The following is a 72,089-nucleotide window of genomic DNA, read 5'->3' on the forward strand; positions in this document are numbered from 1 at the left end:
GTTGTGCCATTCTGTCTGGGTTACCACAGGGGTGTGGGAGGGCGTTTAGGCACCCTGGACCGAGTTGCCTTGCCAACTCCGGTCGCACTCTCGTGTGATTGGCCCAAGTGGTGAGCCTCCCCGCTCACCACTTAGCATGTGTTGATTGACAGCTAGGCTGAATGAATGGGGGTTTTCTGCATAAAAGCACGGCTTTTGGGACTGGATCTTCAGAAGTCGCCACAGGACCTAAGAATCCGACGAGGGTAAAGCTGAGCCGACCTGCAACAACGAAACCTCCGGTGGAGCCCTGCTGAACCGACTCACCACTTCCCTACGACAGAGGAGATCTCCCTGCTGGAGAGTCTCTTCCCCTGACTGGTGGGAACAACCAGTCCCTTATGCTTTTTCTTCGCCTCAGGACGCAGTGGTCGAATTGCCCGTGCAGAGCACCTCGGCAACCGGATAGCCACTACCCCTGTACCGCGACCAAAAGGTGGTGCCTTGTGACGGAGCACTCCGCAGCTGGTCTCTTCCCTGGTGGTGCAAAGAACTGTACTCTATTGCCGATCTCTAGTGGAACACTCTCTCCTCAGGAACCCCTCTAGTGTATTACACTAGTGTCCATCTCTAGTGGAACACTCTTCTCCTCAGGAACCCCTCTAGTGTATTACTCTATTGCCTATCTCTAGTGGAACACTCTCTCCTCAGGAACCCCTCTAGTGTATTACACTAGTGTCCATCTCTAGTGGAACACTCTTCTCCTCAGGATCCCCCCTAGTATTTTACTCTATTGCCGATCTCTAATGGAACACTCTTTGCCCCAGGATCCCCGCTAGTATATTACACTATTGTTGGAGGATCAGTGCGCTTTTCCACCTGTGGCCTCCTCTCATGGTAAGCTCTGTCCCCAGCTCTTTGAGCCTAAAATAGTTGCTTTTAGTTTATTATGGAACTAATTTTGCCGTGTGCAGCGTGTGCTTATCCCTGCTCCCAGCCCTCTTCCATGTTTCAGCCTCACCGCCCACCTGACCCCTGATTGTGGCTGGTGCCTCTTTAAGTCATTACTCTAGGGCAGCCCCACTGCCCATGCATCCCCTCTGGCTAAAGGCCCAGAGGCAAAGGCAGATCCTGCAGAAGCAGCTCAGAGCGTGTTTGCTAGTGGTCGCCGGTGGAGCAGGCAGTGCAGCCGTCAAACCAGTAGCGACTGGCAAGGTAAGCAAGGTGCAGGCAGGGGGAACAGCCATTACTGCTCCCAATTAAACTGTTCCACAACTCTTATCACTAATAGCTTGAAGTCTGATGCACTTAACCCACGGTTGTATGGTAGTCATATCTAGCACTTAAGCCATTGGGCCTCATTCTGAGTACGGCGCTAACCAATGGCGCTATTAACGCCTTGGTTGACGCCGTACCCGGACCGGCAGCGCCTTGGTGGATGGCGGAATCACCGCCCCATTCCAAGGTCGGCGGGGCGGTAATTCCCCATTCACCAAGGCTCTTCCCCATTCCCAAATGAGCCCCCATAGGGCTCAATGGGAATGGGGAAGATGCAAATAACGGTGACCGTTCATTACGGTCACCGTTATTGGCTTGGAGGCCCCTTTGCGCCCTCGACTTTAACACCTGCTCAAAGCAGGCGTTAACGGCGAGGGCGCAAAGGGAACTCGGAGTATGGCGGTAAGGGATTACCGCCACCGGTCTCGTTACCGGTGGCCGCTATCCCTTACCGCCATACTCGGAATGAGGCCCATTGTGTTAGTTAGCCATATCGGAGTGACCCATTAACTACCACACCCGTCTCATTATCTAGTATCCTACTCCACCAGGCACTCAGTCTATCTATGCCATTTACCGCAGATATACAAGGTAGCCATTGTGAAACTAGCCTCAATGTGTAAGGTAACCATACTTTGCAGCAAGCCAATTGTGTTAGTCAGCCTCAGTTTGCATTTGGGCAGGTATGGATGGTGTAGACTTGTGAAGATTAACATGCGACCCAACTAGACAGAAATATGAAGTTAATCATGCGTTGCATCCAGATAGAATTGTGAAGATAATCACGTGTCACATCCAGATAGAATTGTGAAGATTCGCCTTGCGTCACATCTAGATAGAATTGTGCAGATTAGCTTTGTGCCACATCTAGAAAGAACTGTGAAGATTAGCATGCATCACAGCTAGATAGAATTGTGCAGATTATCCTTGCGTCACATTTAGATAGAATTGCAGAGTACAGCATGTGTCACATCTAGATAGTGTCACTAACCAACCCTACTATAAAATAAATTAAAAAATCACCCTCTGCATACACCTCTCAAAATCTAAGCACAACTATATCTCGAAAGCACAACAAACTGCACGCACTTCACTACACTGCAACAACAAAACAAACCGCACAACAGCACATGTCGACTAACAAATGAAAAGTACAACTAAGTTCAGCGAACGGTGTAAGCCGAAATGAAGCTGCCATAAGGACAACACAGCTCTCTTGCACTCTTCCCGCTCAGTCCTACTAACTCACTCTTCCCTCTTGCTGTTCAGATCTGCCAGAGTGTGATGCTGGAAATGCATTGGAGGGACAGGGCCTCCAAGTCCTTGTCCTGTACTCCGTTATCATGTGTGTTCTGTGTTGTTTTCTGCACAGGAGTCTAGTTGGGACTCCTGGCAGTGCAACTCTTCCTATTTCTGCCTGTGGTAAACAGAGACCCTTGGATTACCCCTATGACCCCCATGGGTGTGGGTACAACCCTGTACACCTACTGCATGTTTTCTGGCACCTGTGTGTGGCCCACAGAGCAAGTATGGGATGATGACAGCTCCATGCTGAATTTGGCAGGTGCTCTGAGTATCCTCCATTTTGGGATACCCAGGCCCTGCCATAGGAATCAGTGGATTCCTGATAGAAGGCAAGATGGCCCCTGTGGCCTCTTGATTTCTATTACCTGTTACCTTGTTTTGCCAAAGTCCTGAGAAGGCCTGATTTTGTCCCTTCCCCTGATTGGCTGCTGGGTGGAAGAACCATATATGGTATTGTGAAGAAGTCCAGGCCAGACTGGTTGGAGCCTTCCCAGTGACTGTATGTTGTGGGTACACCCTTGGGGTGGGAACTGTGTGAATACTGTGTGACCAATATGCATTCTATGTTATGGGTGTCTGGTATCTGTGTGTGTTATGCAAAGAATGAGACAGCCCTGCCTGAAACTGACATGAATGCAGTGTGGTGTGCTGAAAGGCTGGGTGCTTGCCCCAATCCACATTCCTTTTTATGGGTGTATGGGTGTCTGGGTGGAAATGCATGGCCTGAATGTGCTGTGAGCCTGATTGGCTGCCTGCCTGCATGAATGCCCTTTTTCTGATTGGCTGACTGAGCTTGACTCAGTAGTGTGAATGAGTGACAGATGTGTATATTTGTGAACCTCTCACTTCCCAATTTGTTCAGAAGCTGAAGTTGAAACTTGAAGCTGCTTAACTTGAAGTCCAGCTAGAAGAAGAATAATTGCTGCTGCTTTCCATCGACGAAATCTAAAAGCTGTCGAGTCTGTCGAGGACTGACCCGAGAGAGGACCTGGCTAGGAGACCTCTCCCCGAGCTACGAGGTAACATCGTGCATAAGCTGATCTTCATCGAGGCACCCTGGAAGTCAGTCCAAAACGGTTGTCAACCTAAGATGAGGTCAGCTAAGAAATCTTGAAGTAAAGCACCAAGACATCAAGGCCATCGAAGTCCATCGTTGTCGACCGGGGTTCGGAGGATTTCCGTGACCACCCGAAGCCTGTCGAGTCGTGTTGCCCAGAAGCGGGGACAGCTTGATGCCGTGCTGCTCAACATCAAGAACTGCAACGCTCTACCTTTTGCCAGAGAATATTTTGAATGAAAAGCCCCCTTGCCATCGTCGTCAACCAGTTTGTCCCGCCGGAAAAAGTTGAGTTCACAGACGACCAAGGAGAATTCACCGGTTGGTTTCCCGCCCCAAAGGCCACAAAGACGCCAACAAGTGAAGATCTGAAATCCAGCCGTGTCGAGTCCCGATCGCTGACACCCACTGCCGGGCCTACATTTTTCACTGAGTCTTCTTTGCTGCACCAAACACTTTGCATCGAGGTGCACCGCATGCCTCATCTTCCCAGTACATCCTCGAACGATCGTCGACGAGCAACGCGAAGAACAAAGCTGCAGTCTCAATGCCGTTGTTCACATTTCTTCAAGGAATCTCGATGCCTTGTGTTTCCTGCTTTAAAGGGAGTTCACTCTTGAGGGATCTGTCAGCGAACCGTCAAAGAAAGTCTTCTAACTCAGGTACATTGGGGTAGTGGAACATTTTAACCAGGAAAAAAAGACTATTTAGACATTAATGGACTGGGCTTGTTAATACTCTTTATTACAGGTTGCCCAGTGGGCGGATCCCCACACAGTACTGTGTGTCAGTAGCTAAAGTACCATTCTTCCATTGTTTAACCCAAGTTGTCTTCCTTCCCATGATCTAGACTGATACACACTGTTATATGATTGTATGCCATTATAACTGTCAGCAGCTGATGCATTTTAAAGGAGTCAATAGCTTAGTGTGGTACCACATAGACGTTGTATATATTTGCCATATTAGAATTGCCAGAGTACAAAGTGTTATTAATTGATGTATATATCTTGAACCTTATTTTTAAATAAAGAACTGTGTTAGCACATAACATAGTGTGTGGACATTCCCTTGTGGGGGGTTTGTGGACTACACTGTACTTAAGAACCAGCCTGCATCACCTGCTGAGAGCTTAAGCCTTGATGGCTCGTCCACGCTACCATGTAGAGAATCTTGGCTGGGGTGCTCTCTGCTTCTACTCTGCCATATAGACAGGGCAGGAGTACAGATACCCCCTCCAGTCTTTACAGAGCCCTAGGGGACCACGCCGCTGGTGATAGTGCGCAGTATAAATATCCTTTAACATAAGTTCAATATTGTATTTGATCATGTGTTCATGATTAAATGACCACTCACCAACCAAGAGATTTAAAAAATAAAATGTAATAAGCAGAAAAGATGATCCTTCCCTAAGAAGAATTCCTCAGTCATTAAATATAATTCATGATTGGTGGCAGAGACTAAACCAGAGCCAAGCCTACACGTGCACATGTGCTGCACCTCCCATTATGCTGACATCATCCTACCAGAGCCACGCCCACACGTGCACATGTGTTGCACCTCCCATTATGCTGATATCATCCTACCAGAGCCACGCCTACATGTGCACATGCTCTGTACCTCCCATTATGCTGACATCATCCTACCAGAGCCACGCCCACACGTGCACATGTGTTGCACCTCCCATTATGCGCACAGCATCCTACCAATGACAAGACTAGGAAGGAACTGTTAACTAAAACGATAGAAATTGGGCCTGAACAAAAAGATTTGCTAATTGACTGTAGGCCAACAAAATTGCACCCAAATCACTTCTCTTGTGATTGTGAGAAATTTTAATATACATTTAATCTCAAAGAAGAGAATCACATTTCTTCACAAATATTCAATATCCCAAAACTATTTGAAGACAACAGAAAATTAATTTGGATAAAGGGTTTGTAGGTAAGAAACAGAAAAACAAGGATGATTTTGTACAAGGGCAGCCTGTATGGCCTCTTTACACTTAAGCCTGTATGGCCTCTTTACACTTAAGCCTGTATGGCCTCTTTACACTTAAGCCTGTATGGCCTCTTTACACTTAAGCCTGTATGGCCTCTTTACACTTAAGCCTGTATGGCCTCTTTTTCAAGGATGAAAATGTAGAATGGAAAAATAAAATAATTTCTCAGTGGACTTTACTAGGCAAATATCACAATTGTATTTATTTATGTATTAATTAAGAATGTTTATACCATCGCGCCACAAGCCCGCAGGCCTCAGGGCACGCAAACGACAACAAAGACAAACGGGCGAAATAAAAAGATCCATGACGATATGCAGGGAAAGCCGAGGATGGAGTTCAGGGGTCGAAGAAATGCATTACCATGAAGGAATAAGAATATCTAATCAGGTGAGATATTGAAGATATTGTTCATTTGTATTGTGTATATACACAAGTATTTCAAGGCACAGCAAGGCAGGAGAGGGTAACAGGAAGGAGGAGAGTAGCGATCCCAAAAGGCCTTGCGACATTCAGATCATGCAAATAGCGAGAAATGGAAGTGGGAAGGGAGGTGGGGGAAGAGCAGGAACTGGGAAGAAGGGCCCATGAGAAGGAAGTGCCAGTGAAGCCAGGTGGCCAGGTGGCCAGGGGGATTGAGAGCATGAAGGGGGTACACAACTAAATGCAAGTACAGGGGGTTGAAGGCTATAAGACAACCAGCTAAGTGTACGAGTGGGTGTAGGATGGGCAAATCCTCATGTTTGGCCTACAATTTGTAGAGCAAGACCTAAAGACAATAAAAACACCCCAAAAGCTTGGTGCACTGCTTTGCAAGAAAAACATGATTTATTTTGTCTACAAAAAGGAAAAAGTATCAGAGGGTTAGTTCAAAGCAAGTACTTTTTTTTTAAAGGCATTGAACATACATCATGATGGAAGTAATGTACAGTGTTATCCAAACACCCTCATTGGCTACCATGGCTACTGGCCCTCAGGCTACTCCTTTTCAGGATCTGTGTGAGTCCCTTTCTTCTTTCTTTCTTACCAAGATTAGGGACATCCGTAAGAACATTCAGGCGGGTCCTGGCCCTCTTGCTGCACCCCCGAACCCTATAGATTCCGTTCCCTCTAGTGACAACTGGTCTGATGTTCCAGTTTCTTCCGAACCTGATGTGCTAGCTGCAAGTGGGTGCCTCAAATCCACCTCTCCGGCTGACCCTATCCCCCTGACCCCATCTCAAAGAAATCTAGCTGATCTGATTCCTATGCTTACCTCAGCTGTTAACATCTCTTTTCACAACGGCGTTATTCCCGCAACACTTAAACATGCACTGGTGATCCCTCTTCTCAAGAAGCTGTCTCTTGATCCAGCGACACTTGCTAACTTCCATCCCATCTCGCTCCTCCCGTTCCTCATGAAGTTGTTGGCAGCCTTGATATCCCCACTTCTTTCCACCTTCCTCGAGACATCTGGGTTTTTGGACCAGTTTCAATCGGGCTTCCGCCCGGTAAGAGGAACTGAGTCTGTCCTTAATTCTGTATTGGACGACCTGGCTCGTCTTTTGGATCAGGGCGGAGTTGGAGCAGTGTTGCTCCTTGACCTGTCTGCCGCTTTTATCACGGTGGACCATCCCACCCTGATCTCCCGTTTATCTTCGGCCGGTCTATCCAGGCAGGTATTGAGATGGTTCACATCATTTCTCTCTGACCGCTCTCAATCTCTCTGTCTCTCTCCCTCTCTTCCGGTCTAAACCAATGGGGCTTGACTGCGGTGTCCCTCAGGGGTACGCTCTCTCTCCTATACTTTTCAATGTCTCTATCCGTCCCCTCCTGTCCCTCATTTGTTCTCATGGCTTTTGGTATTATTCTTACGCAGATGATACTCAGATTCTGCTGCGTCTTGATCTTACTCGCCCTGACACAGCCGCCCACCTAAAGAAGTGCCTGGAAGATCTGGGGGCGTGGATGACAGTAAACTGGCTTAAGCTAAATGGAAACAAAACAGAGGTGCTGGTTGTAGGCACTAACACCCCCCTTTTGTTCTGGATGAGCGATTTTTGGCCGACATCCCTGGGCCCTTTTCCTCTTCTGTCTCCCTCGGTCCGTAATTTGGGGGTTCAAACTACATCCTCCCTGTCGATGCATGAGCAGGTTGCTGCTGTCTGCATAAGGTGGTCACTTCAAACTTTGCATTCTGCGTAAGGTGCTCACTTACATCCAGGAAAAATTTCAGGCACCTGTGGTAACTGCCCTTGTGCTGAGTGCAGTAGATTACTGCAACTCGCTGTACCTAGCTCAGCCACGGTTTCTTATAAAACGCCTTCAACTTCTGCAGAACGCAGCCGCCAGGGGTGTGTTGTCCTCTCACCCCCACGGGGCTCACATGACCACTCTGCTCAGACAACTCCACTGGCTTCCATTGGAGCAGCGGGTTTTGTTTAAGTCCCTCTTTCTTGTCCATCGTGCCTTCTCTGTCATAGGGGCAGAATATCTCCTAAAGAAATTCTTACAATATGTGCCATCTTGCTGCCTGCGTTCTCAGTCAGCCTGTGTAGTGGCAGTGCCCCGGGTTAGACTCGGTGGCCGCCGCTAAAGCATGGAACGCCTTGCCTGCTGTCCTCCACACCACCGTGGACTAACTTGTATTCCACCGGCGTCTGAAAACTCACCTCTTCTAGTTCTCTCGAAACATGCTTTACCTGCCAGCGCCAGAATGCCTCAGGGCGTAAGTGCGCTCTAGAGATTCTGATAACATGACATCTATATACATACTAATAACCCACTATAGTCCCGAGTCCCTTGACCGTTTGGACACACACTATTCTACCCCGACCCCCCTAACACATGGTGCCTTTACTCTGTCACTGTGGTTCCCAGATACAGGATTGGTGTATTACCTAAAATGATGCCCTCCCCATTGGCCGAGTAAAGTGACGTGCACCTGCTTCTTCACATTAGTTCAGTTGACAATAAGCTCCTCTTGATGGCAGACATGGTGGTGCCCCGAAGATGCCTCCCCATGCCTACACTAGATTTGTGGCTCCTCGTATCACTAATGAAGGGTTGTTCTGATCCTCGCTCCCCTACTTGCTGTGCTATCGGATCAGCAATTCCCCAAACCCTGTTATTTCTTGTGAATGTATGTACTCAATTCTCCAGCCGCCTGCTAGTTCAAATGAGGCGGCGATCTATTCAGGGCGCACCAGTACCCTAAATCTCATCTCGTATATTGGTAGCTTAAGACTCCACCCATGAATTTGTACTTCAGGACGGCCAGAGCCCTATCCTCACTCTGCCATTCACATTCCAAATTTGGTGCGCCACAGGCCTGCAGCTGGATACAATGAAAACTTTATTGAACGCAGTTGCTGCTGTTCTCTACTTGATTACCTGGGCCTGGGCAAGGGGCTAGTTCCACATCTTTGCTACAGGAAACCATTGCGCTACAGAAGGTGTGAAGAGAATACATTCAATCCAAAATATTAGGCCTCACTTCCAATACGGCAGTGCTTCAGTTGTTCCCGCACCCAGGTCCCGGCTCTTCGCACTCATTTGCACCCAGTGCCAATTCTACTCTGAATATGGTTTCATTAACACTACAAAACACAACTCATGCCCTATATGTGTGCCTACCCAAAGCCGCAACACTACCTCAAAGGTACATTTGTTGCTTATCCTATATTTTCCTATAGAAGCTATCATGTGGCAAGCTTCCAACTATAACCCTCACACATCGACTATCGTGCCTCTGCTGTTTGTGACGGGCTAATACATTTTCCTCGGTCTGAACCTTTTGGCATTGCTGAGACCCTGCGTGTGCATCCCCAATCAGATGCCATGTGGAAATCTGGTGGATTTACTGCAAGCAGTCATTTCACTGATTGACTGATTTTTGCCTTAAGTGGAGGATTTATCTGCAGTATCATGCTGGAGGTACCTCCTTTATTTCAAGCTCAATCTGGGAATTTCTCATTGTGGTAATTCAGTTACTGCCAAACAAAAAACAAAGTGGGGATATCAGAATTACCACCACGTGTTTACCACACTGCTGAACCTGTAACGAGGCACTCAATTCAAGCAAATGCCTGAACACAAATGCTTGGAGACAAAGGGCCTCATTACAACTCAGGCGGTAAGGGGTTTACGGCGCTGTAAACAGCGCCGACCCTTACCGCCTGAGTACGAGGTCCCTTAGCGCCATGGCAGATTTAACACCTGCTTTTAGCAGGTGTTAAAATCCATGGCGCTAAGGGACCATGGAGTTAATTACGCCACCGTAATTTACGGTGGCGTAATTAACGCCTTCCCCACTCCCATTATGCCCTATGGGGCAAAAATGGGAATGGGGAAGGGTAAATGGGGATTGGGGACTTACCGCCCCGCCAAACTCGGAATGGGGCGGTAAGTCTGCCAACCACCATGGCGTAAACGTAGTTTACGCCATGGTGGTAAAGTCACGGCCCAGGTGGTAACTTACCGCCTGGGTCGTAATGAGGCCCAAAGCCTTTTCTGTCATATGATACTCTACTTACCATAAATGACAGTAATACATGTTATGGTCAAACTAGATTGAGGAAAAATTCTGTTCCAAATTACTAAGACCCTCATTACAAGTCAGCCGTTAACCCTTAAAGCCTGATTCACACTTTAACGCCTGCTTTTTGCAGGCGTTAAAGTCCAAGGCGCTAAGCGACCTTGGTGCTAATTACGGCACAGTAATTTACGGTGCCGTAATTAGCGCCTTCCCCATCTCCATTATGCCCTACAAGGCAAAAATGGGAATGGGGAAGGGCAAATGGTGAATGGGGAATTACCGCCCCACTCACCTTGGAATGGGGCGGTAATTCCGCCATCCACCATGGCGGAATCCGGCATGACCATGGTGCTAATGGCACCATGGTCCACCGCCTGACTTGTAATGAGGGCCTAAGTGTCATTGTATCTCTTAAACATGGTGCTTTTTTCTCCATCTCTTGAATTCAGTGAAGTGTAGGATTTCAGCATGGAAAGGCACTCTTCCAGTAGTGGAGAGACTTGCTACGCACGTTATCAGAAATCTCTGTTATTATGCCCTACATTACAGTAACCCTTTTTATGGTCATACACTAAACAACAGGAAACAGCCACTTGGATTTAACAGAACGTTGCAGGTACGTCAAAGAGAATAACTAGTTATATCATTAGAAGGATGTTATGTTAAAGGATATTTATACTCCACACTATCACCACGGTGGTGGTCCACTGGCGGATCTGAAAGGGGAAGAGGGGGGATGGGATAGGAAGGTTGAGCGGGAAAAAGAGCAAGAGAACTGTGATGTGCTGTTGGCAGCCTCAGTTCGGTGAGCACTGTTCGCTGAGCTTAGATGTGCTTTTCGGTTGGTAGCCGCCATGTGTTGTTGTGCGAGGCTATGGGCCTCATTACACGGTAAGCGGTGGACCAAGGTGCTACTAGCACCTTGGTCCATGCCGGTAAAATACCGGCAGCGCCTTGGAGGAAAGGGGAATTACCGCCCTATTCCAAGGTTGGCGAGGCGGTAATTCCCCCTTCCCCCATTGCCCTTCCCCATTTTTGCCCCAAAGGGCATAATGGGAATGGGGAAGGTGCTAATTACGGTACCGCAAATTGCGGTACGGTAATTAGCACCCTGGTCCCTTTGCGGGTTGGTTTTTAACGCCTGCTAAATAGCAGGCGTTAAAGTACCAACCCGCAAAGTGACCTCGTAGTAAGGCGGTAAGGGTTAACGGTCACCGGTACCATTACCGGTGACCATTAACCCTTACCGCCTTCCGTGAAATGAGGCCCTATGTGTGTTATGTTTTGTTGTTGCAATGTAGTGAAGTGCGTGCGGTTTGTAGTGCTTTGGAGGTCTGGTTTTGTGTGGACTGAAAGTTGTATGCAGAGAGGAGAGATTGTTTAGTGAGTGTTAGGGAGAATTCTCTGTTTAGGCTGAATTTCCTAACCTAGTGAGTCCCCCAGCAGCTTTGCTGGATTTCTGGAGTTTGTTTTTTTCTCCTGCCAAGAGTGAGACTCTTTTTCTCCCACTCTTGGACATGATTTGTGGTGTTCCTTTGAATGTTAAAGTGTTTTATGGGCTATGGGGTCTTTTACTCCATAGGGTCTCATATGTTTTTACTAGGTGTGATACACAGCACCCTCAGTGCAGTAACACAGGGGTGTCCTAAGTGACCCCCACCATAGACTCCATACCCTGGGACTGACTACTGTCTCCCAGGGCATGTAAAGTCACCATTGGCTTTACTAGTCCCAAATTACTAACAGAACCAGTACAAACCATCATATTGTGGATGTACTGGTAGGGGCAATTCGATTGCCCCTGGGTCTGTTGTTCGAGGGGGCACTGTCCCATCCTCCCTAGTCAAGTTTTGGCTGGTGGCAGTGGATACTACTCTTTATATTCAACCGCGAATATATCTCTATGGGATTTTCCCATTGTTCGAGGCTAATCCTTTTTAACATAGCCTCTAACATACAGCCGGTTTATTTATTTAATATTAATTCACCGGTTGGTATTTTTTGCCAGAACTCGGTTTTAAAATGGCGTTTGTGTTCACCTCTGTAACTCCAAACCAAAGGTCGAGCCCTTTGTTCCACTTTTGGTGGGCTTCTACACAGAAGCCCTCCAAAGTGGTGCCACTCTGTCTGGGTACCACAGGGGGTATGGGAGTGGTTTAGGCACCTTGGACTAAGTTGCCTTGCCAACTCAGGTCACACTCTTGCGTGATTGCCCAAGTGGTGAGATGGCCCGCTCACCACTTAGCATGTTTGATTCACAGCTAGGCTGAATGAATGGGGATTTCTTGCATAAAAGCAGGGCTTTGGGGACTGGAACTTCAGAAGTCGCCACAGGACCTGAAAATCCGAAGAGGGAGAAGCTGAGCCGACCTGCTATGACGACACCACCGTGGAGCCTTGCTGAACCGACTCACCACTTCCCAACGACAGAGGAGATCTCCCTGCTGGAGAGTCTTCTTCCATTGACTGGTGGGCACAACCAGTTTACCTTCTTTCTCGCATCCCAGGATGTCTAGTGGTCGAATTGCCCGTGCCAAGCACCCCGGCAACCGGATAGCCACTTACCACTGGACCGCGAATAAAAGGACCGCTCCTTTTAATTGAGAACTCTGTGGCTGGTTTCTTCCCTGGCAGTGCAACGGACTCCTGTTTTCCTCCACGACGAGATCCTCTCTTCCTCCGGACGAAGCACCAACTTGCACCCGTTGCCAGGAACAACTGCCCCCGCTGGAGCGTTCTCACCATTTTAAGGTACTGTGTCCGCCAGGCCTCCCTTTCTATAGATTGCTACAAGGTAACAATAACTCCTTAACCTTCTGGAATGGGCTGGCCGCCTTGACCATCTAACTGGTCCCTTTCCTTTGGTCCAACTCTTTCTGAACCTTTTGCGAGACTTTTGTGCACTTTCAACCGTGTGACCTTGGACACATTTTGACCGGAGTCTCTTAAAGTGGGTCCGGCCGTTTGAACTTTGACTTTACGGTTTTATCCTGCCTTCTTCTCTTATTGTGTTCTTCTGAAAGTGTTGGGATCTGTTTCTATCTTTGCTCCGCCTTTTTCTCCCTTTTTAACCAAGTTATTAGAGTGCCATCTTTGTTAAGCGCTCACGGCTGTCTGAAAATAAGTGTTGCTTTACTTAAGACTTGTCTAATAACCGTTGGAGGGAGTGTATATACTTTAGTAACCGTGTTTTTGAACTGCTTGATATTAGTGCCAGTGTGTTTAACTAGATGTGTTTTTAAATAAATAATTATATCTCTTTGACACCAAGCTCTGGTCAGTGTTTGCTTGTTCTACTGTGTTCTTTTGACCTATTGTGAATACTCTGTATACTGCCTAACTCTTCTTGAGAGAAGTCTGACTGCTCAGCCACAGCTATCAGGTAAATCTGGGTGGTACAGACTGCTACCAATTGGGTTGACTGCCAACCACCTGTAGTCTTAAATCTGTTGCAGTGGTCCCAGAGGGAACTGCACAGGTTTCTGCCTAACAGTGAGATTGGTTAGTGGCATTGCTATTTAGAGGCGACGCATGCTCTTCTTCAGAATTCTGTCTAGATGTGGCGCAATGCTAATCTTTGCAATTCTTTCTAGATGTGACGCGAGCTAATATTACAAACCTGTCTAGATGTGATGCTATGCTAATCTTTAAAATTCTGTCTAGATGTGATTCAGACTTATCTTCACAATTCTGTCTCGATATGATGCAAACAAGTATTACAATTCTGTCTAGATGTGATGTAGGGCTAATCTTGACAATTCTCTCTTGATGTGTGAAGCAGTGCTAATCTTGACAGTTCTGTCTAGAGGTGACGCACTGCTAATCTTCACAATTGTGTCCAGCTGTGACGCAATGCTGTTCTTCACAATTCTGTCTAGAAGTGACGCAATGCTGATCTTCACAATTCTGTCTAGATGTGATGTGAGCTATTATTACAATTTTCTTTCAATGTGACGGAGGCTAATCATTCTGTCTGGGTTTGAATAAGGCTACTATTACAGTTCTGTCTAGATATGACGCAATGCTAATCTTTGTAATTCTGTCTAGATGCGGTGCAAGCTGAGATTCCCAAGTCTGACTAGCTGCGGCGCCAGCTAATATTTACAATCCTATCTAGTTGTGGTGCAAGCTGACATTCCCAAATCTGTCTAGGTTTGATGCTAGCTGGTATTATAGTTTTGTCTAGATATGATGCTAGTTAATCTTCACAATTCTATCTAGAATTGACGCCCGCTAGTATTGCGGTTCTTTCTACATATGACGCAAGCTAAGCATCACAATTCAGACTAGATACAAGATAATGCTAATCTTCAAAATTTGTTCGAATTGTGACGCTGGCACATATCTGCAATTTTATGTGGACTAGCTAGCACAGAGTAAAGTCTGCCTAGTTGTGAGATATTGCTCGCTGATATCTTGATGTGAGTGATCTGGCATAATCAGTCTATCTGGCACAAACAGGGTAAATGCGCAATGCTGCTGTCTGGCACAATCAGGCTAAATGTGTAGTGCTGCCTTATGGCACAATACAGCTAGATGTGAAATCCTGCTATCTGGTACAATCAGGCTAAATCAGGCTGACTCTGAAATGCTATCTGGCACAATCAGGCTAGCTGGCACAATCTGGCTAAATGTGAAATGGTGCTAACTTGCACAATCAGGCTATCTGGTACAGTAAGCCTATCTGGCATAATCGGGCTCAATTTTATGTTATGTTTTAGGATATTTATACTGTGCACTATCAAAATCGGAGTGTTGCCTGGTCCTCTGGCGGATCTGAAAGTTAAGAGGGTAGGATCAGTTGTTGGGTGTAGCAGGATAAAGGTAGAGCGAGATTAGTGGTGTTCTGTTGACAGCTTCAGTTCGGTTAGCGCCATTCACAGAGCATAGGTGCGGTTTTCGGATCAGTGGGCTCCTATGTGCCGTTCTGCGGTATGTGTGGTTTGTTTTTTTGCAGTTCTGTGAAGTGCTTGCGGTTTGGGGTGCAGGAGAGTGGTTGTGTTTGTTTAGCGTTTGAGAGGTGTGTGCCAAAAGTTGAGGTTTTAGCAGTCGGGTTAGTGGGGTTATCTCATCCTTCCGGGCATCTGTCTTGTGTTTCTTTCTATGGTCTTGCTGTCAGTTGGAGCATTCCCCTGTGTTTCATTAGCCCGGCTCTGTGCAAGGCAGCAGCCTATTTCTTAGACTGTCTAGTACTCCGTGGGGGGTACAGGAGGTGAGGGTCTCCCCCACCCAGGTTTGAGATTGCTACGGTTATCAGTTATTTCTTGGTCATGAGAGTGCTCTGTACAGCATCGTCTCCCTTTGTTCCTAGGGGGTTGTCCCCTCCCTATGAGTTCTAAGTGCTCCCTTTCCTGTTGGGTGTTAGTATTTAATCCTTCTTCATCTCTAGCAGCAGTCCCATCCCGTGGATTTAGCCTGAGCGAGGCGGTTTGGAGGTACCAGATTCATTTTGGTTGGAATAATAGTGGAATACTTCAAATCCAAAAAGATTCTGTGGGGATTAAGAGTCTGTGCCTCATCACGAGTTGGGCGGTAACGCCAGCGCTATTAGTGCCGGTGCTAATAGCCCTACCGCCAAACCCCCGGCGCTATTAGCGCCGGATCACGGGTTTGGCGGGAAGGGTTATTTCCCATTCCCCATTGGGCCCATTTGTGAATTCCTCATTCCCCATTGGGCCCAATGGGGAAAATGTGCGCTATTACCGACGGTGGATTTCCCGCTGGTGGTAATAGCGCCGAAAATCAGCAATTTTGCTGCGGATTTCCCCCAAGCTCAGAGCTGGGGGGAAATCCGCCAAAGCCATGATCTGGCGGACCCTTAAATGCGGCGGTAATAGCGCTACCGCCACATTTAAAGGTTACTGCCAGACTCACGATGAGGCCCAAGACCAACACTATGTAGTGAGAGCAAGTCTTTTGTGGAAAATGGGATTGTATACTGAATAAGTGTTCTTTAGATTTTATTCTTTTGACAATAGAAGAATTATCTAAATCCCTAACCTCAATAGACACACAGATCATTACCCACAAAACAGAACTGAGTAAATTCAAGTCATCTGAAGAATAAACACAATTACTGTCAGACATCAATGAAAAACTAGCAACATACAAGTCAGACATTGAACAAAGGAAACTCAGAAAATTCAAAAGAGACACTTTTGATTATCAGAATGATATTGTATATAGCTGCCAAGAATATTGTTACCATTGTAACTTAAATAAAACAAAACTGAGAAATCCAGATTCTTCAAACTCAGGCAACGACAGCAGCGCAAGCAGTGTAGGAGACACAATACAACCAGGACCCCCAGGCCCGACCACTGACACAGAAAGAAGAGCACCGGTAGAAGAAGAATTGCGACCAACAAATCTCACAGAAACCAGATCCCCCTCTACATCACCTAGACCAAATGGTACCCGTGCTTTTTTAGGACTCAGAGACAAACAAAGAGAAAACCGAGGCGAGGGAAAGGCAGCACAAAAAAGAAAGAACAAATGAGTGAGAACTTGGTCGTCAATATTTCTAAAAAGATCCTCACGAGTGGCCACTAGAAATGCTGAACCGTGGATTGTCCTTTGTCCCCACCAACAACACAACACTGTTTGATGAGAAAATCTGCCTGCATAGACTACTAAGAAAACTCAGGTTAAAAATCTTATTTGAATCTGCAGATCTTGAAACCTTACACTCCAATGGTGAAATGCTAGAAATTCGACCAAGAAGTAACTTTGATCCAAATGTACAGTACCCTAACCTCAATCTCTTTGAGAGATATGCATTGGCGGATTTAAAGAGAATTAATTACCAGATTACTACACCATTCAATGTGAAGAAATGCCAACTGGACCAGATCGAGGCACTAGTGAAAGATGAAGACCTTACCATCAAACCAGCGGACAAAGGAGAGGCCATCGTAGTTATGGATACAGAGAACTACACAAGAAAATGTCTGGAATTACTCAATGAAATAGACACATATATCAAACTGGATGGGGATCCAATCATGAGGAGAAGAGCACTCATTGAAAAGACAGTAGATGAAGCATTTGAAAACGAATGGATCAGCAGTAAAACGTGTGAATTCCTAATTAATCTACATCCCATTACGCCAGTATTTTATGGTTTGCCTAAAATACAGAAGAACCAAATGGACCCACAACTAAGACCCATTTTGGCCGGCACTGACAGTGTATTTGATCCCTTGTCAATATACATCGACCGCCTACTACAACAAGTGGTTCAGAACATCCCGACGTACCTCAAAGACACTACTGATTTCCTCAATTGTATTCAGGAAATTACAGCATTAAGCTCAGAATGTATATTATTCAGCATGGATGTCTATAGCTTGTACACATCCATTCCACATGAGGAAGGAGTTCAAGCAGTAGAATGGCTTTTACTTCACCAGCAACCAGAGGAGATCCACAGTTCATTATGAAACTCTTGATTTTATACTGAACAACACTTACCTAAAATTCCAGGAAAATTTCTACCTCCAGGCGACAGGAACTTCAATGGATTCATCAATGGCTGTGTTGTACGCGAACAACTTTATGTACAGGTTTGAGCACATATATGTACTAGAGAATCCAGAATGGTCGAACAAGATACTCCTATGGAAGTGATTCATATATGACATTTTCGGTATCTGGTGTGGAACAATGGAAGAATTGACCACCTTTTTTAATTATCTGAACTCAGTGCATCAGAGCATTAAATTCACTATGGAAATTGGAACACCATCCGTGAACCTCCTCAATGTCTCCCTAGATATCAAAAACAACCAGATCAGGACCAACGTCTACCACAAACCCACAGATGTGAACAATCTCCTGCATTTCACAAGCTTCCACCCTAAATGCATGCTGGGGAGCCTACCATACAGTCAAATCTTGAGACTCAAGAGGATCATTTCAGATCCAGCGGGACTTGATGTTGAATGCACAAAATGATTGGACAAATTCGGTAGGAGAGGTTATCCACTTTTGGTCCTAGAGGAGGCCAAAGATAGATCAACAAGTGTTAGTCAAGAACATCTGCTCACTTCAAGAGTAAAGGACAAAGAGACTCCACTGCTCTACATATCCAAATATTCAAGACAGAGTTTCCAAGTGGGGAAAACTATCAAGAAACATTGGGGTATTCTACAGAGTCATCTACTCCTCCATAAACGTTTTCCAAAGTCACCAATGATGGCTCTCAAGAGAGGCTGCAATTTAAGGGAAAAATTATTCAGAGTGGAGAAACCTCCAAAGGAGAAACAATTTCTGCTAAAGACACGAAAGAAGGGCACTTATCCCTGTCTAGGGTGTAAGCATTGCAATAATGTACTGAAAGGAGAAACCATTGCACATCCCCAAACAGGGAAGACATTCAAATTGAGAGACTTTGCTACATGCATCTCAACAGGAGTCATCTATGTGATAAAATGCCCTTCTGGCAAATTATATGTGGGCCAGACTACAAGATCAGTAAAGGACAGGATCACTGAACACAAATCGAACATCAGATGCAAAAACATAAAATCTCCATTAACTAGACACTTCACTGAAAATCATCATACAGTAGCCCAGGTTAAATTCCAAGTTTCGGAAGTTGTCAAGAAACCCTACAGAGGTGGAGACTACCAATCCATCCTTTCACGTAGGAAGAGGTTCTGGATACACCTCCTAGACACCTTAAACCCAAAGGGACTCAATGAAGAGTTTTCCCTCAAATGCTTCATTTGATGATGACTTCAACCATGACATATAGACAGCAAAAAGGGGCACAGTCTAAGGGATAATTCCGAATAAGAAGATCGATGAACTAGGAATCAGAGAGCACTGTACATGATATATAACTATATACAAGGGTGGAACACCTGTTAAATTAGCGCCAGTCCGGATAATGTTCACCCGCCCACCTGTAATGTTAAACTGAATGGATTGTCCATCACAAGAGCATAGATGAAAAACATTGATTTAGAATTCTGATTATTGTTTACATTGGAATGCCCTAAAGGTAATAGCACACTTAGGATTGAATAACACCGATGTAATATTAGCCAGTGTTCATTGCTCATCACTATCATTTTCTTATCATCTTCTTTTTTTAGCATATTTTATTATGATCAGTATTTCAAATGTGTAAAATATTTTCTTTTCTCTGCTCATCACTTGGATCAGATGTCCAGTATGTGGGCAATAGTCGTGGTTGTTGCAGCATCAAGAATGAGCTGCACTTAAGCTCTGGAATAAAATATACAGGCACTAAGTTATAATATAAATACAACCATTAGGACACATAGATGACGCCCAGGCAATACTCAGCATGACCGTGTCACAAGCCGTAGACATCATGACGTAGATTCAGTTGAGTCCCTTTTCACTTTCTGTGACTGAGACTCAGCATATGGGGGACAGAAACACACACCGTTTACTAGCGTCCAGAGGGGTTTCCGTGACTACATAGAAAACTCACCAGGGAGCGTGCGAGGTTCGCGGCTCCCTATCATTAGAGCATGCGCATCACTGCCACAGCGCGATCGTAGGAAACAGTGAACTCCGGACGCTGCATCATCCAGGAAAGGCATCCAGCTGCATAGGTAAGAACAGAGAAGACGTGGACATAGACTCCGAAAATGAGATTGTTCATTAAACAGTATGAGATTTAGTGACCATGTACTGGTAAAACATTTCTTTTTAGACTGCACCTGTACACATGGGCTGTGCCAGCACCCAAGACGGGAAAACAACATAAAGACTAGTAATAAGAAGGGCGTTTTAGCGCAGTGGAATTTTTTTCAACTCTCCCAATTGAAACAGAGTTGAGCCCATGTTTTATAGATTATCGCTAAATTGCCTAAAGGTCTTGACGCACCTCATAGTGCATCTCGATGAATTATATGCGTAAGGAGACATGGTAAGCTACATCATTATTTTTTCCAACAGATCACAGACGCACTGCATCTGTTGCCAGTAGGGAGACCTAGGAACTGGGATGAAGGCCATAGCCATAAGCAGCCTTGAATAAAGGCATTCCTGGAAATAGAACATTGCGTATTTTTAGAACCGGTGAGACCTATTTGGTTAATCCCAGATGCATGAAGGATCATTATATACAATAGCTTTCCTTTTTAACATACTCAATGTTGTTTCACACATAAGAGGTTCTGTGTTCCAAGACAGGATATTTGTCCAGTCTGACGAAGCATAGCACCTACATTACAAGATTTGAACACTCCCACAAGAAGATTCACAGGCACTCACATTAAGGTATGCCTTAATCATAGTGAAATATTTTACCATGGCTGTTTAGATATAGGGTAACAGCATAACACTGAGACAAGTGAAATTAGAATCTGAGTACTGAGATACTAGTACCTCCAAGGGGAGTACACTTACCCACATTAGATGTAAATAGACTAGACAGATGGTACCCTGCATAATCAAGCATTCTTGATACTATAATAATCACGATGCTACATAATACTTAAAACCATTGCACCCCTCCCATCGATCCTATGTAATATTTGTGTCAAATATGCTACACTTCCTTGAATGTGTTTCACCTGTATCACCAGAGACTTGATTGTGCCTTCTGAAGGAAATTGTTGATTATTTACTGATGGTCAGGCAAAACGCATATAGACTTTTTCTCTATATTGTCACCTTACAGTTCAACTTTAGATCAAGAAGAAGAATTGATAAACTCGAAACGCGTCAGCCGTATAACTTGAACTTTACACATGCAATGTGGGAATGGCTCACACAAGCCGTTTATTTGGGACTTTGTATATGCACTACAAAGGAGAACAACTTTTGTTTAAATTAACTATCACCCTTTATGAAATAAATCTTCAGTGTAGTGTTTGATATTGACAATTGTTGAAATTTGAAATAGATACCATTGTTTGAAGTATAAAAGTATTGATAACCGTCTGATGGCGGTATAACAATAGCGTGCAGAGGACGGGAGGGTTCCTGTTTTGGATCCTCTTTTCTTGGTTGCTTATATGTACTAGTGGGCTTGTGCCAGGTCCACTTTTCCTCCCCTGCACCTTAAACTGGTAATCAAAGATAGAAGCTTAGACTGAAAACGTTTACACATAAACGTTGGAGTGCTCGAGCAATCTCTTTTCACAACTCCACAGTCAGTGTCCTATGGAGCGGATTTGAAGGGTTTTATCCAGACCGTTTCCCTTCTATTTGCTAGGAATGATTTAATCCAGAGTAGGGCTACGTCTGTTATTCTTATTTCTTCTATTCTCTTGAAGAGGATGTCATGGTTGACTGAGTCAAAAGCTGCAAAGAGGTCTTGTAGAATAAGGGCAGAGTGTGTGCCAGTGTCTGCATTTGTCTTTAGGTCATCGCAGATGCTGGTCTTGCTCCCCTCGTGGGTCTAAAGCCAACTTGCGGCTGGTCCAGCAGCAGGTGTTTTTCTGTGTTCTTGTGTTACTTTGTAGACGTAGGTGTCTACTAGTTTTGCTGGGTAGGAAATGTTTGAAATCGGTCTGTAGTTGGAGAGGTCTTCCACGCCTCCTCCCGTGTCCTTGAGTAGTGGTTTGATGGGCACCAATTTGAATGATCGCGGTACTTTCCCTGTTGCGAGTGACAGGTTAAAAAGTATTTAATAGTATTTTGCACAATGTAATATACCCCCCCGAGTATATACGTGAAGTGTGAAACCTACGCACATGTAGGCTTGCTTCTGTTTTAGTCTTTCATGAATTGTGTGTAATAACTGGAAGTTTGATCTTACAGTGAGATAATATGATCTGCTTAAAACACATTTTGAGAAATCACTTCATTGGCAAGTTATCAATTATTCAGGAATCCAAATAACAAGACACTTTCCTTTAATTCTATACATAAATAATACTTCACAAAGTGCCTGTTTGATAATATGGTTTAGTAACTTTTTTCTCCAAAAACAGCAGGGCCCAAGAGACTGTGTAAGTAGTGGATGTTTTCGGCATCCGAGTAGTCCATTTCAACACCTTTTATGAATTTCCAATGTCGCCACAGGACACGGATTTCCTTGAGCATCTTCATTTAGAACATGCATGTGGCCCCCGTGTGATTTCTTGTGATGTAGGAATAGGTCAGGCTTCGCTACAAACCCCTAGTGTAATTTCTCTGATGTATCACAGGTTTCTCATTACGCTTGTAAGCTTCATCACAGTGAGAACATATAAGTGTGATTTCTCTGGTGCAGCCCTAGTTTCCCTTATTGCTTGAAAGACATTGCATTCAGAACATGTTTACGGTTTGTCATCAGTGTGATTTCTAGGATACATCACAAAGTGATTATTTTGCTTCAAAGCCTTATCACATTCAGAACATGTGTATGGTTTCCCCCCAGTGTGAATTCTCTGCTGACTCAATAGTTCACTCTTTCACTTGAAAGCCTTATCACATTCAGAACATGTATATAGTTTCTCCCCCAGTGTGAATTTTCTGATGACTCAATAGATGACCCCTTTGCTTGAAAGCCTTATCACATTTAGAACATGCATATGGTTTCTCCCCAGTGTGATTTCTCTGATGAATCAATAGATGACCCCTTTGCTTGAAAGCCTTATCACATTCAGAACATGCATATGGTTTCCCCCCAGTGTGATTTCTCTGATGAATCAATAGTTCACTCTTTAGCTTGAAAGCCTTATCACATTCGGAACATGTATATGCTTTCTCCCCAGTGTGAATTCTCCGATGACTCAATAGTTCACTCTTTTGCTTGAAAGCCATACCACATTCAGAGCACACATATGGTTTCATCCCTGTGTGATTTCTCTGGTGTGTCAATAGATGACCTCTTTGCCTGAAAGACTTATCACATTCAGAACATGTATATGGTTTCTCCCCAGTGTGATTTCTCTGATGTCTCAATAGATTACTCTTGTCTGTGAAGGCCTTATCACATTCAGGACATGCATATGGTTTGACCCCAGTGTGATTTCTCTGGTGTCTCACTAGTTCACTCTTTTGCTTGACAGACTTATCACATTCAGAACATGCATATGGTTTCATCCCTGTGTGATTTCTCTGATGAATCAATAGATGAACACTTTGCTTGAAAGCCTTATCACATTCAGAGCATTTGTATGGTTTCTCCCCAGTGTGATTTCTCTGGTGAATCAATAGTTTACTCTTGTTCGTGAAAGCCTTATCACATTCAGGACATGCATATGGTTTCACACCAGTGTGATTTCTCTGGTGTCTCACTAGTTCACTCTTTTGCTTGAAAGACTTATCACATTCAGAACATGCATATGGTTTTAATCCTGTGTGATTTCTCTGATGATTCAATAGATGACCACTTTGCTTGAAAGCCTTATCACATTCAGAGCATGTGTATGGTTTCACCCCAGTGTGATTTCTCTGATGAATCAATAGATGACCCCTTTGCCTGAAAGACTTATCACATTCAGAACATGCATATGGTTTCATCCCTGTGTGATTTCTCTGGTGTCTCAATAGGTCACTCTTGTTTGTGAAAGCCTTATCACATTCAGGACACGCATATGGTTTCGCCCCAGTGTGAATTCTCTGATTTATCAATAGATTATTTGTTTCTGTAAAAGCCTTGCAGCTTTCAAAATATGTATGTTCTTTCGCTTCAGTGAGAAATCTATGATGTGGCCATAAATAACCAGTTTCATTGAAAGTTGTTTCACATTCAGAAAATTCAAAGGGGATCTCCATTGTGATGGTGTTCATTTTTAAATAGCGATTTCTGTGTAAGGAGTTCCTTGTCCAATTCAAAATAGTTTCACAATGATCGTAATCTCTCGGGAGGTCTCACCAAGTCAGGTGCATTTTTGTACGCATGAATGTCAAGAAAGAACCTCAATCTTCGCCCAGAAGAAATAAAAAGCTTGTGCTTGCAACCTTTCTATGTTCAGAGCAGTTTCTAGACTTGTAGTTTTCGTGCTTTTGGGTTTTAATCCCTAGCAGCTTCCACTGGAACAGCAGCACCACAGCAGGGGCGCCATTGATTCTGAAGCATCAAGTCCAAAGCTGGTGTTGAGCACCTTTCTCTTACTCAATGTGGTGCATTGCATGAAAATGCCCGGCCTCTACTTTAAAGTGGCAGCCATTCCTATTAGCCTCTCATCAGTGTAGTCGACACAGGTGACCTCTCTATTGATTGGTACTGACTGGACATAGGAACCAGATGTTTTCTCCAAGATCATTAATATTACACCTTTAGTTGCTGCGAAATCTCTTCAGTCTGTAAAATATTTTCCCACAGTAAGAGACTCGAGGCTGGTAGTGACTGTCGTGAGCAAGAAAATGTTTCCAAGACCCAGCTATCAGAGGAAACCTTTTTTTTAACAAACAAACACTTTTAAAATCATTTCACTGTTTTCCATGCTTCCTGCTTTGTTGCCCTGTTTGAAAGAAAAGGAAAATCAGGATTAGTGTTGCATAAGAGATAGATACATATTTCTTGTTTTAAATAGAAAATGTGAACAAGCAAAAAGGCACTTTTCAGCTCATGAAATCCTGCACTTCTACTGAATGTCTTATGGACACTGAGTTAAATGAATAGAGTAAGGAGCCCTCAACATCATGGAAAGGGTTAACACAGAAATCAAGAACCAAGTGACACATTGACCATTCCCACATCACATAACACATAAATTAATAACGGTGTGCACCACTAGCCCACAGCCAGGATTAATACAATGTGGTGACGTGTGGTCACTGAAGGGACAACCTGTCAGTCGGTCATGGCTGGTTTTGTCAAGTGTAAAGTAGATAGGAACACTGCAGTACCCAGTTTATTGATTAAATCGTCGATCCATGGCATGGGGTAGGCGTCAAAAGCAGACATTGTGTTAACCTTTCAGAAGTCGATACAAAACCACCAGGAGTGGTTGGGTTTTGGTACCAAAACTATCAGGCAGGGGCAGGGACTAGAAGAAGGCTCTATAATGTTGGCTCTTTACATAGTTTCCATTTCAATTACTATCTTTTTCCTAGATTCTGGGAGTCAATAGGGTTTTAGATGGTCTACCTTTCCCTTTGGGGTGGCACGAGCCCTGAACTCTACCTGGCTTTCGGCAAAATACATCTGGGAAAGAACTAACAAGATCGTCCATGTCTCTCTGTTTCCCCTTTGGGAGATTCTGTGGAATAAGGTCTGTGTTACTTCCTCTGGTACCAAACAGGCTAGTGTGGAGGATGTTGGATTTTCCTTCCATTCCTTTAGCAGGATAATATAATAGTGATGGGTCTTTGGTCTGGTTGGGCTGCTCTATAAGTACATGCACCTGTGTGTGCTATTATCTCATACGGTCCGTGCCACTGAGACTAGTTTATTCTCAGAGGTGGGTAAGAGGACCAACACTTTCTGACCCATAGAGAAAGCGCAGAGATTCACCTTTTTATCATAGTCTTGTTCGGTCTGGGCTTTCTCCATATGTGCTTGTGCCAAGGTTCTAACTAGGGCCATATGATCTCTTAGTCAGGCGGCAGCCTGGGACAGAGGTACTAGTGCTTCTTCTCTTTCTTCCCAGGATTCTATGAGCATATTTAATACATCTCGGGGCTCCCTACAGTAGAGTAATTCAATCTGAGAGAATCCGGTAGATGCTTGAGCACTTTCTTACTGTGTTTTATTAAATCTCTCCACTTATCAGTCTGTCTGGGGGTGGTAAATTGAGGTTCTCAGAGTGGCGATAAGTAATATTTATTTTATCTCTGTGATCAGTTTGCTCATAAAGTTCTTTCCCTGGTCTGTTTGAATCTCCCTGGGAAAGCCTACTCGAGAAAAGAAGTGCACAGATGTTTTAAAATCTGTTGGGTAGTGCCGTTTCTCATGGGGACGGCTTCGGGGTATCTGGCGGATTAATGTATTCCGCAATTTCGAGGTTTCTAAGGGACCTATGATGTCCATGCCTATTTGGGAAAAGGGGACTTCGTTTATGGGTAGTGGGTTCAAGGGTGCCATTTAAGTAATATGTGAGCCGGTTTCTGATGTATTACACTTTTGGATAATGTTCTTTATATCCACAGGTGAACAGGGCCAACAGAACTTGCCACTAATGTAGGCTTGCGTCTTAGACTGCCCCAAGTGTCCCCCCTCTCCCCCTCCGGTCAAATGTGAGTGTGCAATTTCCAGCACTATCTTCCTGTGTGTCTTGGGTATCACCAGCTGAGTTTCAGTCAAACCTTCCTGTTTCTCTCCATTAAGGAGACCTTGTTTCAAAAAGAAAAAAAGGGGCTGCCTTTTCTTAGGCCTTCACCCTCAGTTGTTACCTGTAAGAAGGCCTCAGCCAGTATGGGATTTATTTTTCGCTGGGAAAATGCTAAATCAGGGAGGATAGTTGCCTCATCATTCAGGGGGGACTGATGTCTGTTAGCTTTTCGGCCTCTCCAACACACTGATCACCTCTCTCTGTTTCCTTAACTTCCCTCTCCTCTTCAAAGTGGGGAAACAAAGCCATTTCAAGAATTCCCTGGGATATTGCATCTCCAGGTCTTATTTTTCCCATGGTTTTTAAAAAAAACTTTTATATCTCCTCCAAAGTCCGGGTCTATGACTCCTGCAAAAATGTCTAAGGAACAAGTTACTTACCTGTAACGGTTGTTCTCCAGCATGGGTCTGGCATGGATTCACATGCTCATGAATATTCACCGTCATCAGACTGGGAATCCTCGGTAAAGAAATACATAGGTTTCAGTTTCATTTCTGAACTGTCTTTCTCCTAACAACCAATCACTAAGATCTGGGTCATACTGCCGTAGCCAATGCCTGCCCTCTACCTACGCCCCTCCTCAGGCAGCCATCTTCAGATTTGGCAGCACATAAAGTGGCAGTATGACCTGAAGAGCCGCAGAGGGGTAGGCGGGAGGGTTCGCATGTGAATCCATGCCAGACCCATGCTGGAGAACAACAGTTACAGATAAGTAACTTGTTCCTTCTCCAGCATGGGGTCTGGCATGGATTCACATGCTCATGAATAAGAGAATACATAGCAGTACACACATGCACAACCACGGGAGGTGGCAACAGGCTCAACCGAAGCAATCTCTTTCCTCCTCACCAGGCTCACCTTCAAACGAACAGGTTGCGCAGCACTGCTTAGCTGACATCGACCACCACATAGAATCCTTGCAGATGTCCAGTAGGAATAAATATTGGACGGGGTCCTGGTTGCTGCCTTGCTCAGCCCAGGTAGGTACACTTATATAAACAACACAATTTAGCAAGGTCATGGAGGTCTAACTGCTGAGATAGAAATACTGAATCCTGAGTTTTTCAGACAAGGACTTGGTGGACACAGGTTTGTTGAACAAGTCTGTATACTGCAGTTCTTATTTAATTTGTGTGCAGTAAGTGTAAAGATACGCTTGAATCTATGAGGCATAGGATATTCAACATTAAAACATACATGGAGTAGTGCCTGAATTATACAAATCAAATTACAAATATTTGAAATATCAAATTTTCTTGCTTTTACATTCTCTACAGGTCCCTTGGGGAGGAAACTTGAGAACTCAGTGAGGTAATAGTCAGGTCATCAGCTCAGTTGTGTGAAAACAATCAAAAGCTGAACAACAACATAAACAACAAGTTAACATGACAGTGTTTCGGCCAATTAAAGCTAAACTTGGGAAGCAGTGGTGTAGTAGGCCTTCATCAGGACGGAATATTCTTGTGACTGAAGTATCCAATGTAGTCAAATCCGAAAAACGCACAATGGTTTAAGGCGTTTTAGTGTCTATGTACACTAAGGTTGGCAGGAGAATTCTACTTCTGCTGGACGGCCATTCCTATTTGGAGCCTGCCAATTCGATGGAGTACTAGCAGCAGGCAGTGCAATGAATGCAGTTTGGAATCCGGGAGAAACAAATGTGGATTGTGCACTGTGAGCCGCGCAGGAGACGAGAGACTGACCGCCAACACACTCTAAGCAGCAGTCCTGAAATTAATTCACCTCCTCCTACCTCATGTCCAAGGTAGACCACTTTACTCTGACTAATTTGACGTTTACTTGCCTTTATGGTCAGATGGGCCTGATCAGGAGCCTGCAAAACATATCCTAAGTGGTCAACATGTTCTTTCCAAGTAGGGCTGAACACTGCAATGTCATCCAAGTATGCCATGCAGAGGTCCTCCATCCCATTCATAACTTGATTAACCAGCCTTTGGAATGTTGCAGGTGCATTCTTTAGTTCAAAAGCCATTACCTTAAATTGGTTGAGGCCTGCTGGGGTTGAGAATGCAGTTTCCTCCTTGGCATGGTCTGTCAGAGCTATTTGCCTATAGCCTGAAGTGAGATCAAATGTACTGAGGTACTTGGCTGAACCAAGCTTGTCCACCAGTTCATCGGTCCTTTGTAAAGGGTGCGCATCACTCTTATTGACTGCATTAAGAGCTCTATCGTCCACACAGAATCTCAACTCCTTGGATCCTGCCTTTGACACTAGTACAACTGGACTAGACCATGGACTTGTAGATGGCTCAATTACCCCGCGATCAAGCATCTTTTTGACCTCCTCCTTTATGTGGGTTCTTATATGGTTTGACACCCTGTAACCTCTGCTTTTAACAGGTAAACAGTCACCAGTGAGAATATGATGGTGGCCCCTAGGGGTCAAGCCTGGTGATAGTGAAAACAGGTAGGCAAACTGATTTAACAGAAACTTGCACTCCTCCTGTTTTTCAGGTGTTAAATTAGAAGAGAGATTGAGTCCTTCTATTTTCTCTTCTAAAGGCTGGCCTCTGAGTAAGTCAGGTTGAGGTTCACTCTCCTCCTCCTCTTGGGCTGAAGCTAGAAGCAAAGCTCCCACTTCTGGTCTTGAGACATAAGCTTTTAAACGGTTGGTGTGAAAGACTCAGGGAGCCTCCTTAGGATTGCCTAAGTCCACCAGATAGTTGAGCTCTCCACGTTTTTCCACAACCTTGAAGGGTCCTATCCACTTGTCCTGTAAGGCCCTCTGCCTTGTAGGTACCATAACTAGAACTAGCTGGTCTTGAGTAAACACAACCATGTTGGCCTTCTGGTCATGCCAATGCTTCACCAGACCCTGGCCTGTTTTCAAGTTATCTGATGCTTCTGCCATCATGTGTGACATTCTCATCCAGAGACCTATCACATAGTCAGTGACTCTCACTGACTTGGGGGAAGGAACACTCTCCAAGGGGCCTCTAACTGGATGGCCATAAAGAGGTTCAAAGGGACTAAATCCAACTCCCTCCTGAGGGACTTCTTTATATGCAAAGAGAAGGCATGGCAGTAGAAGGTCCCACTTTCTCCTAAGGGGTAACTCTAAAGCACCTATCATGCTCTTCCTGGTACGGTTGAACCTCTCCACCAATATATTTCTCAGTGGATGGTAGGCAGTTGACAACTTGTAAGTTAGACCACAGTTTTCCCACATGGCCTGCATGTGGTGGGACATAAAATTGGATCCCGTCAGAGATGACTTCCTTAGGAAAACCTACTTTAGTAAAAATACCAAGTAGGGCCTTAGCCAGAGCCCGAGTTGTAACAGTTCTCATAGGTATTGCTTCAGGAGACCTAGTAGCATGGTCTACTACAACCAGGATAAACCTCTTTCCTGAAGAGGTTGGCGGGTCTAAGGGACCAGCAATGTCGATTCCTACCCTCTCAAAAGGGACTCACCACTGGGAGAGGCACCAAGGGTGCCACATTCTTGGCTCCACTCTTGTCGGAGGTTTGGCAAGTGTGACAGCTCCTACAGAACATATCTACATCAGAGAACAACTTAGGCCAGTAGAAATACAGAGATAGCCTTTCTTTGGTTTTCTTGAAACTCAAGTGACCATCCAAAGGTATCTCATGGGCTAACTGTAGGAACAGGAGTCTGCTTTCTAGGGGCACTACAAGTCTCCTGTAGTCCCCTGGGATTGACACAGTCGGTTCACTGTAGAAGAGGCCATCTTCCCAGTACAACCTATGCTTCCCTGGCTCTTGCCCATCCAACTGGGAAGCTGCCTGTTGGCGAAGACCTTTGAGATTAGGACACCCTCTTTGACCTCTGCTGAAGTCTGCCCTACAGGGTCCACCTTCTGCCAGTAAAGACTGCAGCTCAGAATGTTCTACAGGATCCAGATATCCAACAGGAGCAAGGTCCTCTTTCAGCTCTGATTTCTCAGCAGCTGATTCAACCACACTAGGTTGTTCCTCACACTCAGTTTCTGCTGGTGGAGGAGTCACAGGTGTGACTTTGGACAGTCCTCTCAGGGATGTCCTTGTTGGTAGCAGAGGAGTGCTGCCTGATCTCTTCCTGGAGGTTTTAGATTTCCCCTTTTCCTTCATTTGTGTTAGAGATTGCAGTCAGTAGGTCCTGTGGACTGGGGGTTATAGTTTCTTCTATAAGTTACCCTGGAGAGCCCCTTAAGGTACTCTCTCTGGCATTCCTAGTCTGCTCCTGTTTCCTTTTGCTGGGAGTCCTGGGGGTGCTTGATACAACTCCAAAAGTTTTTAAGTCATTCCCCAACAGGAATATCCCAGGTACTTCACTCTGCACATTTATAGGTATCTTGACAGTCATGTCATTGAACTGGATGAGAGCTGATAACTGTGGAAACATTTGGAAAGGGGCTCCAGCAAGCTTAGTGAGGTATTTGGGTGCCTTAGCAACATCCTCTACCTTGAAACATGATTCATCAACTACAGTAATGCTGGCCCAAGTGTCTGTGATGGCAAGGGTCTCCTGACCATTCACAAGTACACTGGGCCTCATTACGAGGTTGGAGGTAGCCATGGTGCTATTAGCACCATGGCTACACCCTTACTGCATTCCGGGTCCGGGTCCTCGAAATAGGGACGTACCGGGTCATTCCAACCTTGGAGGGCCCGGTAAGTCCCCATTCTGAGAACCATTCCCCATTCCCATTCGAGCCCCCATAGGGCTCAACGGGAATGGGGATGGAGCTAATAACGGGCCCGCTAATAGCGGGCCCTTTATTAGCTCCCTGATCCCTTAGCGGCTCCCGCTAAGGGACCTCGGAATATGGAGGTAAGGGATTACCGGCACCACCACCTTTACCGGTGCCGGTAATCCCTTACCTCCAACCTCGTAATGAGGCCCACTGTCTTTGTAATACTCTTTAGTATTGTCTGGAATGGAATTGTAGACATCTAAGTTCTGCTGTTCCCACAGACCCAGCGACACTAAAGAAACACTGGCTGAGATGTTCATGGGTTCCTCAACCAGTAAGTGAAAGTTTCCACTTGCCATTGGTACTTCTTCCTCTGGGGAGAAGGCTAAGGAGACAGTGTGGATCCCTGAAGGTTTACCCTTCCATCTTGGATCCCCTTTCACATGGTCAGTTGACCCACAAGCATAACATTTTCTAAATGTCTTTATGATTGGGGGTTTGGTCTGACCTTTTTCTGGTTTAGCACCAGGAGGTACACTAGCCTGATTCAGTTTCCCTTGTGGATTACCCTTGTTATGTTAGGGGCCCTCTTTTGGATTGGAGGTATTGGAATTCCCTTTGTTATCTTTCTTGTACTGCTTTCCCTCATCCTTCTTCTGAGTTGCCCCAGAATCCTTGTGAGTAGCCCTGTTGGCAACTCACAAGTCAGCAGCCCTGGCTAACTTGTTTGGATCAATTTCCTTAGAGTCAGCCAAGTGCTGTCTCAGCTCAGGAGAGCAGGCGTCATACATAGACTCTAACAAACAGAGTTCTCATACCTTCTTAAGTGTTTACTCTGTAACCCTTAACCCAACCACCTAAGTTTATCAAACATTCACACACCCAGGTAGCCCAAGGGGTACCAACATGCTTTTTGAGGGTTGTTAACCTCTTAAAACACTGGGAAGGGGTCTGCCCAAACCTAGCTTATCAAAGCCAGTTTCACACTTTCATACTCCATTCTGTCTACTTCTCCCATCTCCATTACAACATCAGATGCAACAGGGGGTAGCCTAGAAAAGAGCCAAGGAATCAACTGATTCCCTGTAATGTTCTGAAGCCCATGGTTATATTCAAAAGTTGCCAGCCAATCCAAAATACCAAGCTTAACCTCTTAGATACTTACTGCATCTTTGGGCATGTGAGGCCTCTTAGGACTGGAAGACCTAGAAGACTCTGGGTGAGAACCATTCCCAAGAGACAACCTTTTCATTTCAAGGGCAAAATTCAACTCCATTTCTCTGAGTTTAAGTTCTTGATGTTTACTTTCAGTTTGGGCTTGGATTCTTTTGAATTGCAACTAAAATCTCATCCTTTCAAGAGAGACAAATTCAGGACTTTGGGCCTCATTACACGGTAGGCGGTAACCATGGCGCTATTAGCGCCATGGTTGCCGCCGGTACCGTACCGAGTCCGCCTTGGTGGATGGCGGAATTACCGCCCTACTCCAAGGTGAGCGGGGGCGGTAATTCCCCAATCCCCATTTACCCTTCCCCATTCCCATTTCTGCCCCATAGGGCATAATGGGAATGGGGAAGGTGCTAATTACGGTACCGCAAATTGCGGTACCGTAATTAGCTCTGAGGTCCCTTTGCGGGTCCCGTCCTTAACGCCTGGAAAAACCAGGCGTTAAGGGAGGACCCGCAAAGGGACCTCGTAGTAAGGCGGTAAGGGTTTACCGGTACCCTTACCGGTACCGGTAAACCCTTACCGCCTACCGTGTAATGAGGCCCTTAGTGTTGGAGCTGATGGGGTCCCTGTGGCCAAAGTTTGAGGCCTATGAGCAGGTAGAGGTAAAACAGGGCCTACATTTTGAGACTCTTCTGTCTCATCTAACTCATCAATAACATTTGAGTTACCCTCTGAAACATTATCATCCTCCTCATCATTTTCCACATTTGCTGCACGAGTAGGTATTTCAGACCCACTCCTCAGACTTTGATATTTTAACAATTTGTCTATCACTTCAACCTGTTTGCCTTTTACAGTGAGGTTCCTAGCTTTACACATTTCTCTCAAATGATCAACTGTTAAAGTGACTAGGATCTCCTGTCTGTAGCTATCCTATCAGGAATGATATAACAATTGCTTCTCTAGTGGTGCTTAGCCTTGTGAGGATTATTTGAACAAAGGTAAGAGCAACACTCTCAATGTAACAACTTATACCTGATCCTCACCACTGTACACCAGTGTTAAGCAGAATCACATGTGGTACCCATTGGGAACACTACACACAAGTAAGACTACAGGTGTAAGCACAATCACACCTTTGGTATAAGTCTCTACTACACAGTTTTGTGGTAGCAGGGTTGAGCAGCCAGGCTTATCTCAAGAGTAAAGTGAGCAGTACAAGAGGTTACACAAAGGGCTAGCAATCACAGTGGTTAAAAAACACACTCAAGGTTTCTTGGTAAAAGAATATACATTTATTTACACAGTCAGGTGTAAAACATTCCACTAGCAAGAACAGCTCAATATCACAATAATACACAACGAATCAGTTCCTGATCAAGTTCAGCTCCCCTGAAGTGGGAGCAAAATGGCACTTCAGTTACTTTAAAAAGGGGTAAAAAGACAAGGTTAAAAGAATTAAAGCACCAATACTTTGCAGAGGTAGGGCAAATAGTTTCAGTTCACTACAACCAGCAATTCAATTCAATAGGCCTGGGCCAAAGTCAATGGTTCAGAGTCTTGGATGAGTGAACACAGTTCTGATAGTAAATGGTTAAGTCTTTGCCACGGTTTTTAGAAGTAGTTGGTCAGACGTAAAGTTATATGTCGGTTTAGGGAAGGTCAAGCCTTCAAAGTTGGGAAAGTTGCACAAACTTTCACAGCGGCAGAAAGGATTTCCTGACCGCACTTGCACAGTACCTTTAAAGTGAAGAAGAGCTGTAGCTGAGGCAGTTGTTCCTGCAGATCTCGCTGTTCCTGAGCTTCAGTCGTGGGGGCAAGAAGGGGGACATCGGGAGGTTCCTGCACTGCCCACGGAGGAGGCCACGAACTTGGCAAAACGTCGATTTAAGGTGGGAGTGTGTTAAAGACCACAAACTGGTATACTTCTCACTGGCTATCCAGTTTTCAACAGCACTCTGAAGAAAATTCGACCAGAGCAGAGACTGTGTCCAGGTGGCTTGCGAGTTGGTTGTTCCCACCAAACTCTCAAGGGAAGAAGTTAACCTTGAAGGGATTCTCTGTCGATGGAGTTTCAGGCAAATTGGACCTGCAGCAGGGCTTCACCGGTCGTCCAGGAGTTGCAGCAGTCGTCTTCCTTCAGCTCGTCTTTGGTTCTTTCATTCCGGTGGTCGACTCTGCGTTCCAAGTCCAGAGGCCTGCTTTTAAACAGCTTTCCCCCATTCATTTCAGCCTGGCTGTCACTGACACAGCAGGGAGCTCTCCTTGCCGGACAGCCAGCGGGCCAATCACGCCAGAGTGCATTCAGGTCTCCTAGGAGACTAAGCACAGGGAGTTTCGGGCACCTCCCTCACATCCTGTCCACCCCAGATACTCAGGTGCCAGAGTAGGGCTTCAGCACTGAAGCCCACCAAAGGCCATCGAACAAAGGGACCAAACCTGGTTTGATGCGCAGAGACAAACACTAGAAGGACCTTTCCTAAAAGAAACGGTAAAAAAAAAGATGACCGGAGTCTGTTTTTACAGAGGGGACTTGGGCGCCATATTGAAAAACATGGCTGACCCGATTTTTAGCTACCGGTGTTCGTGGTCGGGAAAAATTATGGTAGTTTGTTCTAAAACCACTGCCACCAGCCATTTCGAGAGGAAAGGGTAACATTTGACTGTTACATGAGTCTTTAGACACAGGGGATGCTAGGCAATCCCTTCGGCACTCTATAGGAAGACAGTGTGTGCTGGGTCTACGAATTTAAAAAGACTAGCAAAGTCAATTTAACTTTACATGTTCTGGGAGACAGTAGTCAGTCCCAGAGAAGGTATTTAAACCTTGGGAAGTCTGAAAGACATCCCTGTGCCAATGCACTGAAGGTGCTGTGTGACACACAGAAAAAGAATATGCCTATGGAGTTGTCTAAAACTCCATATAAAAAGAACACAAAAGTAAAACACACATCAAAATACATGATAGAGTGGGAAAAAAGGCTCACACTTTCCGGGTTAAAATTAAAATTCTAGAAATCCAGCAAAGTTGCTGGGGGTCTCAAAAGGTAAGGGAAATTAGCACATTTATGAGAATTCTCCCTAACAGTAATACAATGCTATGTGAATGGAAGTGGGTAGTGGTGCCAAACACTGTGGATTATGGTAAATGGAATATGTTTGCCTGCATCACTGTATTATGGTGCGGCGGTTGGGTAGAAGTTCTGCAGCCTATGTTGCGTTAGTGGATACTGGTACCTGGCTACATGTTCGCCTGCATGGCTCTGTTATGTTGTGCTGGGTGTGAGCAAGGCCTAGACTGTTGGGTGCATGGCCAAAGGCCATAGGCCGTAGGCCATGCACCCAACAGTCTAGGCCTTCACCACAGCCACCCCAACATAATGCAGCCATGGGGTTTTAACTCTGCATGTCTTCCAAGGTGGTGACCTTCACACATTGGTTGTGGAGGACATTTTAGACTTTGTAGAACAGCAGAAGTGAGCTGCTATGCGTACATTAGCCTATGGGGTAGGTCATTGCATGTGTTGCACATGTACCATCAGACAGCGAGAGAGTATACAAGCCCCTATACAAGAAAAGGGAGCCATGCAATGTACCATCTGAGAGTATACACGTCTCTTTAAAAGAAAAAAGAAAAGGGATCGGCTGAACCCTTAGAACTACCATCGGATAGCGAGAGAGTATACAAGTCCCTATACAATAAAAGGGAGAGCAGCTGAACCATGCAATGTACAATCTGATAGCGAGAGAGTATACACGCCCTTGTACAAGAAAAGGGAGAGTGGCTGAACCATGCAACGCAGCATCTGATAGCGAGATAGTATACAAGTCCCTATACAAGAAAAGGGAGAGCGGCTGAACCATGCAATGCACCATCTGATAGCAAGAGAGCATACAAGCCCCTATACAAGACAAGGGAGAGTGGCTGAACCATGCAATGTACCATCTGATAGCGAGAGAGTATACAAGCCCCTATACAAGAAAAGGGAGAGCGGCTGAACTATGCAATGTACCATCTGATAACCAGAGAGTATACAAATCCTTATACAAGAAAAGGGAGAGCGGCTGAAACATTCAATACACCATCTGATAGCAAGAGAGCATACAAGCCCCTATACAAGAAAAGGGAGAGTGGCAGAAGCATGCAATGTACCATCTGATAGCCAGAGAGTATACAAGTCCCTATACAAGAAAAGGGAGAGCGGCTGAACCATGCAATGTACCATCTAATAGCGAGAGAGTATACAAGCCCTTATACAAGAGAAGGGAGAGCGGCTGAACAAAGCAAACTACCATCTGATGTCGAGAGAGTATACAAGTCCCTATACAAGAAAAAGGGAGAGTGGCTGACTGTTAGGGAGAATTCTCTGTTTAGGCTGAATTTCCTAACCTAGTGAGTCCCCCAGCAGCTTTGCTGGATTTCTGGAGTTTGTTTTTTCCATCCTGCCAAGAGTGTGACCCTTTTCTCTCACTCTTGGACATGTATGTGTGTAATTCCTTTGATATGTCAATGTGTTCGATGGGCTATGGGGTCTTTTACTCCATAGGGTCTCATATGTTTTTCTATGTGTGTCACACTGCACCCTACGTGTCGTGACACGGGGGCGCCCTAGCAGGTCCCCCCACCATAGACTCCATACCCGGGGACTGACTACTGTCTCCCCGGGCATGTAAAGTCACCATTGGCTTTACTAGACCTAAATTTGCTAACAGAACTAGTACCAACCATCTTATTGTGGACGTGCTAGTAGGGGTAATTCGATTACTCCTGGATCTGTTACTCGAGGGGGCACTGTCCCGTCCCCCCTCGTCGAGTTTTGGCTGGTGGCAGTGGAAACTACTTGTTATGTTCGACCCCGAGCATAACCCTATGGGATTCGTCCCATTGTTGGAGATTGATACTTTTTCTCGTTAATCTCCAACGTACCACCGATCTACTTATCTTAAATAGGTTTATCGAGTGGTATTTTCTGCCAGAACTCGGTTTGTAAAATGGCGTCTGTGTTCGTCTCTGTGACTCCTAAACCAAAGGTTGAGCCCTTTGTTCCACTTTTGGCGGGCCTCTGGACAGAGACCCTCCAAAGTGGTGCCATTCTGTCTGGGTTACCTCAGGGGTGTGGGAGGGGGTTTAGACACCCTGGACCGAGTTGCCTTGCCAACTCAGGTCGCACTCTGGAGTGATTGGCCCAGGTGGTGAGCCTTCCCGCTCACCACTTAGCATGTGTTGATTGACAGCTAGGCTGAATGAATGGGGGGCGTCTGCATAAAAGCAGGGCTTTTGGGACTGGATCTTCAGAAGTCGCCACAGGACCTAAAGAATCCGACGAGGGTAACGCTGAGCCGACCTGCACGACGACACCTCCGGTGGAGCCCTGCGGAATCGTCTCACAATCTCCCGACGACAGAGGAGATCTCCCTGCCGGAGAGTCTCTTCCCCTGGCTGGTGGGAACAACCAGCCTTCTTCTTTGTGCTTTTTATTCGCCCAGGACGCAGTGGTCGAATTGCCCGTGCAGAGCACCCGGCAACCGGATAGCCACTACTCCTGTACCGCGACCGAAAGGTGGTGCCTTGTGACGGAGCACTCCGCAGCTGGTTTCTTCCCTGGTGGTGCACCGGACTATCTTCTCTTCGACGACGAGAGCATCTCTTCTCTTAGCCAAGACCCATCGTGCATCCACCACCAGGAACAACTGCCCCCGCCGGAGCTGCCCTCCACAACAAGGTACCGTAACCGCCTGGCTTCCCTTTTCGATCGGTTCGTGTGAGGTATCTGATTCCTCTCCGTTCCGTTGGGTTGCCTCCAAGCTTTATTCACTCTTTGTTCTGAACTGGTTCAACCTGTCGCTAAACAATTTGCTAACAAAGACTTGAGTGCATCATCAGTAGAGACTTTCTGGGACATCGTGCCTTGCCTCTCACCGAGTGGGCCTGGCCGCTGAACTTTATGACCTATTGTGATTATTGCCTTCCTGCCTTGCATTTTACCCGCTTCAGTGCGAACCGTGTTGACTTCATTACCTGCCTATCTCTTCTCTCCCTTCCTCACTAAATATTCGAGTGTCATCTAGGTTGAGGTATACACCTCTGTCTGAAAATAAGTGGTGCCGTTAGAACCTAGAGTTGTCGATATTGTGTTCCGGGGGATTGAGCTTTTATTCCATTCCGCAGAGTAATTGTGTTTTGATTTGTTTGCCGTGATTTGCTTTAGTATTTTTCATAGACGTTCTGTTATAAATAAATAACTTACTATCTTTATACTAAGCCTTGTTGCGTGCTTACTTGTTTTGCTGCGAAGAATTGCCCTATCTTGTATACTCCCTATACTGACCAACTTTTCTTGAGAGAAGTCTGACTGCTCAGCCACAGCTACCAATTGAATCTGTGTGGTACAGACTGCTACCAAGTGGGTTCATCGCAACACCTGTAGTCCTAAATCTTTTGCAGTGGTCCCAGAGGGAACTGCACAGGTTTCCGCCTAACACTGGTGTACAGCGGTGGGATTAGTATCGAGTATACAGTTTAGAGTGCTTTTCGACGCTGTAGGACAACTAACCACAAAACAAAGTAACTTTCAAAAAACATGTCTACGATGGAAATTTACAGCCAAGAGTCTTTGTCAGGTCAAAATACTGAGAGTCTGCGAGCTCTCTGTAGACAAGAGAATCTTTCTGTAAAAGGCAAGAAGTTAGAACTGATAGAGAGATTGCTGGCGAACCAAAGTCTGGGTACTGGTTCAGAGGAACCAAACTCTCCAGCAACTGTAGATAACAGTGATGGTGTTGATCTGAATCGTAATTCTGATGATAGCGATGAAGAGGCTGACGAGGACGGCGAGGCTAACGAAACTGTCTCCCCCGCTCCTCTACCTGCCTTACCAACTGTGCCTACGGGGCCCATACCAGGTCCCACAAGTAACCCTGCTTATTTTGAACTTGAAAAAATGAAGCTCGAATTAGAATATAAACGGTTCTTGGCTCAATCTGAACGAAACCAAGAGCTCGAGTTCAGACGAATGAATGCCCAGGCTGAGCAGAAACAAGCTGAGTTGAGACTCAGAGAAATAGAGCTTAATCATGAGTTAGAAATGAAAAAGTTGTCTATGGAAAATGCTTCTCTCTCCTCTGGTTCCTCTAGGAGCTCCAGTCCCAAAAGACCCCGGATGCCGAAGGAATTAGTGGGTATGTACGAACCGAGATTGGATGTGTTGGATTGGTTGAAACTGTTTGAATACAATCATGGGCTCCAGGACATCACCGGGAACGCGTTGCTTCCCTGGTTGTTCTCTAGGCTCCCTCCTGTTGCGACTGATGTGGTAATGGAGTTGGGGGAGGTGGATAAGACGGATTACGAAAGTGTGAAACTAGCTTTGATAGCTAGATTCGGGAAGACCCCTTCCCAGTATCTTAAGAGGTTTAGAACCCTCAAAAAGCATGATGGTACCCCTTGGGCTACCTGGGTGAGTGAAGGGTTGAAAAACTTAGAGGGATGGATTAAGGGTTACAAAGTTGACACTTACGAGGGTATGCAAAATCTTTTTATGTTGGAGTCGATTTATGATGCCTGTTCTCCTGAGCTCAGACAGCACTTGGCTGATTCGAAGGAATTGGATTCCAGGGCTCTAGCTAAGGCTGCTGACTTATGGGTTGCCAACAGGGCCACTCATAAGGATTCTGGGGCAACTCAGAAAAAAGACGAGGGAAAACAGCCTAAAAAAGACTCAAAGGAGAATTCGAATAACTCACATTCCAAAGAGGGCCCCAAACAAAACCAGAAGGGTAAGCCACCGGGAAAACCACAGCAGAATAGTGTGTCTTCTGGTGCCAAACCGGAAGGAGGTCAGAACAAGCCACCATTCCAGAAAGCATTCGGGAAATGCTTTGTTTGCGGCTCGACTGATCATGTGAAAGGAGATCCCAGATGTAAGGGTAAACCTTCAGGGGTCCAACTTGTCTCCTTAGCCTTCGCTCCAGAGGAGGAAGTCCAAATGGCAAGTGGAAACTTTCTACTGCTAGCTGACGAACCCATTGGAGTCTCAGCCAGCGTTTCTTTAGTATCTCTGGGGTTGTGGGAACAACAGAATTTAGATGTCTATAATTCTATCCCCGATAATACTAAAGAGTATTATAAGGACAGTGTCCAGGTGAATGGTCAGGAGACGCCTGCCATTAGGGACACTGGGGCCAGCATAACTGTGTGGATAAATCGTTTTTTCAGGCTGAGGATGTTGCTAAGGCACCCAAACGCCTCACCAAGTTAGCTGGAGGGCCTGTGCAGATGCTTCCCCAATTACCAGTTCTCATCCAGTGTAACGACATGACTGTAAAGATACCTGTCAGCATACAGAGTGAGGTACCAGGAAGCGTACTGTTGGGTAACGATTTGAAAACTCTCGGAGTTGTATCGCATACTCCCAGACCTCCTAGTAAACGGTTACAGGAGCTAACCAGACCTGCAAGAGAGAGGACCATGCGCGGTACTCTCGGGGAGATGATGAAGAAAGAAATCACTCCTGCTCCATTGGAAATGGCGGCCGCTGTCTCTAGGAACACAGAAGCAAAAGGGAAACCCAAAACTTCTAAACCGAAACCAACCGCCCGCATTCCAACTTCCCCGCGGTTGTCCAACGTCACACCCGTAACTCCACCTCCAGCTGAGGCTGAGAGGGAGGTACAACCCTGTATGGTAGAATTAGACTCTGAGGAAGAGCTAATGGAAGGCCAAGAACTCATTGGAGATCTGGATCCTGTTGACCATCCTGAGCTGCAGTCGTTACTGGCAGAAGGTGGACCCAGCAGGGCAGACTTCAGTAAGGGACAGAGAGAATGTCCAACTCTGGAAGGTCTTCGCCATCAGGCAGAAGCTCAGGCTGAAGGGCAAGAGCCTGGGAAACATAGGTTGCACTGGGAAGATGGCCTCTTCTATAGTGAACCGACCGAGTCTGCACCTGGAGACTACAAACGCCTTGTAGTACCCCAAGAGAATAGACCACAGTTCTTGCAGTTAGCCCACGAGATTCCTTTGGCTGGTCACTTGAGTTTCAAGAAGACTAAGGAAAGGCTCTCACTCTACTTCTATTGGCCAAAGATGGGGGCCGAAGTAGAAAAATACTGCAGAAGCTGCCATACCTGCCAGATCTCTGGTAAGGTTGGGTCCAAGAATGTGGCACCGTTAGTGCCTCTCCCCGTTGTGGGAGTCCCATTTGAGAGAGTAGGGATTGATATCGTTGGTCCCCTTGATCCTCCAACCTCCTCAGGCAACAGGTTTATACTTGTTGTAGTAGACCATGCTACTAGGTATCCTGAGGCAATTCCTATGAGGACTGTTACAGCTCCGGCTGTGGCTAAGGCCCTCCTTGGTATTTTTACTAGGGTCGGATTTCCTAAGGAAGTAATCTCTGACAGGGGGTCAAACTTTATGTCCCACAACATGAAAGCCATGTGGAAAACCTGCGGAGTAACTTACAAGTTCTCATCGGCTTACCACCCACAAACCAATGGGTTGGTAGAACGGTTCAACCGAACCATGAAGAGCATGATAGGTGCTCTAGAAGAACCCCTTAAGCGTAAGTGGGACCTTCTATTGCCATGCCTTCTTTTTGCTTATAGAGAAGTCCCTCAGGAGGGAGTAGGTTACTCTCCCTTCAAACTGCTCTATGGTCATCCCGTCAGAGGTCCATTGGCCCTGATTAAGGAGGGGTTGGAGAGTGCTCCTTCCCCCAAGCCAGTCAGAGTGACTGACTACGTGATAGGTCTCCGGAGGAGAATGTCGCACCTGATGACGGAAGCAAGCGATAACTTGAAAGCTGGACAAGCATTGGTCAAGCACTGGCACGATCAAAAAGCTAACATGGTTGAGTTCGCTCAAGACCAGCTCGTTCTCGTTATGATCCCCACAAGGCAGAGGGCCTTGCAAGATAAATGGATGGGACCCTACCGAGTAGTGGGTAAGCTCGGTGAGGTTAAGTATCTGGTGGACTTGGGCCACCCCAAGGAGGCTCCGACAGTCTTTCACACCAACCGACTTAAAGCGTATGTCTCACGACCTGATGTAGGAGCGTTGCTTCTAGCATCATCCGAGGAAGAAGAAGAGAGTGAAGCTCTTCCGGATCTCCTCCGAGGCTTACCTTTAGATGAAAAAATTGAAGGAGTAAATCTCTCCTCCAATCTGACACCCGAGCAACAAGAAGAGTGCAAGTCTATGTTGAATCAGTTTGCCTCTCTGTTCTCGCTCTCACCAGGCTTGACCCCTTGGGGCCAGCACGAAATACTCACTGGTGACTGTCTGCCTGTCAAAAGCAGAGGATACCGCATGTCAGAAAACGTAAGAACCCACATCAAAGGTGAGGTCAGCAAGATGCTTGATCTCGGGGTAATAGAGCCCTCTACTAGTCCATGGTCTAGCCCAGTTGTGTTAGTACCAAAGGCCGGATCTAAAGAACTTAGATTCTGCGTGGATTATAGAGCTCTTAACGCAGTCACCACGACTGATGCCCACCCTTTGCCAAGAACAGATGAGTTGGTGGATAAACTTGGCGCCGCCAAGTTCCTCAGCACATTTGACTTGACGTCAGGCTATTGGCAAATAGCCCTGACCAACCATGCCAAGGAGAAAACTGCATTTTCTACCCCCGTTGGTTTATACCAGTTTACGGTAATGCCTTTCGGACTAAAAAATGCACCTGCTACGTTTCAACGGATGGTAAACCAGGTTCTAACCGGGATGGAGGACTTCTGCATGGCATACTTGGATGACATCGCAGTGTTCAGCAATTCCTGGGAAGAACATGTAACCCACCTGAGAGATGTTTTGCAGGCTCTTGGACGAGCCAATCTGACCATAAAGGCGAGTAAATGCCAAATTGGACAGAGTAAGGTAGTCTACCTTGGGCATGAGGTAGGCGGTGGAGAAATAAGGCCTTTGCTCAGTAAAATCGAAGCTGTGCAAAATTGGACAACACCGACTACTCAGACTAAGGTGAGAGCCTTCCTAGGCCTCACCGGGTACTACAGGAATTTCATAGAGAACTATGGGACCATAGCTTCTCCACTGAATGTCATCTCCTCGCCCAAATTTCCTAAAAAGGTTAAATGGAACGAGGAGTGCAATCAGGCTTTTGAAAACCTGAAAAAGGCTCTTTGCCAAGCCCCAGTACTCAGAGCTCCTGATTACCGCCAACACTTCATTGTGCAGACAGACGCTTCCAATGTAGGGATAGGTGCCGTACTCAGTCAACTGGATGGGAAAGGTAGGGAGCACCCCGTTTGCTACATCAGCCGCAAGCTGAAGGATCCTGAAACAAGGTGGGCAACAATCGAAAGAGAGTGCTTTGCTATCGTGTGGGCTCTGAAGAAGTTTAGGCCGTACTTGTATGGTTCTACTTTTGTCATTCAGACTGACCACCAACCCTTGAGATGGTTAATGCAAATGAAAGGGGAAAACCCGAAACTACTGAGATGGTCGATCTGCCTGCAAGGGTTTGATTTCACCAATGAGCACAGGTCAGGGTGTCACCACCAAAATGCTGATGGTCTCTCTAGGATGTATGTCATCGACTAGAGGTATGAGATTCATCCAGGAGTGGATTAAATCCTCCTGTCCCTTAGTCTGGGGGGGGCGAGTGTTAGGGAGAATTCTCTGTTTAGGCTGAATTTCCTAACCTAGTGAGTCCCCCAGCAGCTTTGCTGGATTTCTGGAGTTTGTTTTTTCCATCCTGCCAAGAGTGTGACCCTTTTCTCTCACTCTTGGACATGTATGTGTGTAATTCCTTTGATATGTCAATGTGTTCGATGGGCTATGGGGTCTTTTACTCCATAGGGTCTCATATGTTTTTCTATGTGTGTCACACTGCACCCTACGTGTCGTGACACGGGGGCGCCCTAGCAGGTCCCCCCACCATAGACTCCATACCCGGGGACTGACTACTGTCTCCCCGGGCATGTAAAGTCACCATTGGCTTTACTAGACCTAAATTTGCTAACAGAACTAGTACCAACCATCTTATTGTGGACGTGCTAGTAGGGGTAATTCGATTACTCCTGGATCTGTTACTCGAGGGGGCACTGTCCCGTCCCCCCTCGTCGAGTTTTGGCTGGTGGCAGTGGAAACTACTTGTTATGTTCGACCCCGAGCATAACCCTATGGGATTCGTCCCATTGTTGGAGATTGATACTTTTTCTCGTTAATCTCCAACGTACCACCGATCTACTTATCTTAAATAGGTTTATCGAGTGGTATTTTCTGCCAGAACTCGGTTTGTAAAATGGCGTCTGTGTTCGTCTCTGTGACTCCTAAACCAAAGGTTGAGCCCTTTGTTCCACTTTTGGCGGGCCTCTGGACAGAGACCCTCCAAAGTGGTGCCATTCTGTCTGGGTTACCTCAGGTGTGTGGGAGGGGTTTTAGACACCCTGGACCGAGTTGCCTTGCCAACTCAGGTCACACTCTGGAGTGATTGGCCCAGGTGGTGAGCCTTCCCGCTCACCACTTAGCATGTGTTGATTGACAGCTAGGCTGAATGAATGGGGGGCGTCTGCATAAAAGCAGGGCTTTTGGGACTGGATCTTCAGAAGTCGCCACAGGACCTAAAGAATCCGACGAGGGTAACGCTGAGCCGACCTGCACGACGACACCTCCGGTGGAGCCCTGCGGAATCGTCTCACAATCTCCCGACGACAGAGGAGATCTCCCTTCCGGAGAGTCTCTTCCCCTAGCTCGTGGGAACAACCAGTCTTCTTCTTTGTGCTTTTTATTCGCCCAGGACGCAGTGGTCGAATTGCCCGTGCAGAGCACCCGGCAATCGGATAGCCACTACTCCTGTACCGCGACCGAAAGGTGGTGCCTTGTGACGGAGCACTCCGCGGCTGGTTTCTTCCCTGGTGGTGCACCGGACTATCTTCTCTTCGACGACGAGAGCATCTCTTCTCTTAGCCAAGACCCATCGTGCATCCACCACCAGGAACAACTGCCCCCGCCGGAGCTGCCCTCCACAACAAGGTACCGTAACCGCCTGGCTTCCCTTTTCGATCGGTTCAAGTGAGGTATCTGATTCCTCTCCGTTCCGTTGGGTTGCCTCCAAGCTTTATTCACTCTTTGTTCTGAACTGGTTCAACCTGTCGCTAAACAATTTGCTAACAAAGACTTGAGTGCATCATCAGTAGAGACTTTCTGGGACATCGTGCCTTGCCTCTCACCGAGTGGGCCTGGCCACTGAACTTTATGACCTATTGTGATTATTGCCTTCCTGCCTTGCATTTTACCCGCTTCAGTGCGAACCGTGTTGACTTCATTACCTGCCTATCTCTTCTCTCCCTTCCTCACTAAATATTCGAGTGTCATCTAGGTTGAGGTATACACCTCTGTCTGAAAATAAGTGGTGCCGTTAGAACCTAGAGTTGTCGATATTGTGTTCCGGGGGATTGAGCTTTTATTCCATTCCGCAGAGTAATTGTGTTTTGATTTGTTTGCCGTGATTTGCTTTAGTATTTTTCATAGACGTTCTGTTATAAATAAATAACTTACTATCTTTATACTAAGCCTTGTTGCGTGCTTACTTGTTTTGCTGCGAAGAATTGCCCTATCTTGTATACTCCCTATACTGACCAACTTTTCTTGAGAGAAGTCTGACTGCTCAGCCACAGCTACCAATTGAATCTGTGTGGTACAGACTGCTACCAAGTGGGTTCATCGCAACACCTGTAGTCCTAAATCTTTTGCAGTGGTCCCAGAGGGAACTGCACAGGTTTCCGCCTAACACTGACCCATGCAATGCACCATCTAATAGCGAGGAAAAATACAAGTCCCTATACAAGAAAGGGTAGAGCGGTTGAACCATGCAATGTACCATCAGATAGCAAGTGAGAATACAAGCCCCTATACATGAAAAGGGAGAGCGGCTGAACCCTGCAATGTACCATCAGATAGCAAGAGAGCATACAAGCTCCTATACAAGAAAAGGGAGAGAGGCTGAACCATGCAAACTACCCTCTAATAGCGAGAGAGAGTACAAGTCCCTATTTATTTATTTATTACATTTGTTTTACGCCCAGACAAAACAGTGGTATAAGTAATCGCAGAGTGTACACAGGTGGATTCCATGTCTTATGTTGGTCTAGTCGATGCAGGTGGGGGTCTAGGATGGCCTAATATTGGTTGAATAAACAAGTTTTCATTGATTTTTTGAATTGTGGAAAGGAGGATTCAGTCATTACGAGGTTGGAGGTAGCCACCTCCATGACGCTATTAGCGCCATGGCTACCCCATTACCGCTTACAGAGTCCGGGTTCCCTGAATGGGGAATTACCAGGCCATTCCAACCTTGGAGGACCTGTTATTTCCCCATTCAGGGAACTCATCCCGATTCCCATTCGAGCCCCCATAGGGCTCAATGGGAATGGGGACCATGCTAACAATGGGCCCGTTGTTAGCATGTTGGTCCTTTAGCGGCTCCCACTCAGGGTGCCTGGTAAAACCAGCCACCCTTAGCGGGACCCGCTAAAGGACCTCGTAATGCGGCGGTAAGGGGTTAACGGCACTGGCACCTTTACCGGCACCATTAACCCCTTACCTCCAACCTCATAATGACCTCCTTGATGTTGGTGGGTAGTGAGTTCCAGTGTCTAGGCACAAGGATTTTGAAGCTGCTGCCTCCCGCTTTCTCTCTTTTGTACTGTGGGCTATCGAGGTAAGTGTTATTTTTGGATCTGAGGAGTATGGTTTGGGCTTTCTTGTTGACAGTGTTAATGAGGCATTTATGCGTAATGCTTAAGGTTTTGAATAGTATCCTAGCTTGTATTGGGAGCCAGTGATTATCTCTCCTGATATATGAAATGTGTTCGGATTTTTTTATGCCTAGGGCAGCTCGGAGGGTTTTGTTCTGCAATAGCTGAAGTTTGGCTATGTTAGTTTTGGAAGTGCCAAGGAAGAGGATGTTACAGTAGTCGAGCTTAGATAGTATAAGTGCTCTGCCTAATGTAACACATTTGTTAGGTGAGAGAAATGTGTGGCTTAGGGAGATGAGTTTGGATGTATAGGCGGTGGAGGAAGATTGGGGGGGGTCATTCCGAGTTGGGCGGTAAGGGTTTACCGGCACCGTAAAGGATGGCGGTGCCGGTAAACCCTTACCGCCCTATTCCGAGGTTCCCTAGCGGGACCCACTGAAAACGTCTGGTCAGACCAGACGTCCTTAGCAGGTCCCGTTAGGGGACCTGGGCGCAAATAACAGGGCCGCTATTTGCGGGCCCGTTATTAGCGCCTTCCCCATTCCCATTGAGCCCTATGGGGGCTCAAATGGGAATGGTATTCGGAATGGGGACTTACTGGGTCCTCCAAAGTCGGAATGACCAGGTAAGTCCCCATTCCGCCTACCCGGACCCGGGTTTGGAGGCAGCCATGGTGCTAATTGCACCATGGCTACCTCCAAACTCGGAATGCCCCCCAGTGTGTTTTTTCTTGATTTGACATAGAGCCTCATTCTGAGTCGGGCGGTAGGGGATACCAGGCACCGGTAAGGAGACCAGTGCCGGTAATCCCCTACTGCCCGATTCCGAGGTCCCCTAACAGGACCCGTAAGGTACGTTTGGTCGACCAAACGTCCCTTACGGGTTCTGTTAGGGGACTAGGGCGCAAATAACGGGCTTGCCATTCGCAAGCCCGTTATTTGCACCCTTCCCATTTAGCCCTATGGGGGCTCAAATGGGAATGGGGAATAGTTTGGTCAATGGGGACTTACCGGTCCCTCCAAGGTCGGAATGGACAGGTAAATCCCCACTTAACCAAACCGGAGTCGGTACCGGTATGGGAGGCAGCCATGGAGCTAATTGCTCCATGGCTACCACCATACTCGGAATGAGGGCCATAGTTAAGGAGGTGTCTAGATAGACACCCAGGGCCTCATTACACGGACGGCGGTAAGGGTTAACGGTCACCGTTAATGGTACCGGTGACCGTTAACCCTTACCGCCTTACTACAAGGTCCCTTTGCGGGTTGTAGACTTTAACGCCTGCTTTTTGCAAAGTCTACCGCAAAGGCACCAGGGAGCTAATTACGGTACCGCAATTTGCGGTGCCGTAATTAGCACCTTCCCCATTCCCATCATGCCCCATGGGGCAAAAATGGGAATGGGGAAGGGCAATGGGGGAATTACCGCCCCACCAACCTTGGAATAGGGCGGTAATTCCCCTTTCCTCCAAGGCGGTGCCGGTATTTTACCGGCATGGACCAAGGTGCTAATAGCACCTTGGTCCACCGCCGTCCGTGTAATGAGGCCACCATTGTCTTAACTTGTTTGAGAACTGGGATTGGGGTGCCATCGATGCTGAATGATTTGTAGCTATGTTGTAGTGAGTCAATTCTAGAGGGTGAGCCTAATATGAGTAGCTCTGTTTTGTCATCATCGAGGCAAAGGTTATTATTCGCCATCCAGATTTGTATGAGTGAATAGATTTGATTGATGAGAAGAGAATCTTGCTTGTGATTGCCTGTTAGTGGAATAAGGATCTGGGTGTCATCTGCGAAGTTGGTGTAGATGACACCCATGGAGTCCAGAGCCGCAAAAAGAATACAAGAAAGGGTAGAGCGGTGGAACAATGCAAACTACTATCTGATAGCGAGAGAGTATACAAGTCCCTATACAAGAAAAGGGAGAGCGGCTCAACCCTGCAATCTACCATCTGATAGCGAGAGAGTATACAAGCCCCTACACAAGAAAGGGGAGAGTGGCTCAACCCTGCAAACTACCACCTGATAGCTAGAGAGTATACAAGCCCTTACACAAGAAAGGGGAGAGCGGCTCAACCCTGAAAACTACCACCTGATAGCGAGAGAGTATACAAGTCCCTATACAAGAAAAGGGAGAGCGGCTCAACCCTGCAAACTACCATCTGATAGCGAGAGAGTATACAAGTCCCTATACAAGAAAAGGGAGAGCGGCTCAACCCTGCAAACTACCATTTGATAGCAAGAGAGCATACAAGTCCCTATACAAGAAAAGGGGGAGTGGCTGACCCATGAAATGTAACATCCGATAGCGAGATAGTATACAAGCCCCTACACAAGAAAGGGGAGAGTGGCTCAACCCTGCAAACTACCACCTGATAGCTAGAGAGTATACAAGCCCTTACACAAGAAAGGGGAGAGCGGCTCAACCCTGAAAACTACCACCTGATAGCGAGAGAGTATACAAGTCCCTATACAAGAAAAGGGAGAGCGGCTCAACCCTGCAAACTACCATCTGATAGCGAGAGAGTATACAAGTCCCTATACAAGAAAAGGGAGAGCGGCTCAACCCTGCAAACTACCATTTGATAGCAAGAGAGCATACAAGTCCCTATACAAGAAAAGGGGGAGTGGCTGACCCATGAAATGTAACATCCGATAGCGAGATAGTATACAAGCCCCTACACAAGAAAGGGGAGAGTGGCTCAACCCTGCAAACTACCACCTGATAGCTAGAGAGTATACAAGCCCTTACACAAGAAAGGGGAGAGCGGCTCAACCCTGAAAACTACCACCTGATAGCGAGAGAGTATACAAGTCCCTATACAAGAAAAGGGAGAGCGGCTCAACCCTGCAAACTACCATCTGATAGCGAGAGAGTATACAAGTCCCTATACAAGAAAAGGGAGAGCGGCTCAACCCTGCAAACTACCATTTGTTAGCAAGAGAGCATACAAGTCCCTATACAAGAAAAGGGAGAGTGGCTGACCCATGCATTCCACCATCTGATAGCGAGAGAGTATACAAGTCCCTATACAAGAAAAGGGAGAGCAGCTGAACCATGCATTGTACCATCTGATAGCGAGAGAATATACAAGACCCTATACAAGAAAAGGGAGAGCGGCTGAACCCTGCAAACTACCATCTCATAGCGAGAGAGCATAAAAGTCCCTATACAAGAAAAGGCAGAGCAGCTCAACCCTGCAAACTACCATCTGATAGTGAGAGAGTATGCAAGTCCCTATACAAGAAAAGGGACAGCGGCTCAACCCTGTAAACTACCATTTCATAGCGAGAGAGTATACAGGTCCCTATACAAGAAAAGGGCGAGCAGCTCAACCCTGCAAACTACCATCTGACAGCGAGAGAGTATACAAGTCCCTATACAAGAAAAGGGCGAGCAGCTCAACCCTGCGTACTACCATCTGATAGCGAGAGAGTATACATGTCCCTATACAAGAAAACGGGGAGTGGCTCAACCCTGCAAACTACCATCTGATAGCGAGAGAGTATACAAGTCCCTATACAAGAAAAGGGAGAGTGGCTCAACCCTGTATACTACCATCTGATAGTGAGAGAGTATACAAGCCCCTATACAAGAAAAGGGAGAGTGGCTCAACCCTGCAAACTTCCATCTGATAGCGAGAGAGTATACAAGTCCCCATACAAGAAAAGTGGGAGTGGCTGACCCATGAAATGTAACGTCCGATAGCGAGAGAGTATACAAGTCCCTATACAAGAAAAAGGAGAGTGGCTGACCCATGCAATGTATCATCTGATAGCGAGAGAGTATACAAGTCCCTATACAAGAAAAGGGAGAGTGGCTGAACCATGCAATGGAACATCTGATAGCGAGAGAGTATACAAGCCCCTATACAAGGAAAGGGAGAGTGGCTGACCCGGGCAATATACCACCTGGAAGCACTTTTTGACATTACCAGCAAGATTATTGCATATATTTTAATTACTAAATTAAATCAGGAGGAAAGAGAATAAGTATTGCTCCAGTGTCAGATTGGAGTAAAAAAAAAAAAAGAAAAAAAATCAGTGGGGCGACCATCAATGGGCCTATTGACAGCCTTAAAAATAGACTCTCCCGGTAAGCTATCGACATGGAACTCTTCCTGTGCTGGATTACAGTTGCTAAAATATGGCTGGACACAATGTTTAAATTCGATGGCTATCATCAATGTCTATTGGAATTCAAAAGACATAATAGACAGATTTTATGACTAAAATTGGGGATATTTTTGAAGAAATAGAATTACCCAAATATTGCTCGTTGTGGATCTTAATATACAGTGCATAGAGGTGGGCTAAAAAAGAAATCTATCTCCTTGAGCGAGGGGCATGGATAAAATACATGAAACACTGTAACATGACGACGTTAAATGGTTGCATCAAAGGTGATGTCCCACCTCATTACACCTGGAAGAGAGAATCAATGCAAAGCATTATTGATTACGCCTTCATATCTAGCAAATCTCTTGACATAACAAATGTTACGGTTGTCCCTACTAACCTAAGTGACCATAACATATTAGTTATAACAGTAAAAATATCTAAGCAACCTTCTAGTACTTACAATACATACGCTACAGACAGTAGTCCAGGTCTAAATCGCATTAAATGGAAGGAGAATAAACGTAATAAGTAGTTAACTGAGTTGCAACATAACCCTAATAAACATTACGTTGACGTATTGCACTGTTTTAAATCAACAAACAAAAATAATGGACGATTAAGAGATAAAATGACTTATAGCTATGATAAAATTATCATAGATGAAAAAAGGAAAATGCCTAAAGCCACAAATAATATTCAAGTTTGCCAAACCTGTTGATTATACAGCTGCTGTACGATGGATAAAAAACAAATACACACATTTTGTTACACAACATATACGGCACAAAAACAAGAACAAAATGAAAATATGATACGAGCCTTAGCGACCAAATCCAGTGCTCGTATTTGGGATTTGTTGCACGAATGTGAAGGGATGACGACATTGTCTCATTCGATTAACCCTATTGACGAGCAGACATGGACAAAATACTTTTCTGATTTGCTCTATAATAAGCTGGAATCATATGACCAATCAATTGTGCCTATAAAAGATCAATCTTATTTTGTAATAGATAAAGATGAATTCAAAGACATCATTTAAAAATGTAGCAATTCCAGAGCCTTGGGCTCTGATGGCATTGCTAATGCCACCATCCAAAGGAATTTGGGCAAGTGGTCTGGAATACTACAACAGATATACTACAGAATAGGGAAGACTGGCATGATACCCGACTCTTGGAAAGAGTCAATTATTCTGCCAGTTTTCAAAAAAGATGATCGTCTCAATCCTCAAAACTATCGTCCACTGACCTTGATGGACTCAGCGGCGAAGATCTATGCTAGAATATTACTATCAAAATGTAATAAATGGCACAGAATGAACAAGGTATTAGATACTAAACAAGCAGGTTTTACAGCAGGTATAGGCACCCTACTTAACCTTCACATCCTACAAGACTTAAAGCATCAAGCGCGAGCTCATAAAAAAACCCTTATATATGCTATTTGTGGACTATAAGCAAGCATTTGATTCAGTTGATAAGCTAGCCTTGTGGGATAAGTTAACAGCGATGTCCAGCTTTATTACTAAACAGAATTCTACAGTTTTATACAGGTACATCTTTAAGAGTCAAATTGAACAGGGAGGGCCTGCTAACAGCTCCAATAAAAACGAATGTAGGCCTTAGACAGGGATGTTTGCTGGCTTCAACACTTTTTAATTTTTATATTCATGACATACCAGACTATTTTGAAAAGGTCAGGGCTTTCCCACCGCGATTAAATCAAATAGTGGTTCAATATTTACTCTATGCTAATGACTTACTAATAATAGACCAGACGCCAATAGGTCTGGCGAGATTATTAGATGGTCTAAAATGTCATGCTAAGTATAACAACATGGGGGGAAGAAGATCAGGTGCGGCCAGAGGGCAGGGACAGCAGGAGCAGCCAGGGGGGGGGGGGAGAGAGCAGGAGCGGTCAGAGGGGGGGAGAGAGCAGGAGTAGCCAGAGGGCAGGGGAAAGAAGAGCAGGTGCGGCCAGAGGGCGGGCGAAAAGCAGGAGCAGCCAGAGGGCAGACGGGCAGGGGGGGGATAGAAAGAGCAGGTGTCCGGCCAGAGGGCGGGCGGGCAGGGGGTGAGAGAAAGAGCTGGTGTCCGGCCAGATGGCAGGCGGGCAGGGGGGGGAGAAGAGCAGGAGTGGCCAGATGGCGGGGGGAGAGCAGGAGCGGTCTGCAGGAGGGGGGAGCAGCCAAAGGGGGGGGGAGAGCAGGAATAGCCAGAGTGCGGGGGAAAGAAGAGCAGGTGCGGCCAGAGGGCGGGCGAAAAGCAAGTGCGGCCAGAGGGAGTGGGGTGGGGGGAGAAGAGCAGATGCAGCCAGAGGACGGGAGTGCAGGGTGGGGGAGAGCAGGAGCAGCCAGGGGGGGGGAGAAAGCAGGAGCGGCCAGGGTGGGGGGGGAGAAAGCAGACACGGTCTGCAGGAGGGGGGAGCAGGAGCAGCCAAAGGGGGGGGGAGAGAGCAGGAGTAGCCAGAGAGCGGGGGAAATAAGAGCAGGTGCGGCCAGAGGGTGGGCAAAACGGAGGAGCGGCCAGAGTGTGGGCGGGCAGAGGGCGGGCGAAAAGGAGGAGTGGCCAGATGTTGTGGGGAGGGGGGAGAAGAGCAGGTGTGTCCAGGTGGTAGGCGGGCTGGGTGGGAGAGCAGGAGCGGTCTGCAAGAGGGGGGGCAGGAGCAGCCAGATGGGGGGAAGAGAGCAGGAGTAGCCAGATGTTGTGGGGAGGGGGGAGAAGAGCAGGTGTGGCCAGGTGGTAGGCGGGCGGGGGGAGAGCAGGAGGGGGGTAGAGAGCAGGAGCGGTCTGCAAGAGGGGGGGCAGGAGTAGCCAGAGGAAAGAAGAGCAGGTCCGGCCAGAGGGCGTTTGGGCAGGGGGGGGAGAGAAAGAGCAGGTGTCCGGCCAGAGGGTGGGCGGGCGGGGGGTAGAGAAAGAGCAGGTGTCCTGCCAGGGGGCGGGCGGGCAGATGGGGGGAGAGAAAGAGCAGGTCCGGCCAGAGGGTGGGCGGGCAGATGGGAGGGGAGAGAAAGAGCAGGTGTCCGGCCAGAGGGTGGGCGGGCGGGGGGGAGACAAAGAGCAGGTGACTGGCCAGAGGGCGGAGGGCAGAGGGGGGAGACAAAGAGCAGGTGTCCAGCCAGAGGGCGGGCGGGCAGGGGGGGGGAGAGAAAGAGCAGGTGTCTGGCCAGAGGGCGGGCGGGTGGGGGGGGGATAGAGAAAGAGCAGGTGTCCAGCCAGAGGGTGGGCGGGCAGATGGGGGGAAGAGAAAGAGCAGGTCTCCGGCCAGAGGGTGGGCGGACAGGGGGGGATAGAAAGAGCAGGTGTCCGGCCAGAGGGCATGGACGGGCGGACAGGGGGGGAGAGAAAAAGCAGGTGTCCGGCCAGAGGGCGCCGACGGGCCGGCGAGAGAAAGAGCAGGTGTCCGGCCAGAGGGCGCAGACAGGCGGGCGGGGGGAGAGAAAAAGCTGGTGTCCGGCCAGAGGGCGCGGACAGGCGGGCAGGGGGGGGGGAGAAAAAGCTGGTGTCCGGCCAGAGGGTGGGCGGGCAGATGGGGGGGAAGAGAAAGAGCAGGTGTCCAGCCAGAGGATGGGCGGGCAGGGGGAGGAGAGAAAGAGCAGGTGTCCGGCCAGAGGGTGGGTGGGTAAGGGGGGCGAGAAAGAACAGGTGTCCGACCAGAGGGCGCGGACGGGCAGGCGGGGGGGCAAGAAAAAGCTGGTGTCTGGCCAGAGGGCGCGGACGGGCGGGCAGCGGGGGAGAGAAAGAGCAGGTGTCCGGCCAGATGGGGAGAGAAAGAGCAGGTGGCCGGCCACAGGGCGGGCGGGCAGAGGGGGAGAGAAAGAGCAGGTGTCTGGCCAGAGGGCGGGCAGGCAGGGGGGGAGAGAAAGAGCAGGTGTCTGGCCAGAGGGCGGGCAGGCAGGGGGGGAGTGAAAGAGCAGGAGCAGTAAGAGGGTGGGGGGGGAGAGAGCAGGAGCGGCCTGCAATGGTGGGGGAGAGAATAGGAGCAACCTGCAAGTGGGGGTGGGGCAAGAGAGCATGAGCGGCCAGAGGGGGGAAAGAGAGCAGGAGCGGTCAGGGGATGGGGAGAGACCAGGAGCAGCCAGAGGGCGGGGGTAGAAGAGCAGGAGTAGACAGACGGTGAGGGGGGGGAAGAGAGCAGGAGCGGTCAGAGTGGGAGAGCAGGAGTGGTTAGAGGGGTGAGCATGAGCAACCAGAGGAAAGGGGGAGCGGTCAGGGGAAGCTGGAGCGGCCAGTGGGGGGACAGGAGTGGGTGGGGAAGGGTCAGGAGTGGCCAGGGAGAGCAGGAGTGGCCGGGGGAGAGCAGGAGTGGCTGGGGGGGTCAGGAGTGGCTTGGGGGGGCAGGAGTGGCTAGGGGGGGCAGGAGTGGCTAGGGGGGGCAGGAGTGGCTAGGGGGGACAGGAGTGGCTAGGGGGGACAGGAGTGGCTAGGGGGGACAGGAGTGGCTAGGGGGGACAGGAGTGGCTAGGGGGGACAGGAGTGGCTAGGGCAGAGCAGGAGTGGCTGGGGGTCAGGAGCGGCTAGGGAAGGTCAGGAGTGGCCAGGGGGCAGGAGTGGTTGGGGGGGCTGGAGTGGCTAGGGGGTGCAGTAGTGGTGGGGGGGGAGCAGGAGTGTGAACATATGTGGAAGAGGATTGCGGGGCAGACACCCTCTGTCCTAAACGTGGGGGACCGGGAAGGGGATATATTAGCCCAGAACTCAGAATAAACGCTAGAATGGTGGGGGGGGGAATAATAAAAATCTCACCTCCCACTTCCGGAGAAGGTGACCACGGGCCTCTGACCCACCCGCAGTTCATGGACGGTGTCTCTACAATGCGCATGCTCAGAAGGTGCAAACATGTTCCTGCGCATGCTCTCAGACTATGAAATGCCGCGGCTCCACCCTGCGCATGCTCTTATCCTATCATAGGGCCGACTCAACTTAACGCATGCTCCTAGCCTATCAGAAATCTATCTCTACTCTGCGCATTCTCCTAGTTTATCAGGAACCTTATCTCTACTCTGCGCATGCTCCTAGTATAACAGGGACCATCTCTACTTTGCGCATGCTCCTAGTTTAACAGAAAGGTATCTCTACTCTGCGCATGCTCCTAGCCTATCAGGAAACCTATCTCTACTCTGCGCATTCTCCTAGCCTAATAGTTAAACCTATCTCTATTCTGCGCATGCTCCTAGCCTATCACTGTCGCGTGATTCATTCTGCGCATGCTCTTCCCCGTGAGCTGAGTCTATCCACTCTGCGCATGCGTCTGCTTTCTTGCGCGAGCCCGTCCCTCAGTAATGACCAATCAGGACGTGTCATACACCGGGGTTCACCTAATCGCACATTCAATGACGTCACGTTTATTAACATTTTACTCCTCTCCCCCCCCCGCCCCCCGCATTTCAGGTGGTGGGAGCGCATGGTGCGAGGTTCCCTGCAATCAATAAAGCAATGGATGATTTATGGGGGGGCAACAACACACATTAGTTTACAGGAAGTGGATCCCGAGCATTTAGCACTTTGCCTGGTTCCACGCAGCGTACTTTGCGCACGTGGGTTCCCCCCCATTTCCACCTTTATGATAACATTAGTGCTGAAGGCATTGTGGACACACACACGTGCATGCTTGCCACACGTAACTAAACTCCCCAGCCTGCAGGACTGTTCTGCACGCACACACACGTGCATGCGTGCCACACATAACTAAACTTCCCAGCCTGCTCTGCATACATGCCAACATTCTGTGACCAAAAATCTGTAGGAATCTTAAAGTTTCAAAAATAGTCAGGCGAGGAGGTAATGATAGGAATAGGGCGCGTCAGCAGCCCATTGTCATTGAATGAGCCCGCCGCCACGGTGCATTCAATGACAATGAGGCACCTGCCACGCCTTCTGCCACCACGCCAGCTCGGGGGAGCCCTTGAAAGACTCCCCCAAGCTAGCGTGGTGGGGGGCTAATGGCGTCTTTTGTCAAAGGCACCCGCGGCGGAGGGGCGCCCTTAGCCCACCGCCGTGGGCGCCTTTTACATCAAAAGCCTGCATGCCGTGCCTTCTCCCACTACGCCAGCTCGGGGGAGCCCTTGAAAGACTCCCCCGAGCTGGCGTGGACAAAAAAAAATATTTTAAAAAAAAGATCAATTTTTTTTTTTTAACTAAAAAAATCGGTAGGTGGTAGGGCTGCTTAAAAAGCGGTATCCTACTGCCTAAATCGGTAGGGTTGGCAAGTATGCTGCAGGACTGTTCTGCACATGCACGCTCACACACGTGCATGCTTGCCACACGTAACTAAACTTCCCAGCCTGCAGGACTGTTCTGCACACAGGGAACTGAAGTGTTAGATTAGAATCATCAAGGCTCTGTGCACAGCAAGAGCCCTGCACCCCCATATTCTGCATCTGTATTTACATCATCACATGACTTAAGAGGCAAACCATAGGTTGTCATAAAAACATGCGAGAGCAAAAGAGTGTGATTATAGCTGTGATTGTCTTCCTGCTAAATGGCAAATTCCAGTAGCAGCCTGGACACAAACGTGAATCTAAACAACCTCATTGGGATTTTAAACCTGTATCCAGAGTGAAATAAAAGGCACTGCAGTGTGAGGGCGTCATTGGCAGGGGGCATTATTCCACGCAGCGTGCAGTCTTATGTGGCCCTCCTATCATCAGCCAGCATTTGCACATCCTAGGGGACAACAGTCCTTCCCCAGGCACAGGGTGCCTGGACCAGCAACCTTTACTAGCTCTTTCTGTCATGCTTTGATAACACAAAGCAAACCTCAGGGGGAGCGGCTGTGCTTCCCACAGGGGTGAACTATCACAAGAAACAGTGTGAAGTTCAGCTGGGAAGGATTAAGAGAACGCATCCTTCTGCAGAGGAGGTAAGTGGGGACCTTTAACAGCCCCGGGCAGGCTCTGTGCGAAACGCAGGACCCATCTCACTAAATTGTCACAGTCCCGCAAAATACGGGATGGTTGGCCACCCTAAATGAAAATCGCTGAAAACAGACCCTTTATCTGCAATGTCATGTAATACTTGTATTTATCCATCGTAAACTTAACGAAATATCACCATTGGAAAGAATTCCCCCTTTATCCAGTGTGGATAACAGTGCAGAATGAGACAGCTCTGGTGTGACCATCTCTTGTGCGCCCTCTCCTAAAAAAGTAATCTGCTGACGCTTCTTGCCCGGCTAACTATCGCCCTATCGCACCCCTTTTTTGGGCAAACTCATGGAGAATCTGGTTATCCCCCAACAAACCCTCCACACAAAAAGGGCTGACTGCCTCCGTGACCGCAAATCCAGTTTCAGGTCATCCAGAGGTACGGAAACTGCTCTCCTGAACACCTTTGACGACCTACTTTCTAACTTGGACTCCAGCACTCCCTCTGTTCTTATCCTGCTCGATCTTTCTTCTGCCTTTGACACAGTCAACAACTACATCCTCATAAATCATCTCCCTGATACCTTAGGCATCACGGACAGGACACTGGCGTGGCTGACCTCCTTCCTTTCAGACAGACCATCCCAAGTGCCAATGGCTCTTTTTCTCTGTTCCACCTCACTCTCTACCTGTTGCGTCCCTCAGGGCTCTCTACTATTGCCATGGGTCTTCAACCTCTACCTAGCCTACACTTGATCCCGACCTTCTCCCCTCATTTCCAGTGTTATGTGTTATGTAGACGGCACATAGCTCTCCTTTAATCTGCCACCCTCTGCATCCTCTCCTTTCTCATACCTGACTTCCTGCCTGCTATTCAGGCATGGTTCTCTGTCAATGATCTCTGCCTTAATGCCAGTAAGACAGCGATCCTTCTAATTGGGAGGTCCTGCTCCTTGCCCCACCCTCCCCCACTCTTGGCCAACCCTCCTTTGGGCCCTCTCCCCTCAACCACCTGTGAGGCAAAAACTCTTTCCACACGTCACGGACCTTGCCAAGAAGTCCAACTTTTAGCTTCACCATCTCAGAGGCATTCTACCTTTCCTCACCTTCCCCCAGAAGCTCAACATCTCCAGAGCCCTGATTCTCTCTAGGCTGCACTACTGCAACAGCCTCTTCCTCAATCTGCCCCTTTTCTCGCTTTGTCCCCTTCAACTAATCCATAATAGGACTGCAAGATTTATCCTTGGCCTCAAGCCAGGGGACCGCATCTCTCCACCCCTAAAATCTCCCCACTGGCTCCTGGTGACGACATGGATCCAATTCAAGACCCTTTGCATCATCCACAAGGCTGTCTGGGGCCTGGGACCTCTCTACATCGAGCCTTTTTCCCTAAATACCTCCCAGCTAGAGTACTACGGTCCTCTAGCTCCAACTCTCTGCAGGTCAAACGTTTCACCAAGCAGAGATTGAAAGGTAGATCCCTTTCCTCAGCTGGTACTTCCCTCTGTAACAACCTCCCTGCCCCTCTCAGAGTTGAGCCGGATATACTTAAGTTCTGGAAACATTTCAAGACTTTCCTTTTTTCTGCTTCCTTCCCTCTCCCCTTCCTGTGCAAATGTCCCTCTGCCGCTGCTACTGTGGCCTGGTCCCTTCAAAGTCATACAGGGGCCAGACCACCCACCTACCATTCCTCCCAGCAATCTTTGCCAGCACTTGCCCTTGGGCACCCTTCCCTAGACTGCCCTAACCTGGTCCACCTTGTCCACTGCACTCATACTCCATTCCCCACTATCTCCCCTTGAACTTGTGGTCTTGCCCCCCCCAGCACTTGCTCACCCCCTCCCTTTGAGCACCCCACTCCTGCACTTCTTCCTCTCCACCTCCTGCACATATTTATTTATTTATTTGATTTATTTATATTTTTTGTAGCATGCAAAATTGCCTGTGGGCCTCAAAGCGCACATAGTTATGTACAAGACTTAAGACATAAAGAGCAGGATCGGCATGGAGGAAAGGCCAACCTAAGCTTTAATAAGGAGCCAAATTGAAGACAAAGGTCTTAACACCCTTTTTAAAGGAGGTGAGTGAATTTTCCTGCCCGCGATGAAGGGTTAACTTGTTCCAGGCTGCTTGTGCTTGAACATCAAATGTTGTACCACCAAATCTCGTAAGCTTGAATCTTGGCTGTGTACGTTTTGTAGTATTAAATGAGCATTGGGGATGGCTGGACATAAGAGGAGTCAGCCGATCGCATAGATGTTGTGCAGAGTCCTTGTCAGAACATTTATAGGTCAATGATAGAATCTTGTGCATGACCAGATGTTTAACTGGCAGCCAATGGAGTTCCCGTTTGGCCTCAGTTACATGATCTTTTTGAAGAGACCGAAAATGGCTCTTACGGCTCGATTCTGACCAACTTGAAGCACATTGAGGTTAGCTTTGGAGGTTCCTGCAAGAAGACTATTACCATGATCAAGATGGGAGTAAATCAGAGCTGTAGCCGGAAGGGCACTGTTTTTTGGAGAAATGTATGGATGAAAATAGTTGAGCAGTTTAATAGTGTATCCACAAGCTGCTTGAACTTGGGCCACATGACTTGGAATGAGCCGGTGGCACGGGGAGGTCAGACGCCAGTAATTTATTCAGAGTCTGGCGGAAACACGTCGGTAGCACCGGCAGGGTACCGCCGGACTCGGAATGAAGCCCAGTGTGTCAAAACCAAATTTAAAATGTGTCCTGCCTTATGGGTGAGGGCAGGGAATCCAATAGAGCACAGTGCTAGCAGAAGGGAGGTAGTTTTTTTATCCATGGGATCATTAGCCCAAAGATTAAAGTCACCAAGGACAATGACGGGTGTATTGGCTTTAGTGAAAGACGTGAGCATATTCATAGTATAACATGTCTAAAGGAGAGCCCTATATAATGAAGTCACCCAGGACAATGACAGGTGTATTGGCTTTAGTGAAAGACGTGAGCATATTCATAGTATAACATGTCTAAAGGAGGGCGCTATATAATTAAGTCACCCAGGACAATGACAGGTGTATTGGCTTTAGTGAAAGACGTGAGCATATTCATAGTATAACATGTCTAAAGGAGGGCATTATATAATGAAGTCACCCAGGACAATGACGGGTGTATTGGCTTTAGTGAAAGACGTGAGCATATTCATAGTATAACGTGTCTAAAGGAAGGCAGTATATAATAAAGTCACCCAGGACAATGACAGGTGTATTGGCTTTAGTGAAAGACCTGAGCATATTCATAGTATAACATGTCTAAAGGAGGGCATTATATAATGAAGTCACCCAGGAAAATGACGGGTGTATTGGCTTTAGTGAAAGACGTGAGCATATTCATAGTATAACGTGTCTAAAGGAAGGCAGTATATAATAAAGTCACCCAGGACAATGACAGGTGTATTGGCTTTAGTGAAAGACGTGAGCATATTCATAGTATAACATGTCTAAAGGAGGGTGGTATATAATAAAGTCACCCAGGACAATGACAGGTGTATTGGCTTTAGTGAAAGACGTGAGCATATTCATAGTGTCACATGTCTAAAGGAGGGCGCTATATAATAAAGTCACCCAGGACAATGACAGGTGTATTGGCTTTAGTGAAAGACGTGAGCATATTCATAGTATAACATACATAAAGGAGGCCGCTATATAATAAAGTCACCCAGGACAATGACAGGTGTATTGGCTTTAGTGAAAGACGTGAGCATATTCATAGTATAACATACATAAAGGAGGCCGCTATATAATAAAGTCACCCAGGACAATGACAGGTGTATTGGCTTTAGTGAAAGACGTGAGCATATTCATAGTATAACATGTCTAAAGGAGGGCGGTATATAATAAAGTCACCAGGACAATGACAGGTGTATTGGCTTTAGTGAAAGACGTGAGCATATTCATAGTATAACATACATAAAGGAGGCCGCTATATAATAAAGTCACCCAGGACAATGACAGGTGTATTGGCTTTAGTGAAAGACGTGAGCATATTCATAGTATAACATGTCTAAAGGAGGGCGCTATATAATTAAGTCACCCAGGACAATGACAGGTGTATTGGCTTTAGTGAAAGACTTGAGCATATTCATAGTATAACATGTCTAAAGGAGGGTGGTATATAATAAAGTCACCCAGGACAATGACAGGTGTATTGGCTTTAGTGAAAGACGTGAGCATATTCATAGTGTCACATGTCTAAAGGAGGGCGCTATATAATAAAGTCACCCAGGACAATGACAGGTGTATTGGCTTTAGTGAAAGACGTGAGCATATTCATAGTATAACATACATAAAGGAGGCCGCTATATAATAAAGTCACCCAGGACAATGACAGGTGTATTGGCTTTAGTGAAAGACGTGAGCATATTCATAGTATAACATACATAAAGGAGGCCGCTATATAATAAAGTCACCCAGGACAATGACAGGTGTATTGGCTTTAGTGAAAGACGTGAGCATATTCATAGTATAACATGTCTAAAGGAGGGCGGTATATAATAAAGTCACCCAGGACAATGACAGGTGTATTGGCTTTAGTGAAAGACGTGAGCATATTCATAGTATAACGTGTCTAAAGGAGGGCGGTATATGATAAAGTCTCCCAGGACAATGACAGGTGTATTGGCTTTAGTGAAAGACGTGAGCATATTCATAGTATAACATACATAAAGGAGGCCGCTATATAATAAAGTCACCCAGGACAATGACAGGTGTATTGGCTTTAGTGAAAGACGTGAGCATATTCATAGTATAACATGTCTAAAGGAGGGCGCTATATAATTAAGTCACCCAGGACAATGACAGGTGTATTGGCTTTAGTGAAAGACTTGAGCATATTCATAGTATAACATGTCTAAAGGAGGGCACTATATAATAATGTCACCCAGGACAATGACGGGTGTATTGGCTTTAGTGAAAGACGTGAGCATATTCATAGTGTAACATGTCTAAAGGAGGGCGCTATATAATAAAGTCACCCAGGACAATGACAGGTGTATTGGCTTTATTGAAAGACGTGAGCATATTCATAGTATAACGTGTCTAAAGGAGGGCGCTATATAATAAAGTCACCCAGGACAATGACAGGTGTATTGGCTTTAGTGAAAGACGTGAGCATATACATAGCATAACGTGTCTAAAGGAGGGCGGTATATAATAAAGTCACCCAGGACAATGACAGGTGTATTGGCTTTAGTGAAAGACGGGAGCATATTCATAGTATAACGTGTCTAAAGGAGGGCACTATATAATAAAGTCACCCAGGGCAATGACAGGTGTATTGGCTTTAGTGAAAGACGTGAGCATATTCATAGTGTAACGTGTCTAAAGGAGGGCGCTATATAATAAAGTCACCCAGGACAATGACAGGTGTATTGGCTTTAGTGAAAGACCTGAGCATATTCATAGTATAACATGTCTAAAGGAGGGCGGTATATAATAAAGTCACCCAGGACAATGACAGGTGTATTGGCTTTAGTGAAAGACGTGAGCATATTCATAGTATAACATGTCTAAAGGAGGGCGTTATATAATGAAGTCACCCAGGACAATGACAGGTGTATTGGCTTTAGTGAAAGACGTGAGCATATTCATAGTATAACTGTCTAAAGGAGGGCGCTATATAATTAAGTCACCCAGGACAATGACAGGTGTATTGGCTTTAGTGAAAGACATGAGCACAATGACAGGTGTATTGGCTTTAGTGAAAGACGTGAGCATATTCATAGTATAACATGTCTAAAGGAGGGCGGTATATAATAAAGTCACCCAGGACAATGACAGGTGTATTGGCTTTAGTGAAAGACGTGAGCATATTCATAGTATAACATGTCTAAAGGAGGGCGTTATATAATGAAGTCACCCAGGACAATGACAGGTGTATTGGCTTTAGTGAAAGACGTGAGCATATTCATAGTGTAACATGTCTAAAGGAGGGCGCTATATAATAAAGTCACCCAGGACAATGACAGGTGTATTGGCTTTAGTGAAAGACGTGAGCATATTCATAGTATAACATGTCTAAAGGAGGGCGCTATATAATAAAGTCACCCAGGACAATGACAGGTGTATTGGCTTTAGTGAAAGACGTGAGCATATACATAGCATAACGTGTCTAAAGGAGGCACTATATAATAAAGTCACCCAGGACAATGACAGGTGTATTGGCTTTAGTGAAAGACGTGAGCATATTCATAGTGTAACGTGTCTAAAGGAGGGCGCTATATAATAAAGTCACCCAGGACAATGACAGGTGTATTGGCTTTAGTGAAAGACGTGAGCATATTCATAGTATAACATGTCTAAAGGAGGGCGTTATATAATAAAGTCACCCAGGACCCTGATAGGTGTATTGGCTTTAGTGAAAGACGTGAGCATATTCATAGTATAACATGTCTAAAGGAGGGCGGTATATAATAAAGTCACCCAGGACAATGACAGGTGTATTGGCTTTAGTGAAAGACGTGAGCATATTCATAGTATAACATGTCTAAAGGAGGGCGCTATATAATTAAGTCACCCAGGACAATGACAGGTGTATTGGCTTTAGTGAAAGACGTGAGCATATTCATAGTATAACATGTCTAAAGGAGGGCGGTATATAATAAAGTCACCCAGGACAATGACAGGTGTATTGGCTTTAGTGAAAGACGTGAGCATATTCATAGTATAACATGTCTAAAGGAGGGTGGTATATGATAAAGTCACCCAGGACAATGACAGGTGTATTGGCTTTAGTGAAAGACCTGAGCATATTCATCGTATAACATGTCTAAAGGAGGGCGGTATATAATAAAGTCACCCAGGACAATGACAGGTGTATTGGCTTTAGTGAAAGACGTGAGCATATTCATAGTATAACATGTCTAAAGGAGGGCGGTATATAATAAAGTCACCCAGGACAATGACGGGTGTATTGGCTTTAGTGAAAGACTTGAGCATATTCATAGTATAACGTGTCTAAAGGAGGGCACTATATAATAAAGTCACCCAGGACAATGACAGGTGTATTGGCTTTAGTGAAAGACGTGAGCATATTCATAGTATAACATGTCTAAAGGAGGGCGGTATATAATAAAGTCACCCAGGACAATGACGGGTGTATTGGCTTTAGTGAAAGACGTGAGCATATTCATAGTATAACATGTCTAAAGGAGGGCGGTATATAATAAAGTCACCCAGGACAATGACGGGTGTATTGGCTTTAGTGAAAGACTTGAGCATATCCATAGTATAACATGTCTAAAGGAGGGCGCTATATAATAAAGTCACCCAGGACAATGACAGGTGTATTGGCTTTAGTGAAAGACGTGAGCATATTCATAGTGTAACATGTCTAAAGGAGGGCGGTATATAATAAAGTCACCCAGGGCAATGACAGGTGTATTGGCTTTAGTGAAAGACGTGAGCATATTCATAGTATAACATGTCTAAAGGAGGGCGGTATATGATAAAGTTGTTAAGGAGTTATTCTCTGTTATCTTAATTTTAAATAAGAGGCTCTCACAACCATCCATGGGGAGTGTTAGCAATATCGTGCAAGGAAAAGCGGTTGGTTATAATGGCCACCACTCCACCACTTCTATGTTTAGTGCGGTCCGCTCTCCAAATGGTGAAACCAAGGGAAGGTGGCTGGGAAGGTGGTGGAAGGTGTATCAGGACTGAGCCATGATTCTGTAATGGCCATAAGGTCAGATTTTGCCTCAATAATGTGGTCACACACCTCAGTACCATGTTTGAGGAGAGACTGTGGGCCTCATTACACGGAAGGCGGTAATGGTTAACGGCCACCGTTAATGGTAACGGTGGCCGTTAACCATTACCGCCTTACTACGAGGTCCCTTAGCGGGTTGGTGTTTTAACGCCTGCTTTTTGCAGGCGTTAAATACCAACCCGCTAAGGGACCTCGGAGCTAATTACGGCACCGCAAAATTGCGGTGCCGTAATTAGCGCCTTCCCCATTCCCATAGAGCCCTATGGGGCAGAAATGGGAATGGGGAAGGGCAATGGCGGAAGGGGGATTTACCGCCCCGCCAACCTTGGAATGGGGCGGTAAATCCCCTTTCCGACAAGGCGGTACCGGTATTTTACCGCCATGGACCAAGGTGCTAATAGCACCTTGGTCCATGTGCTAATACCGCCTTCCGTGTAATGAGGCCCTGTGTATTTAAAAGGGAGACACGTAGAGTGGTATGCATATTATTGTAGTTAAGTGTGGAAATGTTTTGTTGAGAGGTCGGTGGGGAAGCTATTGCGCAGGATGGCCTATGTGAAGCTTGGGCGATAATGCTTCCTACGTTAGCACTCTTGGGGTCTAAGGTGACTTTAGTCGGCTCTATGGGGCCGGGTATGGAAAGGACATCTATGGCATGAGCCGGTTTACGGATCAATGCAGCTGTTGCTGAGGATCCAGTGTCCGAGGTCTGTTTAGTGATTAAAATTGCAGCATCTCTAGCAAAGAAAACTCTGGGGGTAGGAGGCACGTCCTTGTGCGCTGCCACGGGTGTTATACCAGATTTGCCTTTTATATCTGCGAGCCTTCTCTGGTATGAGGCGTTCTCGTGGATATACACGGAAGAGACGGCGCAATGTAATGCGACTAGTGTCTCAGGTATGGAAGACATCCTGTTGCAGCAATGTAAATACCTCTCGCCGTCAAAAATCAGACGGTAGAGCAGAGCGGACACACACCGGCCCTAACCGGCTTGTTCCTCATGCGCCGGCGCTCACGCACCTGGTATGCAAATAAGTATAAGTGGCAGAACTAGAGCGCTCAAGGAAACTGTAGTCCTATCCAGAACGTGGCAACGGGCAAAAGTAAATGTGTTTGCTTAACAAGGCGAAAGGCGTAATGCCCAGTTACCAATCGAATCTTACTAATGTTAGGCACACAAAATGCTAACTACTAAAATGGTTTTAAAAGCCGGTTAAACGTTTCAAATGTATCAGCAGTTCAAATGAAATAAAAGCAATCAATTGCTAAGTTTGCCACAAAGTAATAACAGTATTTTTAAAAGCTTACTTACCACCTTGTCATGCACTTTCATGGTAGGATTGTCACACGGCCAATATAACCATTTTTGTTGTTTCACTGTTTTCTTTTCCCATGCTCCGCCCGTCCCCAATGTGTCTTGTGGCGCCTGGAAACACTTGTGTACAGGCACCTTTCAAATGTCCAATAAAAGAATAAATAAAGTTAAACACAGAATATTGAGACTGAAGAATCACTGGACACTTAGGAGAGACTAGAAAAGCCCCCTAAGGAACTACATGGGGTTCATTTAAAGCACCATAAGGAACTATATGAAGAGAAGCTACTAAGGCTGAGCAAGCCTGGCCAGGAGAAGGGACTCATTCTTCTGGAAACCTTGCTGAACCTTGTCTTTAGTGGTAGGATCAGTGTAGGTTTGTTTTTCAATGCAGGATGTGCGAGTTTTATTTGGACAATATGACTGATGATGAGCCCCATAGTTAGAGTTCTGTTGGGCAGGGACACTTCATCTTGACGAGGAGCCCCATAGTTAGAGTTCTATTAGGCCAAGACACTCACTGATTACGAGCACCATAGTTAGAGTTCTGTTAGGTCGGGACACTCACTGACGAAGAGCACCATAGATAGAGTTCTGCAAGGCCGGGACACTCACTGATGACGAGCACCATAGTTAGAGTTCTGCTAGGCAGGAAAACTGCCTCTTGACGAAGAGCCCCATAGTTAGAGTTCTGTTAGGCAGGGACATTCACTGACAACGAGCACCACAGTTAGAGTTGTGTTAGGCAGTGGCACTCCATCTTTATGTATTTATTTATTTAATATTTATATTGCGCCGGTAGCTCGCGAGCCTCGGGTGCAGAAACAAGGACACGAGAACGGACGGAACAGATAGTGATTAGACAGAGCAGACGGGACAGTCACATAGACTTAAGCTAACTGAGGTATATGCCGTGATGGCCGTTTATTTGAAGATATGGGTTTTTACCTGTTTGCGAAAACACGAGTAGTTGGTTTCCAGTCTAAGGTGGTCTGGTAGGTTGTTCCAAAGGTTGGCTGCAAGGGTTGGAAAGGCTCTACCTAAGCCACTTTTGAGTTTGTGAGGTGACGTAGCAATTTTAACAAGTTGGGATGATCTCAGTGTTCTATTAGGAACGTATGGTTTGATCCTAGTTTTTAAGTAGGTTGGTGCCTTTCCGTAGATGCATCTGTGAACGATGGTTAAGGTTTTGAAATGCACCCTATCTTCGATTTTCAGCCAATGAAGCTCCCTTCTGGAGTTGCTGATATGTTCTGTTTTAGTTTTGAGCTTGACAATTCTTACCGCGTTGTTCTGTACAATTTGGTAGCTTTGTAGGCATTGCTTGGAGGCACCCAGGACTAGAGCGTTGCCATAGTCAAGGCGCGATAAGATGGTGGCTCTTGCTATGGTCGCACAATTTTCCTCGGATATGAAAGGTCTGATGGCTTTTATTAGACGGAGGTGGTAGGCACCGTTTTTTTTGATGAACTGTACTTGGGCGTCCGCACCCAACGATGCTTCTAGCAGCATACCTAGGGTTTTAACCTTGCTTAGGACCGGAATGGGGGTATCTTTAATGTGGAAGGATGTGTAGGATGAGGGTAGCTTAGCACGAGCAGAGGATGAGCCGAAAATCATGAGTTACGTTTTTTTTCCGTTTAGGCACATCCAATTGGAGTCCATCTTGTATAGGGAAAGATAGTCCTTTTCTTCCATAAAGCTTTGGGTAAAATCCCACCTTTTTGTCTGCCTCCTTCTTCAAACCCTCCACATAAGCCACCACCTCTGTACCATACAATGGTTGAAAACCTGCTACACTGGTTGTAGTCTCTGATCTCCTTGGATACAGGTGAACGCCACCTCTGTGCCATGTGGTGGTAGAAAGCATGCCTACACTGGCATGCCTAAACTGGTTCTGATCTCTGGTAATCTTGGATACAGGTGAACACTACCTCTGTGCCATGCGGTGGTGGAAAGCATGCCTACACTGGTTCTGATCTCTGGTTATCTTGGATACAGGTGAATACCACCTCTGTGCCATGCAGTGGTAGAAAGCATGCCTACACTGGTTCTTATCTCTGGTTATCTTGGATACAGGTGATCACCACCTCTGTGCCATGCGGTGGTGGAAAGAATGCCTACACTGGTTCTGATCTCTGGTAATCTTGGATACAGGTGAACACCACCTCTGTGCCATGCGGTGGTGGAAAGCATGCCTACACTGGTTCTGATCTCTGGTTATCTTGTATACAGGTGAACACCAACTCGGTGCCATGCGGTGGTGGAAAGCATGCCTACACTGGTTCTGATCTCTGGTAATCCTGGATACAGGTGAACACCACCTCTGTGCCATGCAGTGGTGGAAAGCATGCCTACACTGGTTCTGATCTCTGGTTATCTTGGATACAGGTGAACACCACCTCTGTGCCATGCAGTGGTAGAAAGCATGCCTACACTGGTTCTTATCTCTGGTTATCTTGGATACAGGTGAACACCACCTCTGTGCCATGCGGTGGTAGAAAGCATGCCTACACTGGTTCTGATCTCTGGTAATCTTGGATACAGGTGAACACTACCTCTGTGCCATGCGGTGGTGGAAAGCATGCCTACACTGGTTCTGATCTCTGATTATCTTGGATACAGGTGAACACCAACTCTGTGCCATGCGGTGGTGGAAAGCATGCCTACACTGGTTCTGATCTCTGGTAATCCTGGATACAGGTGAACACCACCTCTGTGCCATGCAGTGGTGGAAAGCATGCCTACACTGGTTCTGATCTCTGGTTATCTTGGATACAGGTGAACACTACCTCTGTGCCATGCGGTGGTGGAAAGCATGCCTACACTGGTTCTGATCTCTGGTTATCTTGGATACAGGTGAACACCAACTCTGTGCCATGCGGTGGTGGAAAGCATGCCTACACTGGTTCTGATCTCTGGTAATCCTGGATACAGGTGAACACAACCTCTATGCCATGCAATGGTTGAAAGCATGCCTACACTGGTTCTGATCTCTGTTAATCCTGGATACAGGTGAACACCACCTCTGTGCCATGCAGTGGTGGAAAGCATGACTACACTGGTTCTGATCTCTGGTAATCTTGGATACAGGTGAACACCACCTCTGTGCCATGCGGTGGTGGAAAGCATGCCTACGCTGGTTCTGATCTCTGGTAATCTTGGATACAGGTGAACACTACCTCTATGCGATGTGGTGGTGGAAAGCATGCCTATACTGGTTCTGATCTCTGGTAATCCTGGATACAGGTGAACACCACCTCTGTGCCATGCAGTGGTGGAAAGCATGCATACACTGGTTCTGATCTCTGGTAATCTTGGATACAGGTGAACACCACCTCTGTGCCATGCAATGGTTTAAAGCATGCCTACACTGGTTCTGATCTCTGGTAATCTTGGATACAGGTGAACACCACCTCTGTTCCATGCGGTGGTGGAAAGGATTCCTACACTGGTTTTGATCTCTGGTAATCTTGGACACAGGTCAACACCACCTCTGTGCCATGCAGTGGTGGAAAGCATGCCTGCACTGGTTCTAATCTCTGGTAATCTTGGATACAGTTGAACACCGCCTCTGTGCCATGCAATGGTTTAAAGCATGCCTACACTGGTTCTGATCTCTGGTAATCTTGGATACAGGTGAACACCACCTTTGTTCCATGCAGTGGTGGAAAGCATGCCTACACTGGTTTTGATCTCTGGTAATCTTGGATACAGGTGAACACTACCTCTGAGCCATGCAATGATGGAAAGCATGCCTACACTGGTTCTGATCTCTGGTAATCTTGGATACAGGGGAACACAACCTCTATGCCATGCAATGTTTGAAAGCATGCCTACACTGGTTCTGATCTCTGGTTATCTTGGATACAGGTGAACACCACCTCTGTGCCATGCGGTGGTGGAAAGCATGCCTACACTGGTTCTGATCTCTGGTAATCCTGGATACAGGTGAACACCAGCTCTGTGCCATGCAGTGGTGGAAAGCATGCCTACACTGGTTCTGATCTCTGGTAATCTTGGATAGAGGTGAACAACACCTCTGTGCCATGCTGTGCTGGAAAGCATGCCTACACTGGTTCTGATCACTGGTAATCTTGCATACAGGTGAACACCACCTCTGTTCCATGCGGTGGTGGAAAGCATGCCTACACTGGTTCTGATCTCTGGTAATCTTGGATGTAGGTGAACACCACCTCTGTGCCATGCAATGGTGGAAAGCATGCCTACACTGGTTCTGATCTCTGGTAATCTTGGATACAGGTGAACACCACCTCTGTGCCATGCAATGGTTTAAAGCATGCCTACATTGGTTCTGATCTCTGGTAATCTTGGATACAGGTGAACACCACCTCTGTTCCATGCGGTGGTGGAAAGCATTCCTACACTGGTTTTGATCTCTGGTAATCTTGGATATAGGTCAACACTACCTCTGAGCCATGCAATGGTGGAAAGCATGCCTACACTGGTTCTGATCTTTGGTTATCTTGGATACAGGTGAACACCACCTCTGTGCCATGCGGTGGTGGAAAGCATGCCTGCACTGTTTCTGATCTCTGGTTATCTTGGATACAGGTGAACACCACCTCTGTGCCATGCGGTGGTGGAAAGCATGCCTACACTGGTTCTGATCTCTGGTAATCTTGGATACAGGTGAACACCACCTCTGTGCCATGCAGTGGTGGAAAGCATGCCTGCACTGGTTCTGATCTCTGGTAATCTTGGATAGAGGTGAACAACACCTCTGTGCCATGCTGTGCTGGAAAGCATGCCTACACTGGTTCTGATCTCTGGTAATCTTGCATACAGGTGAACACCACCTCTGTGCCATTCGGTGCTGGAAAGCATGCCTACACTGGTTCTGATCTCTGGTAATCTTGGATGTAGGTGAACACCACCTCTGTGCCATGCAATGGTGGAAAGCATGCCTACACTGGTTCTGATCTCTGGTAATCTTGGATACAGGTGAACACCACCTCTGTTCCATGCAGTGGTGGAAAGCATTCCTACACTGGTTTTGATCTCTGGTAATCTTGGATACAGGTCAAAACTACCTCTGAGCCATGCAATGGTGGAAAGCATGCCTACACTGGTTCTGATCTCTGGTTATCTTGGAGACAGGTGAACACCACCTCTGTGCCATGCAATGGTTTAAAGCATGCCTACACTGGTTCTGAT

The 72,089-nt window shown here is 46.7% G+C and overlaps 1 protein-coding gene across 1 annotated transcript; it reads right to left on the bottom strand.

Moving 5' to 3' along the window:
• Window positions 1-19,756: 19,756 nt before the first annotated feature.
• On the bottom strand, window positions 19,757-55,839 carry LOC138511105 (zinc finger protein 84-like). The gene is made up of 2 exons (XM_069626589.1): window positions 55,740-55,839; window positions 19,757-24,518 (listed from the first exon to the last, which is right to left on the bottom strand). Exon 2 carries the CDS (start codon window positions 23,842-23,844, stop codon window positions 22,543-22,545), a length of 1,302 nt encoding a protein of 433 aa, XP_069482690.1. The 5' UTR covers window positions 23,845-24,518; window positions 55,740-55,839; the 3' UTR covers window positions 19,757-22,542.
• Window positions 55,840-72,089: the final 16,250 nt, after the last annotated feature.

This window comes from Ambystoma mexicanum, chromosome 6p (assembly GCF_040938575.1).
Source record: "Ambystoma mexicanum isolate Mex_15411 chromosome 6p, UKY_AmexF1_1, whole genome shotgun sequence".
Taxonomy (NCBI): Eukaryota; Metazoa; Chordata; class Amphibia; order Caudata; family Ambystomatidae; genus Ambystoma; species Ambystoma mexicanum.

Bases quoted from the DNA above. Each gene is read 5' to 3' on its own strand.
- LOC138511105 (XM_069626589.1), bottom strand. From the start codon at position 23,844: ATGAACACCATCACAATGGAGATCCCCTTTGAATTTTCTGAATGTGAA.